The 56,139-nt window shown below is 45.7% G+C and overlaps 2 protein-coding genes across 3 annotated transcripts in view; one reads left to right on the top strand and one right to left on the bottom strand.

Moving 5' to 3' along the window:
* Positions 1–8,975: 8,975 nt before the first annotated feature.
* Positions 8,976–38,676, top strand: Mfsd4a (major facilitator superfamily domain containing 4A). Its single transcript, XM_008823314.3, has 10 exons — positions 8,976–9,364; positions 18,326–18,524; positions 19,722–19,982; positions 23,148–23,310; positions 23,719–23,834; positions 24,737–24,910; positions 29,606–29,753; positions 33,419–33,489; positions 35,302–35,422; positions 36,713–38,676. The coding sequence occupies exons 1-10, from the start codon at positions 9,135–9,137 to the stop codon at positions 36,766–36,768; spliced, it is 1,539 nt and encodes a 512-aa protein (XP_008821536.1). The 5' UTR covers positions 8,976–9,134; the 3' UTR covers positions 36,769–38,676.
* A 4,674-nt stretch (positions 38,677–43,350) lies between these two features.
* Positions 43,351–56,139, bottom strand: part of Elk4 (ETS transcription factor ELK4) — a 34,570-nt gene continuing 21,781 nt past the window's right edge. For both annotated transcript variants that reach the window (XM_008823313.3, XM_017795662.2), the window contains exon 5: positions 43,351–52,289. In XM_008823313.3, coding sequence (XP_008821535.1) covers positions 52,191–52,289 — 99 coding nt within the window. In that variant the 3' untranslated portion in view covers positions 43,351–52,190. The remainder of the gene's footprint in view (positions 52,290–56,139) is intronic.

Below are 56,139 nucleotides of genomic sequence, written 5' to 3'. Positions count from 1 at the left end.
TGCAACTGATTATGACTAGTAATAATCAGATACATACAGATTAGAGATGCATGCGCCAACATCTCAGTGTTAGTAGTACAAACAATGAATTTTTCTGCAAGGAACAGTATATTCTAAAATGAAATGGAGATCTTTTTTAAAGGTTAAAAACTCGTTCAATTTTATGTCTTACAGGGCTTATACTAAGTTCAATAATATATAACTGTATTAATTCAACTGTGAACCTAGAAACTTGCACCCACTTATGAAAGAGATGTACTCTTGCTCTGGAGTATGTTACTGAATATGTTAAAGCTGTAGTGAAATGCTTCTTCTAATCACGTAGTTCTTAAAAAATTTTTAAAAAACAAACAAAAAATCCCCCAAAACAAAAATAAAAACAATTTGTTTTTAAAAATAAAATGTAAAAAAGAATTGTTAAAATATCTTAAAATAGTAAATACTTAACCAAAATACCATTGTACATAAAAAGTTAAAAATTCCAATGTCATTACACATTGTTCAAACTTTTCAGATTGCCTGTTTTTCAGTCAGTTTGTTCAAATCAGGAGCTCAATAAATTTCAAAACAATACAAAAAATACTTTATTCATTATTTTTATTTTCTATGTATGATTGTATTGCCTGCACTTAGTGCATCTGTGTCGTGCAGTGCCACAGAGGTCAGAAGAGGGTGTCAGATCCTCTGGAATTGGAGTTATAGACGGTTGTTAGCTGCCCTGTGGGTGCTGAGAATCAAACCTGGGTCCTCTGCAAGAGCAGTCAGTGCTCTTAATTGCTGAGTCATCTCTCCAGCCCCACAAATAATTTTTTTTTTTTAAAAAAAGAATTTGTGCTAGGGATGTAGCCCAGCTGGTAGCATGCTAGCTTAACATACACTAGGTCCTCTGTTTGATCCCCAGATTTAGAAACAGGTGTGGTGGTACATGCCTGTATTCCTAGCACTCAGGAGGTGGAGACAGGAAGATCAGAAGTTCAAGGTCATCCTTGGTACTGCATAGTGAGTTCAAGTCAGCCTGGGCTACACGATTTTTTTAAAAGATAAAATACAGGGCTGGAGAGATGGCTCAGCAGTTAAGAACACTGACTGTTCTTGCAGAAGACCAGGGTTTGAACCCCAGCATCCACATGGCAGCTAACAACTCAGTCTCAGGGGATCTGACAGCCTCTTCTGACCTCTGTGGGCATTGCATGACATGGGTGCACTTATCTACATGCAGGCAATACATGCATGTAAGATAAAATAAATAAAAAAATTAAAAAAAAAGACAAAATAGATGGACTGGGTTCTCAAAGTAGGGAAAGAATTTCTGTTGCCCAATGACTTTCAGAAACAAAAACTACTCTCTTCACTCCCCTCCCCCTCAAAAGAATATATGGGGATCAGCTCCTGTGTTGCATATTGTTGACACTTCCTGTAGGGACCACAATTCTCCCCATTTAGAGGGGAGAGCAGAGTCTCAGTTTCTGCAGATGAGATCCCTCTGGCTACATCCTGGACATGTGCAGACAGACTGAGTGGAGATATGCAGGGATATTGGAAGTGGAATTCCACTGAGTGGGAGTCACACTAGACTCAGAGTCCTTTGAACTCTCAAAGCTGGGCTGGCTTCAACCAGCTCTTTTAAGAACTAGTGTTGTTCAGAAGGCAGAAGCAGGCAGATCTTTGTGAGTCAAGGCCAGTCTGGTCTACATATCAAGTTCTAGGCCAGCTGGAGCTACAGGGAGAGCCTGTTTCAAAAAGATTAAAAAAAAAAAAAAACTAGTGCATATTAAGCACCAACTAAATGCCATATAGCCACTGAGCTATCTATAAGACGCTTTGGTTTCTCTCATCTCCTCTCTCACCCCTCCTGTCCTCCTTGGCACCTGCAGTGACCACTCCCTTCCCTTTCCAGGCAGGTTGGGCACTTAGGAGTTCACACGGATATTTGATAAAGGAGGCTCTCTGGGCATACACCAACCTCTGCTCTGTTTGAGTTCATGCGTGGTTAGATTGCCAGGCTATCCATGTACAGTTCTTGGCACCAAACTACAACCTGTCCCAGGCCAACCCTACACACAGCCTACCAAAACTTGTCCACACTCCTGCCAGCAGGGCAGTGATGTGGCAGTGGTGATGACATCGGAGGTGTGGCCTCATGCCCCAGGTTGGCAAGAGGAATGGCAGGGTGTGCTGACTGACCTTAAAGTGCAGGTTTCTAGGTGCTGCCCCAGCCTGATCTGAGACTCTGTAGGGCCTCAGGGTCATGAGCTGATCCTGACAATAGCAGGCCCAAGTCCAGTGATACCATCCAAGCTGGGAGGCATCAAACTTTTTCTCTTTGTACCTTATTTTTACATTCAAAGTTTTCAGTTCTAACAGAGGCAGCATGGATTCAGACGCTACAGAATCTGGAGGCTATGGTGTACACCGAAGAGGGCTTCTTCCTTCCCTTTGTTACAAGGTCTGTTTCTCTGATCCTCCACACTCCACACCCCCACCCCACCCCCGGGTGTAAAGATGAGCAGTGGGTTGATTGTTTATCAACTTCCCTGTTAAGTACAGGGGAGCAAAGAACTCAGAAATCCAGGCATCCAGCAAGGACCAAACTTCATGTCCTTGTCTTGGAAGAGTAGCAGTAAACAGTTGGTGAGTGCGGAGCTAGGCTGGGACCCCATCATGGGAACCAGGAGGTCAGAGGAGCTTCTGAAACTGGTGTCTTGAAAAAGAACAGGCTTGTCTCAAAGTTAGAAACCCTTCATTCCTGTGCACCCTTTCCTCCCAAGTTTTCCACATTAGGGGGATCCCAAATTGCTCCCCAGATCTTATGAGGGAAGAGGACAGTTCCCTTCCAATTTGTAAGAAGGGAATCAGAGAATAGTTAAGATTTTTTGGTTTTGTAGTGCTAGGGATTAAACTAAGGACCTCATATACAAGCCAGGTAAGTGTTCAGGTAAGTGCCACTGAGCTACATCCCTAGAACCCAAGAACAGACTTTTTCGAGTGCCTCTGTGAGACAGGGTCTCCCTGTGTAGCCCCAGCTGGCCTGGGACTCACTTCACTATGTAGACCAGACTAGCCTTGAACTCACAGAGATCTGCCTACCTTTACCTCCAGAGTACTGGGATTAAAGGCATGCTCTACCACACTAGGCCAAGGATAGACATTTAAATACACAACAGAGAGCTGATGAGATGGCTCATTGGGTAAAGGCACTTTCTGACAAGTCTGATGACCCGAGTTTGATTCCAGGAATCCACATGGTAGAAAGAACTGATCTCTACAAGTTGTCCTCTTTCACACATGTGCAAGTGGCATGTACATCCTACACACACACACACACACACACACACACACACGTGCGCACACACACACACACACAATGTAAAATAAAAATTTTCCTGCCAGGTGTGGTGGCGCTTGCCTTGATCCTAGCACTTGGGAGGCAGATCTCTGTGAGTTCAAAGCCAGCCTGGTCTACACAGTGAGTTCCAGGCCAGCTGGGGCTACAGGAAGACCCTGTCTTTAAAAGGAAAAAAAAAAATTCCCTTATTTTTGAGATAGGGTCTCACTGTATAGCCCTGGCTGGACTACAACTCACTATATAGAACAGACTAGCCTAGAACTCACAGAAATCTCAATGCCTCTGCCTATCAAGTACTGTAATCAAAGGCATGTGCCACCACACTTAGCCTTAAAATTTTTAAAATATACAGCATAAAGAAAAATAGAACCAGGTATGGTAGCATATACCTGTAATTCCCACACTTGGGATGCTGAGGCAGAAGAACTGCTGAGAGTTCAAGGCCAACCAAATACTGTCTCAAGATCTGACTTGAACAAAACAAGGCAAAAACAAAAACAAAAAAAGAAAGAAAAAATAGGAAACCCTCTGTCTTGGGGAACTTGTTTTAATTGGGAGATAAGATCTATAAATGTGGGGCTGGAGAGATGGCTCAGCAGTTAAGAACACTGGCTGTTCTTGCAGAAGACCCGAGTTCAAATCCCAGCACCCACATGGCAGCTAACAACTGTCCATATCTCCAGTTCCAGGGGAAATGACAACCTGTTCTGTCTTCCGAGGGCATTGCACGACACAGATGCACCTATCTACATGCAGGCAATACACGCATACACATAAAATAAAAATAAAAAAAATTTAAAAAGATCTATAAATGTAAAATCAAAAGCAATTGTAAAGAAGTTGTACAAATACCAGACTCCCAGCTATTTATCCAGGTCCACCAGTCCTGCTGGCAGGCAAGCACCCTGAGAAGGGAAGGCAGGTGGTAGGGAACAGGAATGGAACTCAGCTAACTGCCTGGGGCTGGAGACCTCGAAGGGCAGTTCTGAAGAACTGAAGTCTGCTTGTATGTTGGGGAGGCAGGCAGCAGTAGGAGCGCGCTGGGCAGGAGCAGCGCTGGATAAGGGCTGACTCTGAAGAGGCACAGGGAAGGGAAGGTTGGACAGAATTTATCAGAAGAAGGTTCCAAAGGCGTATGAATCCCAGAAGAAAACTATGATGAAAACTGACTTTTATTAGTGTTGATTTGGCTTGCCTTATAATAAAGAGCCTCATTTAATTTAAATACTTCAATTTAATTTTACATGCTATTTAGCGTGGGGGTGGGGGTGTAAAGGTGGGCACATATGTGCCATGGCATGTGTGTGGAGGTCAGAGGACAACTTTTGGGAGCCATTTCTTTCCTTCCACCATGTGAAAGGGATTGAACTCAGGTCACCGGGCTTGGCAGCAAGCATCTTTACCTGCTGAGCCCCTCTAAGACCCTCAATTTAATTTTAAACACATGAGAACAGCACACCTTGGCATTCTAAGTAACCATTATAGACTAAAACCTATTTTTTCTTTTTTAAAGAAGTTTTTATGAGCTGGGCATGGTGGTACACACCTTTAGTCCCAGCACTTGGGGGGCAAAAGCCTGCAGATCTCTGTGAGATCAAGGCCAGCCTGGTCTCCATAGTGAGTTCCAGGTCAGCTGTAACTACAAGAAGACCCTGTCTCAAAAAGACCAAAAAGGAAAAAAAAATTTTATTAGCATATGTTAATATACGCAATAATGGGTTTCATTATGGCGTTTTCAGACATGTACATACTGTATTTTCATCATATTCACCTCCAGAGCACGCTCTTGTCCCCCTTCTACTCCCACTGATCCCCTTCCTCTTCCCAATTAGTCTGCCTTGTAATTTCACATCGTGTGCATCTGTGTGTGTGTGTGTGTGTGTGTGTGTGTGTGTGTGTGTGTTGGCCCAATGAGTTTAACTAGGGTTACTTACAGCATGGGTAATTTGCCACTGGCTACATCACTACATCCTCTTCAACCATTAACCTGAAGATAAAGATCTTTGGGGTGGGATAGGGTCTTGTGAGTCCCTATAAAAATCAACTTTTGAGGAACATTTTAAAATGGAGTTGGGGAACTTTAGGGAACTAGGAGTCTATGCATGTGTTAGACAGCCGTATAGGGAATTTTTTTTTTTTTTTTTGAGACTGAGTTTCACATAGTGCAGTCAACTCTCTGTGGAGTTGAGGATGACCTTGAACTCCTCCCTTCCCCTCCCGAATTCTGGGCTTAAAGGCATGCAGCCACCTGGCTAGGGAAAGGGAATTCTTAAACTAAGAATGAAAATGACACCAGAATAAGAAACTTTGAGCTGGGCCAAGGCCTGGGAAGCTATTAACGTCTTTTATTGGATATAGTAGCTACAAAGTCTTACAAATGACAAATGAACTTTACACCCAGAGACAGCCCAACCAATCGTGCACACCCAGAGACACGCAGCCTGGAATTAAATGGAGTCTCCATGCCAGCCGCCCTTTCTTCCATGTTGCTTGTGGGGCTTCCTCTGTCCCTGCTTTCTCCTTTCCTTTAAGTCCTATACAATGAGTCTCTTTGGAGCTCAGGGCTATCTGATCTGCATTTTCTTCACTTGTGATTTGCAGACCTCAAGGAAAGTTCTCTAGTTTTTATAGCTTCTAAATTCTTCAAAACAAAGTAGACAGTTTGTGAAGCTGAAAAACAGAGGAATAAAGGAGAGAGGATGAGAAAGATGAGTATCCCCACACTCACCTAGACCCAGTCCCCTAGCACCTTCCACACAGTCTTCCCAGGGAGAAGCCCTTTTGCAGAGCTCACCACATGGCTGCCCTGGTCTCCTCGCCTGCTTGTCTCTACCTGAGGCCTCATATAGCACAGCATCTAACACGCTTAACTGTAAAGAGGCTAAGTACTGATTCAAAGGGGAGTCTTACCTCATTCTTGTTTACTTTTTCTTTTATTACTATTTTACTATAGTACAACAATACAATAAAATACCTACACCTTACATATGCAGCCTAGCAAACTTTTACGGATATTTCTGAGTAACACAGTTAGCAAACTAAGTGGTAATACAAAGACAAAAGAAATGTCCCTCTGTCCACTGAAAGTTGCTAGAATAAAACAAATATTTAATAATATAAAAGGTGTAAAAATTAAGTCAGGTGTGGTGGCACATGCCCTTAGTCCCAGCACTCAGGAGGGAGAGACAGGTGGATCTCTGTGAGTTCAAGGCCAACCTGGTCTACATAGTGAGTTCCAGGCCAGCTGGGGCTACTGGAAGACCCTGTCTCAAAAAGACAAAAAAAAAAAAAAGAAAGTGTAAAAATTCAAATACATTAATGTGCAAACAGGGAAACTACAGAATGGGGAATATCACTGAGATATGATAACCCATCCAACCAATGCTAGTTTGGAACTTACATGTCCATTTTTCTAAAGTGGAAGGGGGAATGGAAATGTTTAGATAATTTTTTAAAAATTTATTTATTTTTATTTTATGTGTATGAGTGTATTGCCTGCATGTGAGTGCAATGTTTAGACAATTTTAAGAGTTTGTAAATGATGATCAAGGGAGTGAATGGTCCCAGAGACAATCTCTTGGGGTCTGAATGAACCAAGGACAGACGTTACCTTGCACAGGACATCCAGGTGTGTGCTGTTCCTCAGTCTTCTTTTTTGAGGTAAATGAAGGAATTTCGTTGTGAGGATAGAAAATTGTTGGGCTTTCTTTGCAGTCTGGCCTTAATGCTGATAAGGGAATTCCATAGGCCCCTCTCCCCATGTTAGAGGAGAGGAGCAAGAAAGGGTTCGGGGAAGGCTGGGGTTCAGCTCAGTGACAGCATGCATGCAGCTTGGTTGATGTCCTGAATTTGGTCCTCAGCACCAAAAAGGGGGAAAAATGGAAAGAGGGAAAGAAGAGAAGGAAAGGAAAAGGATGGAAAGGGAAGAGAAAGCACAGGCCACAAGTCTTGATTCTAAACATTTCTAAACATTTTAGTTTTCTTTAGCTCAAATTATTCAGCATGCCAAAAATGCAGTATGTCAGGGTTCTCCAAGAGTCAACAGTAATGTCTATCCAGATCAAGTTCTAAAATATTTCTATCATCCCAGACTTTGGGCTGCCTCATTTTTACCAGGGTCATTCCCTATGTGGCAAAGGAGCCAGTCAGCAGGGCAATGTAGCAAGGTAATCCAGCTGGATACACCATCTCAACTCGTGAGGGCGTGCCAGGGCCTCTGGCTGAAGAAGCTAAATCTCAGGGTTAAGATCATGTGCTTTGTAAAAGACTAATGGGGCAGGAAGTTCATTCTGTGTGGGGTTTGGGGGAACAGTTACAGGGAGGAGCATTTCTTTTCAGTGGAAGACCCATCCTACCAAGAGCTGACTTACTATGGAAGCAACCCTCTAGAAAAGGACAAGCAAGGTCCCTATCAGTGGAAGTATCAGTTAAGAACAGAGCAATCAAGCCATTTCTCCTGGGTAACAGGAAGGAAACAGGAGTCTCAGCTGAAGGTTATTCTTCCCAACTCCAGCTCCTACTATTCTACAATTTTATAACACGGCAGCGAGGATGCAAAAGTTAGTGATTCTGATTTGGGTTTCTCTTCAGAGGATAACTTTGTACTTTATTACAAGTACTGTCAGGCCTACTCTTATCACCATTCAATAAATCACCCAGAGAGACTGAGCAAAGGGATACTGGAGACTGCATTTGATGCACAGTCTAGGGCAGGATGGAGCAGGTGCTGAGATAGCACTGTGAGGTGGTAGAGCCTACAAGAGAAGCTTGCTGCCCCCACTTACTGCCGAGTTGTCTTGGGGACACCCACCCAAATGCTTCCTAGGAACTTTCAGTCCTGGTACTCATGGGTACAAGTGGGGACAATGTCACAACTCTCATAACTGTTAGAACATTTGGACAAAGGAGGCACTAAAGGGCCTGACTGCCCTATTAGAAGGGTCTAGTGCAGGCACCAAATCTGAGCTACCTCTGGAGCAGAACCATGCAGAACTCTCCATGGCCACTGGGGATTATGCCAACCTGGGCCAGCAGCAGAGTCCTGAAGTGTAGACAACCCTCTCCACTCTCTCCCTAGAGGATTGCTTCAGCATTCCTCTGGGTTACTGCCCTCCCTCCCCACTCTTATCCCACACTGGAAAGGAGAGATGAAGTCCAGACAGAACTGGGTCCTTCTGCATCCCATACCTTTGATGGGACAGGTAAGGGTGATGCTCCCTCTCACTAGGAAGTATAGAGTGTATCCGACCCAAGTTTTTAGTATTGGAGATACTCGCCTACCATGCTGTAGGTCTTGGGTTCAATTCCCAGAACCGAAAAACAACAAAACAAAGTCCCAAGTTTCTGGGGGCTTGCTTCCAAAGGACAGTATGGGAACCCCTTGAGGTTCCAAACACAAGTCACCAGCTGCAGATGAGACTACTCTTCCTTTGAGGAGGGCAAGAGGGCGGCGCTGGCAGACCCTCCACATCCACCTGCTGCACCTCCGGGACCAAGGGGTGAGGGCCAGCATGGCCAAGCCGAGAGGCGCGGGGCGTTCAGGGCTCTCCAGCTTCGGCGCGGGCGGGCGTCCTGCTCTCTCCAGTGGGTATCCTGCGTGGGGGCCGCGAGGCCAGGCGAGGCGGCGACTCCCGGCGGCAGGCACGTGCGTCCGCGGCGCCCCCGTCCTCCACACTGCGCGCTGGCCGAGGGCGGGGCCGGCGCTCCCTCCTCTCCTCCCCCGGCTCGGCCGGCCTCCCGCGGGCGGCGGCATTCGGCACCCGGCTAGCTGCGAGCACCCGGCGGAGCCATGGACTGCGACGGCCGCGTGTCAGGGCTGCTGCGCCGCAACCTACAGCCCACGCTCACCTACTGGAGCGTCTTCTTCAGCTTCGGCCTGTGCATCGCCTTCCTGGGGCCCACGCTGCTGGACCTGCGCTGCCAGACGCACAGCTCGCTGCCCCAGATCTCCTGGGTCTTCTTCTCACAGCAGCTCTGCCTCCTGCTGGGCAGCGCCCTCGGGGGCGTCTTCAAGAGGACGTGAGTGTCGCACCCGGGCGTCCCTACCTGCAGCTGGGTCCCCCGACCCGCCGTCCCTCCTCATCCCCGCCGCAGCGACTACCTGCCCACCTTAGCCCGCTGCATCCGGGCCTAGCCCCGGGGGCTGCCTCCCTCCTCCACCCCAGCTTCTTTGGAAAACTCTCCCGAGACTGAAGGTGACTTCTGGGCTGTGTATTTACCTTCGCTCACCCGGGTGAGAGGGTAGAATCGTTCCCTCCCTCGCCCCACCCCCAGTCCACCAACTGAGGAATGATGGAGTGGGCAGAGGTGGGTAGGACCTTGCACCTCTCTTCTGAGATTTTGTAGTCCCGGCTGCCAGGGGTGGAACTGACATGAGGTGGGAAGACAGTTGGAAGCGCCAGCTCAGGGGCAGTACGTGATGCCAGGACTGGTCTGCGGTTTGGTGGCCCCACTTAGCTTCACATCAATTCATGCAAGTTGTCCCTCTGCCGTGGTGGTAGTGGTGGGGCTGGTGGGGGGTCTTTGCAGTTCTGCTCCTGAAGGAGCCAGGACACTTCAGCATCGGCCTGTAGAGGCTAGGGCGCTTGGGACTCACATAGCTAGGGCCAGGTAGAGCTGTGCAGAGCCTCTCATTCATCCTCTATCTCTGGTGCCAGTGTCCCTCTGCACCGCACCCCTCCACTTTATTACTGCTACCTGGCTTCTGCCAGAGCAGAGCACCAGGCTAAGTGATAGGACACACAGGATGATGTCCCTTTGGATGCCACAAAAGCGTTATTCTCCTGCCTGTTCTAGAAAGGCAGCAGGCTTCTCTCTCGGTACAGCCAGGATTAGAGACCCAGGGCTGAGGAACAGAGGACTTGCACACCAAAGGCTGCTGTGTGAATACCCTCATTCCATCTCCTTGGAGGAGCAGTTCCCTGGACTGCAGGGATCCAAGCAGCAGCTGGCTTGGAAACAAAACCACAGTTGGGTAGTATATTGCAGGAAAATCTGTGGAGGGGTCATTCTGAGCCAAAGGGCTCTTGGGCTCCTTCCTGCAGGTCTGTGGCTAATGGGGGCCTGCAGTGCAGCTATCAGTACAAAGAACCCCAGTTTAAGCCGCCCAGAGCCTGCCAATCCTCAGCAATTAGAGGATGATTGTTTCCATTTCCCCAAAATCTTCTTGTAAAATGGAAGAAATCTCAGAAGCAAGTCTCCTTGTGCACACCAGTGTTTTTGTAGGTTTGTGATACAATTGGATGTATAGGAATTCAGAAAAGCTATTCTGCCTAGAAATGTAGTCAAAAGGAAGAGAGAGTGCCTCTGAATATCAGAGGTGGGTTTTGTTGTTTGGTGCTGGGGAATCCAGGGCTTCGTCCATGCCAGGTAAGCCTCTCCTACTAAGCCATACTCCCAGCCCTCACAGATGTTTTGTTGCGTTGCATTTCCGTATTTTGACTTAGAGAAGCTTTCTTACCTGGAACTTTTTAGAAACGTGTAAACAGGAAGGAGAATAAGGATAGTTCTAGTGACAGGCTGGTAGGCTTCCTTTTCTGAAATGGGCAGAGATACGCACCCAACTGGGCCATCTCTTCCTGGCTTTGTGCCTCCTTCTAGGCTCCTAGACAGCAGAGCCCTGCCGCAGGAAACCCCGGATCAGCAGTGGCAACAATAACTAACCATTGTGCAAGTGGTCTGTGCCAGGGCTATTCTTAGTACCTTATTTATATCAACCCATCTAATTTTCACCACAACCCTGCAAATACTATCACCCCCAGTTTATGCATAATGAATCCGAGACATAGAGGGGTTAAGAAATTTAGCTGGGTATGGTAATTCCAGTGCTCTAGAAGCTGTTAGGAGAATCTTGAATTGGACTTTAGCCTGGGCTACATAGCAAGACCCTGCCTCAAAACGCTGAAAGGAAAAAAAGGGAGGGAGGGAAGGAGGGAGAAAGGGAGAAAGAGAGAGAGAAAGGAGAAAAGGACTTGTCCCATATCACATGGTCCCAGGGTTTGAACTCGGGCATTTGTCTGCAGTCCCAGCTGCCTTGGCAGTGACTCCTGCCTTCTGAGTAGTCAGCATCAACTCTGTAGTTGAGGCCTATGGAAGAGATAAGGGTTCTGTGAGTCTTCACCTGCTGAGCATCCTTGAGCTCTAACAATGCTTTGGAAGGCAATGTAAGCCCCTGGGGTTTCCTGCTGGGATCTTCCAGAGTGGCTAGGACATCTTAGTGGTTCAAGTTTAAATTCTGAGCTTCAGTCCTCCTACCCCCAAGATAAAATGTCTCCAAGAACAAACAAAGCAGGGTTCCAGTGGGAAGGGGGCTGGGGGTGATCAGGGGTGACCCTGAGTGTCAGTAATACTGTATCACCACCTAGCTAACTCTGGGCAGCACTGAATGCTCTCTCCTCACTCCCACCTCCCAAGTGAACAGAAGCTTTGCCAGCCCTGACATGGTCTGTAAAGCTTGCTACACAGCCTCGCCTATCTCTGTTGAAATGCTAATGTCTCTGCAAGGAAATGCTTTTCAGCTTAAATGATTAGCAGCCAGTGTGCCAGGCTGGCACTGAAAATGGGGGATTAACAAAGCTTCCAAGGTCACCTGTTGAGAGGGCGTGGAGGAAAGTGGTTGAATGACACATCAGAGTACCTGCTTAGGTTCTACCTACTGCTTAGCTTAATTTGAAGGCTTCTAGACACCTCTATGGGGCAGGCATTGGAGCAGGTGCTGGGGAAACACCAGCCTTCATTCCCTATCTTTAGCATAAACTTTACACTGTAGCAGAGACCTTGAACGTTAAAGGAGGCCATCTGCAGGCACAGCAGAGGGAAGAGAGGTACAGTTGCAGTCACAAGAACCTGAGCTAGACCCTCCCTAGGAAAATCTTGTTTAGCACAAAGAGGAAATCTTCCAGAGAAGAGACACAGAAAGCCACCAGGTCAGCAGAATGACTAGGTATGTGATTTGACAGAATGGTGATGGGGTATTTAGACAAAAGGTTAGGTTTTCTTTTTCTGGGTTTGTGGGACCTGTCTAACCACCCTGGGCAGTTGGGAGACCCCCTTATCTCAGGACATCAGCAGATAGATGACTTGAGAGCTCCCCAGCCTCCCTAGCCTCTCCCAGCCTCTCTGTGACTTCTCCCCTCCACTAATTGGTTGTGAGCTTGTTGAAGTCATTTGCTGATTGACACTCTGCTTACGGCTTGCCTGTCTTTTTAAATCTAATTCCTTCCTGTCTTCAAGTCCCCTACTCAACTAAGAACCCCTCCTGTATCTTGCAGCAAACTAAGTCTTCATAGGCGTCCACAGGTTACTTCAGTCCCTGGAATACAACACAGCCAGTTCCCCTCCCTGAGCTGGACTCTGATTGGCCTTGCTTCTAGAAAGGCTCTGCTTGTCTCTTCAACGGTTTGTATACCTTTTAGCATGGTACAGACCTGTGCCAGAAGCCCATCAGTCTTATTTAAAAACTCATTTTAAAACTGGACATAGTGGTACATACCTATAATCCCAGCCCTTTGGGAAGTTAGAGACAGGACGGTCTTCAGTTACTCTCCACTATATGAGTTTGAGGCCAGCCTATATTACAAAACAATGAAACATTCAACAGAGTTACCATCAACTCAGGAATCTCACTCCTAATTATATATCCAAGAAGAATGAAAACATTTTTCCACACAAAACTTACACATGAATGTTCATGGCATTATTCATAGTAGTTTTTTTTTTAAGTGGAAGCAAACTAGATATGAACAGGCAAATAAAATATGGCATATCCTTACAAAGACTCCTCATTTAGCCAGAGTGCTGGGTAAAAAGTCAGTCACAAAAGACCACTCGCATGCCCTGTCCCTACATAGAGGGTCTGGAGTCGCAGACCAGTAGTAGGGAGTTAACTAAGGCTGGAGGTAGGTGTGGAGGGGCATAGGGATGACTGCTAATGGATATAGACTTTCTTTCTGAGGTGACAAAATAGTGACACGTGCCTATAATCCTAGCACCAGGAAGGCTGAGGCAGGAGGATTGTGCATTCTAGGCAAGCCTTGGCTACTTAGTGAGATCCTGCCTCACGAAACCAAAAAATAAAAACTCTAAGATTAGACTATGGTAATGGTCTCACAACTCAGAATATTTTTTTAAAACCCAAAACATTTAGTTGTACATTTAAATAATTGAGTTTTATAATGTAGAAATTGCATATACATTTTTTTAATTAAAAAAAAATTCAGAACCCTCTACACCCATTAATTCATTCATTCAACAAATACTTCTTGAGTCACATCCTGTTTCAGGGGTAAGGATGTCAGGCAAGATCCCTGGCTTTCTGGGTGTCTGTTTTTTGGAGGGCAGTGTGTGACGGTGAAATGGGATAGGGATGGAGAGTGGCAGGGTTGAGCCTTAGACTACTCTTCAGAGGGCAGGCCACTCTGGGAAGGGGGCATCAAGAACTGGCTCCTAGCTGGGCATGGTGGCACATGTCTTTAATCCCAGCACTCAGGAGGTAGAGGCAGGTAGATCTCTGTGAGTTTGATGCCAACCTGATCAAGTTCTAGGCCAGCTGTGGCTATAGAGAAACCCTGTCTCAAAAAGACAGAAAAAACAAAACAAACAACAACAACAACAAAAAAAAAAAACAACTGGCTCCTGAGGAACTGAGGAACAGCTCAGGTAGGTCAGGAATTGGGAGAAAGGAGGTCTAGGCAGGCAGACTTAGGCTAGACCCTGAGGTGCACTTCCCATGGGCCTAGTACCCAGTGGACCCTAAGAACATTGTCTACACAGGATGCACCCCAGTCTGAATCAAACAGGGCAGTCCTATCATAGATTGGGATCCACCAAGGACAGGCTTATCTGCCCCTCCAACATGGGGCCCTGAGCAGGTTGAGATGTCAGTACAGAGGCTTGAGGTGATTGAGTTATGGGGGGGCCTTCTCTCCCCATTCCTTCCCCATCAACCTGACTAGAAAGAGTATCACTAACTGGCCCTGGCTCCTGGAAGGATGGGCTGCAGGCTCCTCTGAGGTTGACAGAGACTGTGGCTGCTCCATAGACACTGTGATTTCTACCATTCTGCCCTCTACCCCTCTCCACTGGTCCTCTGTATGAGGTGGTCCACTTTGGCAGGGGAAAGGTGAGGTCTTGAGCATCCCTGCCACAGAGAAAGAGCTCCTGAGGAGAAAGGCAGTGTTCCAGACCCTGGGGCTGGCCTCAGCAGCATTCCTCCCTACCTAGGGGCAGAGAGCAGGAATGGGTCTTGGTCCTGTTTGGAGCTATGCAGTCTGCCCTTTTTTCACAGCACCAGGAAACCAAGAATGGGTGCCCAAGATAAGGTTACACCAAGGTAGTCACATGTGTACCTGGTAACCAGGGCTGAGAAGGGCCAGCAGCTTGCTCAAGGTCACACAGCCAGCCTCTGTGGCCCAGCAGGCAACTCTAGTACAGCCAGACTAGGAGAGGGAGGACCCTGGCCCCTCCCTCTTTCCACTCCCATTTGTTCCTTCCGTGTGGAGCCATTAATAAGTAACTTAACCATTTCTCAGGCCTCCTGGCATGGGTTTCTTAGGCCTTGGAGGAAAGAGATCATTTTAATTGGCCCAAATTCACATCTGAGTCCAGGGCCAGCAGAGAGAAGTCATCTCCAGCTCAGTGCCACTCTCTTCCCATCCAAACCTCAGTTTCCTGATCTTTAAAGTGAGTGGGACTCTTAGGTCCTGGTTGCCACTTTAGCTGGGACACTGTGTGGGACCAATTGGTGGGTTCCTAGTGTATTCCTGGTCCAGCCTCCCAGGATCACTTGCAGGGTGTGGGAGCAGGAATAGAGATAGACCTGGGAAGAAGCCCAGAGCTGGCACTGGTCCCTGCCCTCTTCCTGTTGGCACCTGTTCTGAGCCTGCATTGACTTTGGGGAAGCCCAGGCTGCAAAGAAGGATGAACACTGGGAAGGGAACTACCTGCCATCTGCAATTAGAATGGAGGAAAATGAGGCTCAGAGGGGCTAAGCATAAGTGGCTTGTTGCAGGTTGCACCGTTGGGCAGTGTCAGAGGTGGTCCTAGACCCCAGTCTTTGTTGTTGGTTGTTTGTTTTCAGACAGGGTCTCACTATGTAGCCCTAACTGGCCTGGAACTCACTATGTAGACCAGGCTGGACTTAAACTCACAGAGATCCTCCTATTTCTGCCTTCCAGTGCTGGAATTAAAAGTATGCACCACCATACCAGCTTTTTTGTGTGTGTGGGTGGAGGGGGGCATTTAGAACTTAGTCTTTTGACTACACATCCCACTGCATCCTTGATACCAAAATCTTTTGGCATTATCTCTTTGTAATCTTCAAAGGGATCAGAGGCAAGCTCTAAGAAAAGATATTGTCGAAGGGGCCATTAACTCAGCCGTTTAAAACAGGCAATAGATGTACTTTAGTCTGGTCCTAGAAACAATACACCATTCTAAAGGATTTCTGGAATGTCCACTCCAGCCCTGAATCACCTGGAAGAATGGGCAACCTAAAGGCCACAAACAAAAGTTTTCCAATTCATAAATGTCCTCATTTTCTGGGAACAAGACTCTACCTTCCTGGCCCCCTAAAATCCCAGGCCAAATACAGGGTCAGCCCTTCAGGCTCCAGCTGTAGGCCTAGACTCAAATCACAGCTCAGGACCTAGCAAGAGGCACAGGGAAACCATTTCCCAAGTCTGGTTCCTGCTATCCAGGGTTCACTCATGGGTCAAATGGGCACAAGTATGAGGTCTACTTAACAGCATTGTCATGTGTACCAAATGTCTGTAACACTATAAACCACTGTAAACAAATGTCAGTGGCTTTCATGAAGACTGTAAGGCCAGTCATACCCATCCTCTCCTTTCCTATACCTCCCCATGGTTCCTTCCTATCTCAGCTTACTGATCTTAGGTCCCAGTCTCTCAGGATTTTGCTACAAGCCTCACTGCTGTACTGAACCACTTTCACACATACTCATGCTAGACACACACTAGGCATGGACTAGCCACTGAGCCACAAATGTCAACGCTCTCACCACCCCCACTCTTCTTTTTAAGATAAATGGTCTGGCTATGTAGACCAGGTTGGCCTTGAGCTCCTGACCTTTTTCCTTTAGCTTCCCTAGCACTAAGATTACAGGCATGTGATGATACCCAAATTTCTCAAGGCAATAAAGAGAATGTATTAATTCCTCAAAGGAGCATTTATGGGGCTGGAGAGATGGCTCAGCAGTTAAGAGTGCTAGCTGTTCTTGCAGAAGACCCAGGTTCGAATCCCAACATCCACATGGCAGCTGACAACAATCTATAACTCCAGTTCCGGGGATCTGATGCCCTCCTCTGTCCTCTGCAGGCACTGCATGATACTGTTGTACTTACATACATGAAGGCAATACATGCATACACATAAAACAAAAATTAAAATAAAAAAAAGAATATTTAAATGACTCAGAAGTGAGGGTTGGTAAGGGGGATTCTTGAAGCTGCACATAAGAGACCCTCTTGCTAGCCATGAAGTTGGGTCACAAGAGACTGCCTAGTCTATCTTGTGCAAGGAAAGCAAGTAGGGGTAGTGAGAGAGGGAGCGGGGAGGAGAGGTTTGTGGTTTTCATCAACCCTCTTGTGCATCCCGAGGAGGCAGATGAGATGGTGGTGCATGTCAGGAAGCAGAAGCAAGAGCAAGCACGGCGGCAGAGCTGGATGGCAGCACCGGGGACTGTCAGAGCAGGGCCCAAGGGAGAGCTGCAAGAGCAGGGGTGACCTGAACAGACCACCCACATCCCAGCTGCCTTCCCTTTATCCTCTTAATGCCAGCCTTGAAGAAGGTCTACCCCAGGTTCGGCGTAGGAACAGACAGGGGTCATGAACAGTAATCTCCCCAACAGATCAGCCTGGAAATGAGAAAATAATAAAATAACAAACTGCTGCTATCGACAGAGCTCGTTTGATAAAGGCTTTAATCAGATATGGAGCCAGATGAGGTGGCTGAGTGCCAAAGGAATAGGAGGCAGAAGACTGCTGGATCTCTGGGGACACCCCTCTTCCCTTCCATTGTGCTGGGACTTCAGAGAGATCTTCTTGCCCCCTACCTCTCCCCTTTTATAATCTGAAGCATTCTTCCACAACCTCTAGAGCCTTGTTGCTACCCAAGCCCTTCCTCCTAACACAGCACATTTGCCTGCAAACTGGTTCCTAGGACACATGTCTTTGATCCTTTTGCTGAGAGTTTAGTTATTGGGTAGAGTGCCCCAAGAGGACCTTGACAGAGTCTTGGGCCTCATCCACTCATTCTCTCATGGAGGGGAAGAGGGGACAGACTTCAGCACGCATGCTGAGGGCTCCTCTGACCTGTGAACCTGGAACCACTCAGACTAGTCTCAGCAGGGACAGCCTCAAGGCTTCCCTTCCAAACACTTGCTAGGCACACAGTCCCTGAACTCTGTCCTTGAAGAAAGGTCACCATATTACCCAAATACTTGGCTGTGTCTTTGGTCCTGGCAGCTTAGACTTCTGCCTGAGAAGAATAGCTCTTGTCCACTCCTGTGTGGAGGGCGTATGTAACTCATTTTGCTCTGCTCCTACCCAGCCAAGGACATCTGATTTCAGACTCACCCTGGGTCCCTCCTTTATCTGCAGGTATATGGCAACATTCCATTGAAAATGCTCAAAGCAGCTTCCCTAAGAGGGTTAGGAATATTGTTGCATAGAATTATTTGAAGTGAGCAACTTAAGGTTTAAGCAATATAAAATAGTAGTTGGGCTTTGTAAGTACCATGTTCCATGGCATCTGGCATGCTCACAGCAGCCCTACGAAGTCATTGCTGTAGTCAGGACATAAGCCCAATTCAAGCACCTGTCTACACCCCATAGCTTGTGAGCAGTTCCCTTCCTGCAGGTGGTGGGGCAGGGGCTGGGTTCCGAGCCTATGGAGGACAAGGAGGAGCCTCCTGGAAAGCCTCTGGGGCCCCTCTGCTGACTCCAGCTCTCCCCTGCCCAGCTTGGCCCAGTCATTATGGGCCCTCTTCACCTCTACCCTGGCCATCTCCCTGGTGTTTGCTGTCATCCCCTTCTGCCATGATGTGAAGGTGCTGGCCTCGGTCATAGCACTGGCGGGCCTAGCCATGGGCTGTATCGACACTGTGGCCAACATGCAGCTGGTGAGGATATACCAGAAGGACTCAGCCTTCTTCCTCCAGGTGAGCTGGGTAGAGGGGGGCTGGGCAGTGGGCAGAGTGCAGGGAGCTGTCCAGGCCCCATCCTTCTCCTCAGGGTAGGTGGTGACTAGTCTGTCTTGATCCCTTACTGGCTGGGCCCAATCAGTAACCCAATACCTGGGCTTGGGTTTCTTGTGACTCCAGAGGGGTAATAGTACGGGCCTGCCTTACTGGCCTCTCCCAGAAACCTCAGTGCTGGTGAAACTTCTCTAAAACAGGAAAAGTAGAGGGTTTGCTGTCTGCTCTCTTGTATTTCCTCTTTAGTCACCCAGTGTGTGTGGCTGGGACCAAATACCTAACAAACAGCAAGTTAAGGGAAGAAAGTTTATTTCCGCTTACAGTTCAGGGGAATGCTATCCATCATGGTGGGGAAGGAGTGGTATCAGGAGTGGCTCAATAGCCTGGTGTGATGGCGCATGCCTTTAATCCCAGTACTTGGGAGGTAGAGGTAGGTAGATCTCTGTGAGATTGAGGCCAACCTGGTATATATAGCAAGTTCCAGGTCAGCTGTGGTTTCAGGAGACCCTGTCTCAAAAAAAAAAAAAAAAAAAAAAAAAAGTGATTCAATCCTAATCCTAGCACTCCGGTGGCACTGTGAGTTCAAGGCCAGCCTGGTCTACATAGAGAGTTCCAGATCAGTCAAAGCTACATAGAGAGACCTGTCTCAGAAAAGAAATAAAATAAAAATAGGATAAAATAAAATAGTGACTCAGTCCTGGGTACCAACCAGGAAGCAAAGAGGGGGATGCCAGTGCTCAGGTGGCTTCCTCTGTTTTCCTTTTTATTCAGTCCTGGACTCCAGATGATGGTATGTTGATACCCACATTTGGGGCGGGTCTTTCCTCTTCAGCTAAACCTTTCTGGAAAGGCCTCAGATACACCCAGAGGTATATTCTTTAGTGCCTTAAGCAATTCTTAATCCACCCAAGTTGACAAAATTGACCACCACACCAGGCAACAGCACCAGGACCACCCACTGTCACTGCAGTTATCAGGCCCAGGGAGTGGTGAGAAGGGCTTTTTCTCTTCGCTTTTCCTTCCCTCTCCTGCTTCCCAAGTCTTTCTTTCCACTCTAGGGTCAGGCAGGGGCCCCTGGGTGGGGCACAAGGTAAAGGTGAGGGGAAGTGAACTTTCTGGATGGGTCTTGAGCCAGGCTGAGCTGTGCCCACTCCCATTTAGGTACTCCATTTCTTCGTGGGTTTTGGTGCTCTGCTGAGCCCCCTGATTGCTGACCCCTTCCTGTCAGAGGCCAGCTGCTTTCCTGCCAACAGTACAGCCAACGCCACCTCCAGAAACCACCTGTTCCATGCCTCCCGGGTCCTGGGCCAACACCATGCAACAGCCCAGCCTTGGTCAAACCAGACCATCTCCAGGCGACCCCCAAAGGATGTGGCAGAGAACCACGTATCCTATGCCTTCTGGATCATGGCCCTCATCAATGTGAGTGTCACTGGTGCAGATGGGGTAGGGAGTTGGGGGACAGTTCGTGTCTCCCAGTCCAGGTCCCCTGTGCAGAAACTTTGGATTCTGAGAAACATGTTGGGGTCCAGGGTATATGACCAGGAAGCAAAAGGAAGGAGAGAGAAGTGACCTGCCAGGGTCATCTTGAAGGACCCTCAAGTGTGACTCTTTTTGCAGTTCTCAAGGAAGGCAGGTAGTAAGCAGGTTTACACACTGACAATCAAGGTCAACTTTCAAGCTCTCTGAGGCTCTATGGGAAGCCAGCTCGTTTCCTCCCTGGTCAAGAGGCCACAGCAGATAATGGCTCCTTCCCTGGGGTCCTTCATCACTGATGGGGATCTCCTGGACCCTACTGCTTGGGTTTCTATCTTCTTACACGGGCCTGTGTAGAAATAGCAAGGTGCCCACTCACTGTGACTAGCTTAGGTACTGAGGTTCCTTTTGAACACCTGACCAAGTCACAGTGACTCTGGCTTCTACCTGGAAGCCTCCAATGATCTGCAACCAAAGAGGGTTCCTATGTTGACCCAGATGGAACAGAGGGGAGCTCCCCACCCCAGCAGGCTTGGGAGTGACAGTTTAGAACATTTGAGCTACCTGGCTTCCTGGCTCTGGCTCACCTCGGGGCTGGTGATAAGGCTATTCCATGCGGTCATTTGCCTAGCTGTGGAATGGAGGCCCAGTGTGGCTTGTCACTCTGGCAAAGAGCCCCTCTGCAATAGGCACCTGGTCCTCCAGAGACAGTAGGCTACTGCTGTGCCTCAGAGGAATGAATAGCTGCATGTAATTGCACTGATATACCGAGTCCCCACCACAGTTGCAATGAGCAGCACAGAAGATTGTCATACCCTCACTGCTCAAGATCCTGAGAAAGCTAGAAAGAGGCCAAGTCTCAGTAGACACCCACCACCCGCTGCCACATAGTCCTACCTTTCCTGGGCTGGAATGTCACCAAGCACTCAGCTATGGCAGCAGTCTCCCCTCATCATTGTTGTTTTGAATCAAGGCAGCTTTGAGCCTGTGTCTTCCAAGGGAAGGAGCCCTATGGTATAACCTGGGAATCTGCAGTCAGGAAGCCCTGCATAGGCCCAAGGCCTGTTTTTGCCCCATGAGGTGCAGACTGGAGAGATTGCTTGCTACAAGATTTCTGGGCATTTCTCTATTTATGTCTGAAAATAAATAGACCACCACCGAAGGAATACCATAGTGTATGCACTCACTCACACTCATACATGTGTATACCTGCCTGGCATGAACTGGCTTTCAGGGTGGCGCTGGAGTCCCTGGATGGGATTCCTATAAAAACTGAGCATGTTCCTGTCAGCATGCCAGTCAGTCAGCTATGAAGCCTTTCCCTTTGCCCTCCTCCCTGGAAAGGTCACCTGAGTGCCAGGCTCCAGCCCAGCTGCTTCCTCTTGGCCTTCTCCCAGGCTTTTTGCCTGTGTGTGCTTCCTGTTTCCCCAACCACTGGAGGAAGGGCTGGGTCTCCCCCATAAGGCTGGGACTCCCCAAGGGCCCATACAGGACCCCATGTATGACTTTACAGCTGCCAGTTGACCTTGACTTTGTTGTTATAAATTATTTGTGAGGTCTCGCTATGTTCCCCAGGCTGATCTTAAACTTTTGTCTTTTATTTATTTTTAATATTTATTTATTATTTCTTTGTATATGAGTATATTGCCTGCATGTATGTAAGTGCACCCATGCCATGCATTGCCCGCAGAAGTCAGAAGAAGGTGTTGGATTCCCATGGAATTGGAGTTACAGATACTTGTTAGCCTCCATGTGGGTGCTAGGGCTCGAACCTAGGTCCTCTGTAAGAGCAGCCAGTACTCTTAACCACTGCGCCATCTCTCCAGCCCAACTCTTGCCTTTTAAAGAGTAACTAGGACTGCAGGTGTGTTCCACCACACCTATCAATGACCTTGACTGGCTTTAGAGTATGGAGAAAGGCTCTCAAGGTCACCATAGCATGGTGTCAGCATGGGGTTGAGTAGATTTTTGTCTTTAGGCTGGTGAGAGCAGCTTTCCTAGGGGAGGGCAAAGGGCTCCCTCAGAGCAACACACTGCCAAGTTGGATGTCTACTTGGTTACCATCCCTACCTGGCTTATTAGCTAGACACACTTAAACACCTCTGGAACTTCCTGTGGCTCCCTAGACTTCCTCTGCTTCCTAAGAGAAGGATCCAGGCAACAGTCACTAGAGGAAGAACAGTGATTAGATTTGATAGAGTTCCTGGCAGCAAAGGTATCTGAGCAGGGGCACCCGAGGGAGGTAGTTGGTGCTTCTCTAGGCAACCTCAGCAGTAGGAGGAGTTTCCTGGTGCTCTAGGGAGCACTAGAGGGATTAAGTGGCTCAGTGTAAGGAGCACAGAACTGAATGATGGGCTATGGGGAGGGGTGCTTGGAAAATAGGCACTTGTCAATCACTCACACCTGTGTTTTCTAGTTTAGACATCAAACTTCTAATATCTCTGTACCTTCCAAGAACATAACATCACCCCAGTGGCAACCAGAGGTAGGGATACACTGAGAGGAATCAGGATGCCAACACTAGCTGTGTGGTGGCAACTGTTCACTCTTTGGGTCCCTAGTTGGACCTCCCAGGTCTCTTCCAGTTTCAACAACCTATGCCTACACAATAGCTTTGAGCCTCATTTGCCCCATCTAGAAAATGGGATTATGATTCTTCCATCACTTTTTTTTTTTCTCTTGACAGTGCTGGAGTTGGAACCCAGGGCCTTGTGCATGGTAGACAAGCACTGTCTGCTGAGCCACATCCCTGGCCCTCAGTTGTTTTACCTAGCTATGAAACAGACAAAAGCAAAAGGCATCATGCTGCAGCAGCATTTGGTATAAGGGTGTTAGCAGCTAATTAGCACCTGTCCTGAGCCAGCAGTGGCCCCTTTGAGTCCAGGCTTTGAACCCCTCTATCTCTAAGTGTATGGATATCAAGGGCCAGTGGTGCTCATACCAAGTGTATGCAGTGTCTGGGTGGCTGGCTCATGGGCTAGCAAAGGCTCTTCGGTGAGGTGGGCCCCTTGTGAAAAGCTGCCTTCTCCCACAACTGTGAGCCTGTAGCACAGGCCAAACAGCACATGGTGCGGCAGCATGCCAGGCATCCTGACCCTCTGCTGCCCCCAGCTCCCAGTGCCCCTGGCTGTGCTATTCCTGCTGTCCAAGGAGCGGCTGCTGACCTGCTCCCAGAGGAAGCCACTGCTCCTGCCCGCAGATGAGCTTGCACTGGAGACCCGGCCTCCTGACAAGGAAGACACCTCGCTGGCCCCCAAGTTTCAGCCACACCCAGGTGCGGGCTCCCATGACCTGTCCTGGCCGTCCTGGTAACTCCACCCCCAGAAGAGAACCTAGATCCCAGTGACAGCAGTTAGAAACAGTCTTTGCTCCTGGCAATCTGGTGAGGCAAGTGATGGAGCCACCTGGCCAAGAGAATGAGGAAGGCAGACTGGCTCTAGCCTCCAGCACCTCACAGATGTCTGGGTTACCTTAGGGGAGTTACTTGACCTCTCTGAGCCTTGATTTCACCAGGACTGGGGAAAGAGCAAGGGTTGTTCCCCACAAGTAGCTGAAAGCTAGAGGAGGTAGAGGTGGCAAGCACCCCCTGCCTGGGGTCTCCTGACTGCCAGCCACTTCCCCTGGGCTAGTGGAGAGAAGGGACAGAAGCTGGCTCAGCCCTGCCCTTCTGTGCCTCCCTCAGGGCAGGAGGACCTGTTCAGCTGCTGCCAGAGGAAGAACTTCCGGGGAGCTCCTTGCTCTTTCTTCGCCATCCACATCACAGCTGCTCTGGTTCTGTTCATGACAGATGGAATGATGGTGAGCCTTCCTCCTAGCGCATGCCCTACTGGGGAGAAAGAACACTGAGGTTCTCAGAACGTCACCTGCAGTACAGTGTCCTGACCTCTCCTGTAGCACTCACAGCCCATGGGAACCAGGACTCTTCTCTGTCCTTGTCAATTGTATTTATTTTGTTAATGCTAGAAAGGGGCCTGTCTGGTGTTTTGTTTTGTTTACAATTCCAGATGGTTTGTACTTTTTAATTTTTTTTGTTTTTGTTTGATTTTGGAGGGAGCCAGGATCTAATGTAGCCTAGACTGGCTTTGAACTCTTGATCCTTCCTCTTTAGCCTCCTGAGTGCTGGGCTTATGCCCACTGTGACCCATATTTTTGAAAGGTGCAAAGAAAGCCCTGTTCACTCTTACTAGAGGCCATGCTATATAAACTCTGGGGCACTCAACTTGCTGGCATGTGCTGAAAACCTGCCTTTACAAGACAGTGCTATGAACAAGCCATACTCTAGCTCAGCTGACCACTTCACAAATGACCTGTGTTATGCTATTTAGTAGTATCTCGTTCTAGAAATCTAGATCTAAATTAGGGCAGCCTTGAATAGCTGGTTGATTGACTGCTGTAAGAGAGATGTTCCTGTCCACATGTCCCAGCAACAGACCTGGATGACTTGCACCACCCAGGGTGAATTTGAGTATGTCTCCTCTTTCTTGACCATACCTTTTTCTTTCTAACTAGGGGCAGACATAGAGACATCTCTCATGTGGTGTCATGGTACCCATTCTGTCCTCAGATTGGGGATGAATGTGCCCTGTGGTCTTGGTTCCCAGAACATTCAGGGACATTCTGCCTCTGGGAACAGTCAGCCTCCTCAGCTCTTCTGCTCAACCTAGGCTGAATGTGCTCAGCAAGGCTTGCTCTCCCTGCAGGGTGCGTATTCTGCCTTTGTGTACAGCTATGCTGTGGAGAAGCCACTGTCTGTTGGACACAAGGTGGCCGGTTACCTCCCCAGCCTCTTCTGGGGCTTTATCACGCTGGGCCGGCTCATCTCTATCCCTGTCTCCTCAAGAATGAGGCCCGCCACCATGGTATTCATCAATGTGGTAAGTGGCCAAGAGCCCTCTTTCCCTTCTTAGAGACACAGAATTTGTCTACTCTTGGGCCTTACCACTACCCAAGACATTTGCTGGGAACCAGATTCTGCCAGCATACTAGAAATGCAGGAATGGAGGAAGAAAGATGCTGGCAAGAAAGGATGGAGGTCTAGAAGGTAAAGCCTGCTTTATGTGGTGCTAGAAAAGTCCTTCCCCTGTCGGGGCATCTGATTGTATATCCTTAATAGCACCAACAAAAGAGGTTATAGATGATTGCAGTGGTGTGGAAATCAGTCCCTAGCTAACATCTGAGGGATGCAGACCCCAGCCTTAGTCCTGCTGTATTTCTCACAGCGCCTAATTGTTTGGAGCCCTGTAGCCATAGTCATCGCATCTGGCTAGAACTGGGAATTTGACTTTAGACACCCTCCAGCAGATTCTCAGATGGCCAGACTGGCATGTAACCAGACTGAAGAACTAGCTTGCCTGGGATCAGGCCCTTGCCTGGACCATGCAGTGGGTTTAAGACTCATGTCGTGATGTACATCCACATCACCATCTATGACAAAGGGACTCCAGATTATAAAATCCCTAGAGTTACCTAGTTTAACCTCCCGCCAAAGCTTAGATCAGTTCTCAAACATCCCTAACAATGGGTTCCCAGTCTGTTTAAATACCTTCAGGGATTAGGACTCACTCCTTTTCTAAGTAGTCCAGCCCACTGTAAGAAAGCACTTCCCAGCCAAGTATGGTGGTGCACCCCTACAATCCCAGCACTTGGAGACAGAGACAGAAGGACTGAGTTCAAGGCCATCCTGAGCTGCATAGAAAGACCTTGTCTCAAAATAAATGCTTCTGGCTGTTCTGAGGAGGGGCAGATTGCAGAGGCAAGAGCAAAGGCAGGGCCAGGGGATGCCTACTCTTGGAGACTAGCTGAGAGAGGGAGGGGCTTAGATAAGAGTGACCTCAATGCATGGGGAGAGGCATGAAGACTCTCTGAGGCAGCATAGATAGGACTTTTGTGGTACAGGAGCATAGGGGGAAAGGGAATAGGGTTCAGGAATAGTCTAGAATGGTCACATGGATAAAGATTGTATTATTCACCCTTCTAGCACATAGTGGCATGCTTAAGGCGATTATGAAGAGAAAAGGGTTAACTTGGCTCTCACTTTTGAGAGTTCTAATTTGTGATTAGAGGGACCACTGCTTTGGGCCTCTGGTAGAGCACTGGATGGCAATGGCTGGAGTGGGGCTGGGCAGATTGTTCATGTTATGAGCCAGGAAGCAAAGGGAGAAAGGAAGGAGTGGAAACCTCACAGTCCCCTTTGACAACAGGCTAGTGACCCAAGTAAGGATTTCCTTATAGGATCAGCCTGCTACAGTAACATCCTGAACATCAAACCTTGATCTTGATTTGTGGGCCTTTCAAAATCCAAATGACAGCAGAGAAGCTGTGCCCTGCTTTAGAGTTGAGTGTTTTATTTGCTCATTTCTTGTGCTTAAAGTCTTCTTCAATGATATCCCAAGCCTGAGATTGTTTGCCATAGTCCTTAGCTAGTACACAGAGGCAGCTGACCACTCTGTTGGGTTTCCCCGCAACCTATCAGTTCTCTTGTTTCTCCAAGTCATCAGCCTTATCAGGTTGATGTGCTAAGCCCCAGAAGCTCTACCTTGAAATATGCAGCTTCTCACAGTTGGATACAGGCACACAAAAATGTGTTTGGTGCTAATTGAAGGTTTTCACAGAGTCATAGGTTTCACATGTTGGGTCTGGGTAGTCTTCCACACTTCATTAAGCATAGTTCATGTCCAGCACACTCTAGCAGTAATGCCTTCCTTGGTCCTGAGTTACAGGTGAAACCAAATCTTTTTTTCTTTTGAGTGTTTTTAGTGCTGCTAAGGATGTGTTTTACCACTGAGATGTACCCCAGCCCCTGGAGCTGAATCTTGAATACATCTAGTGGACAACAGAGAAGGAACAGGATGTGCAATTAGTTGCTGCTCAGAGGACAGCTAGAGGAAACTGCAAGTTTGGTGTGTACCACACCATTAGTGGCCCTCAGGGTGACTGTGTCTGTGTGGCAGCTTTATGTGCATGTCTGAAATTCTGGACTGAGGTCATGGCTGTGAGGACAGCAATAGGAGTTCCTGGTACAGAGTTAGGGACAGTTGTTAGCTGCCATGGTGCTGGGAACAGAACCCAGGTCTTCTGCAAGAGCAGTCAGTGCCCTTAACCACTGAGCTATCTCTCCAGCCCCATTTGAAGCCTTGGAGCTACACTGAATGAGATACGAACAGAGAAACCAGAAGAGAATCCTTGGTCACACCAACATTCAGGAATTGAACAGGGAGAAAGAAAGAACAATTGGAGTTGTTGTGGGGCCACCTTCTGTGCCAAAGAAATATGTTGTATTTGGAACCAGAGATATATCCATTGCTTTTGCTTTAAAAAAATAAAAATAAAAAATCTATGGGGCCTAAGCCATCTGTGATGGTGCATGCCTTTAATCCCAGCATTTGTGGGGCAGACAGACAGGTCTCTGTGAGATAGAGGCCAGCCTGGTCAAGTTCCAAGCTAGCTAGGATACTAGGATACAAGGAGGAAACCGCCCCCCAATTTTTAATGGGGCTGGAGAGATGGCTTAGTGGTTAAGAGCATTGGCTGCTCTCATAGAAGACCTGGATTCTGTTCCCAGCATCCACATAGCAACTAACTACTGTCCCTAACTCCAGTTCCAGGGGATCTGATGCCCTCTTCTGGCCTTTATGGGCATTGCATGCACGGCTGCATTTAAATGTAGGAAAAACACTCATACACATAAAATAAAAATAAATAAATCCAAAATAATTAAATTTTATTATTGTGTATGTGTGCGCACACATACACATGTGTCCAAGTCAGAGGACAACTTTGTGGAGCTGGTTCTCTCCTTCCACCTTTATGTGGGTTCCAGATATTGAACTCAAGTCATCAGGCTTGTATCATAGGGCAACAAGTGCCTTTACCCACTGAGCCATCTAGCTGGCCTTGCACTTAAAAGTTTTTTGAGACAAGATCTCACTATGTAGGCTCAGAGTGCTTCTGATTCGCAATCCTCCTGTAGGAGTCTCCCAAGTCCTGGAATCTCATGGGTACACCACCAGCTGCTTTTGTGTTTTTACCATAGGAAAGAAGTCCTTCGTGTAGTCTCTCTGTGGTGAAGGGCTGTGTTTTATCTTCAGCCACTGTTTCTTGGAAGTGACCTTCTCCAGGGCAGAAAGGCTGAGTCTGAGGGTGATTTTGAGACTCTCCTGAGAGATTGTGAGTCAAAGCTAATGGGAGTGATGTACTGGGATCACTGGTTTTGCTTTTCCAGTAGATGCAATCCCCAGGGTCTGCTGTGACTCTCTAATGGTCTCTTCCCGTCTGCCTGCCCAGTTCCTCATCTATGAAATGGAGGGAGTGGATGCTGGACTAAATGTGCCCCCCCATGCATAATTTCTAAGTCTATATATTTATTTTTCCTAGAAACAGATATACTCACCCAGGATACTGTTTGTTTTGTGGATCTAGGGATTAAGCCCAAGGTCTTGGACACCCTGGTCAAGTGCTTTACCACTGAGCTACATGTCTAGCCCCAAACCAGAGCATTTCACCTCAGAGAGAAAGATAGAAAATCTTTCTCTCTTAGAACATGAAGAAAAACACACATGGGGCTATGGTGTAGCTCAGTGGTAGAGTACTTGCTAAACATGCATTAAGGCCTGGGTTTGTCTCCCAGAACTGGGGCACGGGGGCAGGAGGAGAAACCCACACAGAAATATTAGGAATAATATAACATTTGTTGGAAGCTTGACACTTTACAATCTTTTTGAATCATTTCACCACCAGCCTTTGGTCTCCCCTTGGTAACTACCAGCATAAAGACTAAAGAAGTTAGGGTTCAGGGGGACAGCTACTTCAAGGCTCCACAGCTGGATGCACTCAGTTGGCACTTGCATCCGGGGCTTTAGACTCCAGATCTTGTGCTGCTCTAGTTTCTTCCTAGACGTGTGTGACATAGAAATCACTCAACACTTACATAAAAACATTTTTAAAGAGCTCAGAAATTGGGTTATTTTAACAAAAATTTGCCCATGTGGCAGAGACTGCTGAGCTCCAGTGATTTCTAAGCATATTAAGAGTCTCCAACAATTAGTTAGCTCTGTCCATGGGGTTTGAACTACATCTGAGGGGTCACCAAGCTGGTTACCATAACCATTGATCCACCCCATCTTAGATTCCCAGAGAATGAGGACCCTGAGGCCATCACCCATTCTTCTGGCTTATGGTTTCCTTACTCTGGACCCTAGAACTCACAGAGAAGTGCCATGTCATACAGCCCACCTCTACCACCAGTAGGGGATTGCCGATTACTTGGATGAATTCCCCATGGATACAGGGAAGACCTTGGGGACAAGCAATGTATATTCCGTAGTGTTTACTGGGTGCTAATATAGGCCAGTCGCATAGATGTGCAGGTGGGCTTGGCCTCCCTGTGCTGTCATATCCTCAGGGCCTCCTGGACTCCAGATTAGGACCACTGTAAGTACCAGCTAAGCCATGGGGTGGCACACCAGCCACACAACACTGCTCCTGGAGCCAGAGAGGGACTGCCTAAGTTTTCCCTTTCATAGAAGCCCAGCCTAGCCTCCCTCTAATTGCCTACATCTCTGCTGTGACAGGTGGGAGTGTTGGTGACATTCCTGTTCCTGCTTATTTTCTCCTACAATGTCATCTTCCTGTTTGTGGGAACAGCAAGTTTGGGCCTGTTTCTGAGTAGCACCTTCCCAAGTATGCTAGCCTACACTGAGGACATCCTCCAGTACAAAGGTGAGTGGCAGAGGCAAAGGAACACAGAGGCATGCTCTCTGTAGCTGGGGACCACCTCCTCTCCTACCCTCATCTTCCTGTGGTATTGTTGGCCTGGACTGCCATTTAGCGGGAAGGTCAATACCTGCTGGCATGGGTGGAAGCAGGCATGCTTGGTCATGGGTATCTTGTCCATGTCCATCTTTATGTCCCCATCCCCCACTTGTAGACCACAGAGAAGCAAGGCTTCCCTTTTCTATTTCCTTCTTCCATATGGTGGCCTGGTGCTGTCTGTGGACCTACAGCTGATAGCTTGAGGATCATGGATGCACTGAAAATTCCAAATTCAAAGAAAAACAAATCTGCATGGAAAAACTGTCAAAGGAAAGGCATTTCGTAGCTCAGGCACAGGAATAGGGAAAACTCCTTGCCTGCCTGATGCTTATGTCGGAAACACAAGATAGGAACGATTCGCCATGAGGTTTAGGGTTGATACAACTCTGATGCCACAAACCTCAGATTCTCCATTTCTCTAGCCTCCCACATGCACTTTAATTAAAAATAATTGTGTTCTAGCTGGGTGTGGTGATACACACCTTTAATCCCAGGTAGAGGCAGGTGGATCTCTGAGTTTGAGGCTAGCTTGATCTCCATATTGAGTTTCAAGCCAGCAGGGGCTACCGGGACACCTATGCCTATTATAATTATTATTATTAGAATATTAATGTAGAGGCTGGAAAACCAGAATTAAATGGGTGATTTCTTTAGAGGAGGGAGAAGTTGGTATAAAGGTAGCATCAAATCAGAGCTACACACAACTTAGTTACCCATAGTCACGAGATGAGGAAACCAGAGGAGAATCTACAAATAATTTTAGCACATAGTGTCATCACTATGACAAACTTGTAAGTTTGTTTTCAAACAGAAAATTTTTAATTATGAAAGTAGTGCATGCTTACTGCAAAAAGCTCAAACAATACAAGCATATTTTAATGCAGAGGGAAAGCAGCTGAAAAAACTGAGCAGTTTTTCTCCCAGTTCCTGCCTGAGAATGTTATATGTATATATATTTAAACCCAAATAAGGCCATATGTACGCTGTTTAATGTTTGCAACTTAGAAGAAAAACAATACACATGGTAGAATGAGTCAAAGAATCAGGTATCTTTGAGTGTCTGGCTTCTGGCTCCTCTGAGTGAGTACAACACATAGCTGAGACACACTCCAAATCAGGGAAGATTCTTTTGAACTATGACTCAGAAGAGGCCCTGTCCTTGGTGGATCTGAGGACAGAAGAGGCATTGGCTAGCATCAACACCCATTCTGCTAACACCGTCTCTGTGCTAATGAGGACAGGATGAAGTACAGAGGACATGTGCAGGAGACACGGTCCCTTCTCCCAGCAGGAGAGGCAGCTTCCCAGGGACCAGAGTGGTCAGACCCTAAACCTCAAGAGAATAAATGATGGAATAATGTTCTCACATGTCACAAAGTTTCAAGAGATGAATAGGTATTAGTCTAGTAGTAGCAGCAAGTTCTGTTGAATGATCACTCAGATCCATCTTCCTGTCATTTCTCACCATCCCTGCTTTAATTTGGCCCTTCTCATCATTTATTTGCTTGGCATACAGTGCTGGCCTTTCCCAAAGTCCAGTCACACCGCCCCCCTCCTTGGTAGGTCTTGTCTCCATTTGATCCGCTAGCTCAGCATTACAATCACCTGGCTCTTTGTGCTACTGTCAGGACTTGGGCTCCTCTCTGACAGCATCCATCCTGGGAGTCTGGGGAGCCCTAAAAAACCACTCTCCATGCTGTTGCAGAGAGCACCCTGAAGCACAGCTCCTTTTTTCTGCAGTCCCCCAGAGTCCGAAGCCTAGACATGCTGAACTACTTAGAGTAGTTGATGGCACGCCAGTCGCTCTGAACCTCCATGCTTTGGCCACAGCCACATGGCTTGGCCTGCCTCTATCCTGCCCCTGCTGAGGAAGTGTCTCTGATCTCCGTGGAAAAGGGTCTTCCTCTTTTGTGTCCCATGGATGTGAGGCCTGTCCCTGCTGTGTGACCCATTTCAAGGCTTCTGTACCTATGCTATGTCCTCTCAGATACACCCCAGATAGGGACAAGAGAAAGAGTGGGCTTCAAGGTCACTGGCAAAGCCAATGACCAACACCAATCCTGTTGATATTTGCAGGTCTATGACCTCAAGTGATTCCATTTCCTTTCCTTTCACTGAGGCTCAATTTTTCTTGTATGTAAAGTGAGAATAAAAATGCCTACGTCATGTGGTGGCTCACACCTGTAATCCTAGCACTTGGGAGGCAGAGGCAGTGGATTTCTTTAAGTTCTAGGCCAGTCAGAAAGTGAGACCCTGTTTCAAACAAACAAAATGCTGGGCCTGGGGTTGTAGGTCAGTGGTAGAGCACTTGCCTCATATGTACAAGACTCTGAGTTTGCTCCCCAGCACCACCAAACAGATGAGAAAGCAAATGCTGATCTTGTGGGAGTGTTTATACACTGGGGAAAATGTAAAGCACCTGACTTCATGTCCCTGAGGCTCACAGGAGCTCTGTCTGGTAGTTTATCATTCACCAGTGAGGACTCTGTTTAGCATTGTACCTCGTGTGCAGAAGGGGCTTAAGGGGTTTTGAAAGAACGAATTGAACAGTTGGGGACCCCTTGGAATTCAGAGAAGGGAGTGAGCAGTATTGAACTCAAAAGTTCAATGGGATGTGAGATGCCCAGGACTGAGAAAGTCTGGGTGGGGAAAAGCAAGGAAGGCATTCTCGGGAAGGATGGGGCAGGGAACAGTATATGCAGGACAGGACAGGCTTGAGGGAGATGGGGGAAGTTGGGGGCTGGAAGGAGGTGAAGCCTTCAGAGATGTGCCATCCTTAGCCACATGCTACTGATAAGCTCTCATGTCTGCAAGGAACTGGAAGGGCAGTCATCCCTGCAGTCACACAGACAGGGCTAGGGAAGAAGCTGCCAACCCAGGCTTAGGAACTAAGGAGGAAGATTCTCAAAGGAAATCTAAGCTCAGGCCCAAGAGATGAATTGGAGGAAGGCAGGGAACGCTCAGAGGGGAGTGAAGACCTGCATTTAAGTCAGACAGGGCCACAGGTCAGGACCACAGAGTTTGTCCTGGCTGGTGGGTTGCTTGGGAGCTGGCAGTGTGAGAAATGACCCTGCAAACCACATGAAGCATTTAGATTTGTCCTGAAGATGAGGGACCTGGCTTCAAGTGTATGCCCCAAGCCAGCTGTCTGTGGGCACTATGAACATATTACAGCAGTCACCTACATAACTTCCTGTTTGACAGAGAAGGAAACCAAGCCTAGAGAAGCAACAGAACTTGTCTAAGAGGACATGGCCAGCAGGTGTCATAATTGGCCTTAGACCCCCAAGTATGACTCTGAAGCTTGGGCCCTGAAGGTCTTAGGAGAGCTTTCTGGAAAGGAAGGTAGTAGATCGGGAAAAGTCCTGAATGCCAGGCTAAGTGCCTGTGAGCAACTGAAAGTCTGGGAATAAGAAAGGGATACAAAAGGACAGTAGGATAGGAAGTGTCAGAAACACAGAAATCCTCTTAAGCCACACCAGCTAGAGGTGTACAGACTGCTCTGGATCCTAATGGCGCTCTTCTATGTCCTCAACTTGCTTTTACCCAACCTTCCCTTCTCACTTTGTTAGGCTGTGCGACCACAGTGCTGGTGACCGGGGCAGGAATTGGCGAGATGGTCCTGCAGATGCTGGTTGGTTTGGTAGGTGGGGTTCTCTGGGGGGCTGGAAGGGGAGGGGACTGGAGAACATCCCTCCAAGCTGGAAAGAAGATATTTCAGCCAGCTACCTTTATATTCAAGTTGTCACTTTCTGAGCCCCAGATAGCCTGTGGGGACATTCAGGCTGGGGCTACCTCTTTCCATTTCCAAGCCAATCAGACTTAAAGCCAGACCTCTGAATGTGGGATGTGGCAACCTTAATGGCTGTGTGCACAAATCCAAAGCAAACACTGCTGTCTGGGCATGGGGCCAGGGGGCCCCATGGGAATGCTTTGGGCTCTGAGAGCCTGGACCGTGTGCCACTGCTGGCAGTTCTCTTTTTCCATCCTGTCCCTGCATCCTCATCTCCTAGCCTGTGGCTGTGGCACCCAGGGCGCAGCGCCTGCCCTGACAACAATCCCCACTCCCAGCTGCCCTTGACATGCTCCCAGGAAAACAACAGAAATGTAAATCAACATTACTTTTCCTTGAAGCTAGCAGGCGCTAGTCCTCTTTTTACAAAAGAGGACCCTGAAACTCAGACTCCTATGTCAGTCAGCTTAGTAACTACCAGCAATATCAGAGCCTGAATTGTTCAGACTCCCAAGTCTCCTCATGGCCACCAGAGTCTCCTTTTGTCTTCTTGTGCCCAGACTGGTGGAGGAGAAATTACATCTTGGATGCCCACTACATTGAAATGCCACCCCTGGGGTTTGCTTTGGGGGGTGTGGGGGGGTTGTTTTGTTTTGAATATTGTTTAATTTTATGTGTATGAGTATATTGCCTGCATGTAGGTAGGTACACCTGTGTTGTACGATACCCAAGGAGGTAAAAAGAGGCTGTCAGATCCCCTGGAACTGGAGTTATAGACAGTTGTTAGCTGCCACGTGGGTGCTGGGAACTGAATCAGGGTCTTCTGCAAGAACAGCCAGTGCTCCTAACCACTGAGCCATCTCTCCAGCCCCATGTGTGTGTTCTTAATTATTTATTTTTATTTCATGTATATGAGTGTTTTGCTTGCATGTAAGCACACCATGTGTATGTTATGCCCACAGAGGCCAGAAGAGGTATCGAATACCCTGGAACTGGAGCTATGGACAGCTGTCAGCCACCGTGTGGGAGCTGGGAACTGAACCAGATCTTCTGTAAGAGCAGCCAGGGCTCTTAACTTCTGAGTCATCTCTCTAGCCCTTGGTGTGTTTTTTTAAGCTGGTGATGGTCTATGGGAGTTCTGTTTGCTACTTTGACACATTTTAAATGTTCATAATAAAAGGTGAACACACCTTTTGCAAAGTTCCAGTTAGGCCTATGTTGGAGTTTCAGTGATCATATGGAGTTTCTCAGAAAGTTCCAGATGGGGCTGGAGAGATGGCTCAGCGGTTAAGAACACTGGTTGTTCTTGCAGAAGACCCGGGTTTGAATCCCAGCACCCACATGACAGCTAACAACTGTCCTTAACTCCAGTCCTAGGGGGATCCGACAGCTTCTTCTGACCTCTGCGAGCATTGCATGACACGGGTGCACTTACCTACATGCAGGCAATACACGCATATACATAAAATTTTTAAAAAATAATAAAAATTTTTTAAAAAGTTCCAGAACACAGAACTGAAGGAGTGCAGGGTATGGCCACATTCAACCCTGACTTTAGAGCAGGGCTTCTGCCTTCTCCAGATCTGTAGCCTTGGGAAGCCCTCCTCAATGGTATGATGGCCTCAGCTTGACTGAGAAGCCTTCAGGGGCCCAAGTCAGCCAGTCTCCTGTGTACCTCCATATGGGGTGCTAATGTCTGCTGTCTATGTTCCCCTCTGGCAGATCTTCCAGGCCCAGGGCAGCTACAGTTTCCTGGTCTGTGGCATGATCATTGGCTGCTTGGCTTTTATCTTCTACGTCTTGCTTCTATTTTTCCACAGGATGCACCCTGAACTCTCATCAGGTAAGGAGAAAATTCCTTTCTACACAAGAGGAGGAAAACAGCAGGGGCAGGGAAAGGCTGTGATTTTAACGCACCAGAAGTGCTGTTCTGTTCCAAATAAAATGCAAGGAAATGTTTATTTTTCTACAGCTTCCCTTTCCCCCTTCCTGCTCTCCTTGCAATTGTCCACGCTGGACTCTGAAGGTCACACAGGCTGACTCACAGATTCTCCATTAGCAGAGGGGATGGAGTGTGAACTTGGCTTCCTGCATCCCACTCTACCATGGATCCCAGGGCCAAAAATCTCTCCCCAGACTGGTGAGGGCAAGGGAAGGTAGAGCCTGCCTCCCTGGCTGGAGCTTAGCCTACCTCTTTGCAGTTCAAGGTTTTGCATCTGGTCCAGATCCCTTCTTCACAAAGAATCCCTTCTAGCCAAACAACAGGGAAGACGTCCTTCAGGACTGAGATGCTTCTAGGAAGACTCCCTCCTGGAGACCCCAGGCCAGGGTAGTACCAAGGCTATTTTTGAACTGAGTCTCCCCTGTTCTTCTATCCAGGGCTTCCAAGATGTTCAGCAACTAGCTGTGCACCAGGATATTCTTAATAGAAGGTCCCCAAGCAGAGCCAATGTCCTCTCTGTAAAAACAGAATAGTTATAAAACAACTGAAGAAATGAGTAGCCATGCTTATCCTCTAAACACTAAGCATAGAGGCCAGCCAGGAGAGTTACCTCCAGGACAGCCTCTGAGAGGGCAAGTAGTGGTTATTTCTAGCCTGGCCCACTGTGTAGAGCTTCACTTAAGATATGCACTCAGGGGCCAGCAAGATGGCTCCTTGGGTCAGGGTACCTGCCACCAAAACTGACACTTTGAGTTCACTCCCCAGGACCCACACAGTGGAAGGAATGACTCCTGCAAGTTCTCCTCCGACCTGTCCTCTGACCTGTGTTGTGGTGTGTGCATCCAAACACATATCCCAATAAAAACTGTGCCATATATGTATATATATATATATATATATGCATCCAATTAATACTTGATGAATATCAAATGCCTAACAGTTCTTATGCTCCTTTATGGGAGGCAAATACTCATCTTTCCCCAGCCCTGGACACTAGTTCCAAGCAACTGCCTCCAGAAACACTTTAATAGATCTCGGTCTGACTTCCGACTGTGCCTTGTATGCCCTAAAGAGTGACAGAACAGCAGAGAAACAAAACACTTGTTCACCTTCAGAGTGAACACTTGCTGGAGTGAGCTGGAGCTGCCCACATGTACTGCCTGTGCTATCTATTTGTGTGTTCCTTTGTAGTTCTTACCCAGGACAAACCCCTTGGCTTGGAGAACTCTGAGTGCTACCAGAGGTGAGATGGGATGCTGGAGGCAGGTGAAGACCTCAGCCTCTGGAGCAACAAGGTGACGAAATTGACACAGGAAGCCAAGGGTGACAGAAGAGGCCTCTCCTGCCACCTTTGTGTGATTCTTCTCCATTCATACTAAACCAAGAAGTTGAATCCTGGTCCCTGGGTTTTTCCTGGACAAATCATTAGGGAACCTGGCATTTTTGTTATTTTCCTCTTCTGTGATTCAGACTTTCAGTCCATGACAGCCAGATGGGAGGGCAAAAGACAGCTCTCATATCACTCCACCATCATCAGGCACGGACCATACCCTGGGTCTGAGATCACCTTTAGTTGAGGTTTGAAAAAAAGAATGTTGAAATTGTAAAGCCCTTTGATCATTGCTAGTTGTAGATATATTTTCAACTAATCCAAACTCCCAAGCATGTTGAAAGGACTCATGTGTTGCTTACTTACTCATGGTCCAAAGTCCCTCCCATTCCTGCTGTAGAAATCAATAGTTCATCTGTATCCTAAGACAGCAAAAAGAGATGTTGAATCCTGCTTTCTTTGAAACACTCGTTCAGTGGTACACTGGGCTAGCTTGGCCCAGCTTATAAAAGCTGACTGCTAAATTTTCGTTTTGAGAGCTAGTTGTTAAGTGCAGCTGTGATTAAAAATTAATTTATAAATAAGCAAAGATAATACTCAACATTGATAATTTTGCCATAACTGATGCTCCAGAGGTCATTATGTCCGTGGCACCCAGGTGGTGGCATTGCTACACAACAGCATGCCACCGGGCTTCTCCCAGCTGCCCAGTAACAGACAATGGGTAGCTTGAAGGCAACCATGGTGCAGAAGTGGGCCAAGGTACACGTCATGGCTGTCCCCAGGAAGCCAACTGTTAAGCATTTACCAGCATGCTGATGCTAATAATCAATGCTAATTAGTCCAGAAAGCACCTGGGAGAATAAAATGGACATCCTATTTTTCTTTACTGACATCCAAAAGGTACAGATGCAGCAGAGAACTTTAAAAAGTAGCTCATTGAAATTTTGTATCTTTTATAGAGGAAAAATTTTATACTATGTCAAGGTCTTTGGTTTTTTTTTTCCATAAAAAGCTGGGACTACGGAATAATTCAAGCCACGTGATAGAAAGTACTGTCTGTCAGGAATTCCCACTATGCCAAGCACAGAGGGTCAGTAACAGAGAATGCATGCTCACAAGTTCAGGCAGGAGTGAGAGTACAAGGCTTTTGGAGCCACCCATGCGGCAGTTACAGTGACTTCTGGAAGTAATGAAATAGCAGCTCCAGTAATTGGTTTACCTGTGCATTCGCTGTGAGTATACAGATGTGCATGCATAAATGTGAAAATTCGGTGAATGATGGTCCCGGGGGACAATAGTTCACACAGAGCACAGAGACCTGGGTAAAGTACTGCCCTCACTTTCTAGCTGTGTAACCCTAAAAGAGCCCCAGCATTTCCAACCTCACTTGTTTTTACCAGTGTGGTGGCATCTCTAGAAGCATCCTACCTCACAGGAGTTCTGAGAGAATTAAGTGAGTTTGTATGAAGTATTTGCTATATACCCAACATGGAAACTGCCTAATGAATGTTAAGTGTTTTTACTTTTAAAGCCTCATAAGAAATCATTCATGTTTGGTACATATTTATTGCAACTCAAATAGATCCAATTTTGGAAGGCTGGTGGTCTACGGGAATAGTTTTAACTGTAAAAAAAGTATGAGATACCAGCCAGATTGAAATGTGCAATCTAACTGTAATTACTGACCTGGGCAAAGAGAAGGCAATTGTATTTTTCTTGTAGTTTTCCAAGAAAATATCATTTTTATACAGATTTTGAAAGAATCAATGGTTATATCTAAGTTGATGATTAATATGTTAATATAGAAAACAAAATTAAAACGAATCTAAATACCTTTCCTAAAATAAAATATTTTAAATGTAATGAGTGTGTTATCCACTATGAAGGATGATTGGCCTTTTATATTTAAGCTCAGAGACCATTCCCTAAGGACAGGTCTCTCATATTATAGGTTCACATGACTGACATATGTGATATACACATATATGTATTTGGGGAGTTGGTAGTGTTATGGATGGAACCAAGGGTTTTGTGCATTCTATGCAAGCACTCACCACTGAGCCACACCCTTAGTTCTCAAGACTTGTCATTTCAGAGTGCTAGTCAGGCTTCCTGTTCCGATTCCTTCTGCAGACATGAAAATCTACCCCACTAGCACACCTTGTTCCCTAAGAGAAGACAGTAACATAGAGGTCTGCTTCTGTTTTGTTTTTTGATTAATTTTTTTATGTGTATGAGTGTTTTGCCTGCATGTATGTAAGTATACCATGTGTGCAAATGTCCTTGGAGGCCAGAAGAGGGCGTAGGATCCCTTGGAACTGGAGTCAAGAACAGCTGTTAACCACTATGTGGGTGCTAGGAATTGAACCTGGTCTTCTGCAGGAGTAGCAAGTGCTCTTAACAGCTGAGCCATCTCGCCACACTTTTTGTGGGGTTTTTGTTTTTTTCTTTTTTTTTTTTTTGAGACTGTGTCTCATGTAGCTGGACCAAACCTGGTATGTAGTTGAGATGTCTTTGAACTACTGTTCCTCTTACTTCCATGTCCCAAGTGCTTGGGTTACAGGCATGCATCACCACATTTAGTTTATATAGTTCTGGTTATCAAGACTCAGAGCCTTGGATATGCTATGCAGGCACACTACCAACTGGGCTCTATTTTCAGTCCAACACATAAGTTTCTTATGGAGAATACACTTAGTCATTCAAAAAAGTCTGAGCACTTGCCATGTTCAAGGCATGGGTTTAGGCGAAGTTTCAGCAGTGAATGAGGTCTCTGCCTCATAGGCTTGCACCAAGGTTGAAGATATAGTAAATATGTAACATGTTCAGGGTGGGGGGTGAGCAGGCGGCACATGACACAGCATAATGCATGTTTAAAAGCATCACTGGCAATTTGAAGACCATGGATTCAGTGCTGACTGTGGAGCCAGTGTTGACCATGGAGTTAGCACAGGTTCAGCTGTAGGACTGGGAGCGGCCTGGAACACTTTGGCAGCAGTGGGAGTGATGAAAGGGGATTCAAGTCGTCATTTTGAAGGCCAAGCTAGCAAAATTTGCTGATGGATTGAGTGTAGGGTATTAGAGAAAGGTGCAGTCCAGGATAGGCCAAGACACCTGACCTGAGTAATTGGGCATGGGCCATCCTGAAGCTGACAAGCACAGGGAAAATGGAAACCTGGACTGCACCTGGCATCAGCTATACACACCTGTTTTCCAAAAGCACTTAACAAACGGAGACCCCCACCTACACCGAGCTGCACCCCCACACTCCTTTCTAAAGAAACTGGTCACTCTGACCTGGCACTCCCCAGCAATCCTAATAACTCCCCTTTTGTGATCAAACACATCTTGAAACCTATTTGGGAATTAGGATCAGTGGGCTCATCTAGCCTGGACTGGTTTCAGGTGCATGTACACTAAGGCAAACTGTGCCCTCAAAATGAACTTTTAAGGAAAAGTCTTATTTATCATTGTATGCTATGCATGACAGTGTATCTAAGATTAAAATCAGATGCATCATGAGAAAGGACACATGCAGAAACTAAGGTTAAATACCCGAATCTGTCAAAAGAAAAGTCCACCAACACCAAGTCCCTAGCAACCAATTCCTCCTCCTCCTGGACCCTCAAAGCCCTGGGCAGTGAGCAGGGGCTCTTGAATAAACCCCACTCAGCTTGCTATCCTGCAGCGTATCCAGTTTTCCCTTTGTGTGTGTACATCTGAATGTGTACATGTGCATGTTCTTGTGTGCATGTGAGCCCTTGTGGGGGTCAGAGGACAACCTCCGGGTAGCGGTACTTACCTTTCCAGCTTATCTGAGACAGGGCCTCCTCAGGACTCCCTAAGTGAGGCTAGCTGGCCTGTGAGCTTCTAGTGTTTTCTCCTGTCTCAGCCTCTTATCTCCTGATAAGGGGAGTGGAGATTACAAATATTTGAACTATGGTGTCAGGATTTTACTGGGTTCTGGGGATCTGAACTCAGCTTGTCCACCTTGTATGGCGACTGCCTTTATTCACAGCCCTAGCATATCCAATCTACTTTACTTTCCTTCTGAACAAAATTTGCTTCATTGTGGTATGCTTCTCTGAACAAGATACCCAAACCTGGAAACACTGTCCAGACTGACTGTTGGTAACAGTTTCAACACTAGAAGCACAGGAATGCTCAAGAGCTATTTTACACACAGTTTATGATGCTATCTCATGTATCAAGCCAGCTGCTAGTCAGCTGCTAGACCAAGACAACAAGAGCTAAAAGTGGGGGTGGGGAGTCGTCAAGGCTGAAGATAGAAATTTTGTGGTCATGTAATTTAGTGTTAAAAGCCAAGGGAATAAATGAAATCACTTCGGAAGTGGTTGTAGAGACTGGAAGAGTAACTGTGAGGTTTTCCAACACCTAGAGGTTTAGAAAAAGAACTGAGTAAATGAGAAGCCAGAGGTAGGAATATGCTCAGGAGCAAATGTGCTTTCCTAGACAGTCTGGGAGGAGCCTCTCAGGGAGAGGTCAGTGCTGAGAGGTTCAAGAAGACTGACCCTCCTCCTGAGCCTGACCAAAGAAGAGCTGTGGTAAACGACAGCAATGTATTCAAAACACATGGGGATGTACAGACTCAGGAACCAGCAACCTAACAGTGCTTACCACCACCCTGCACAGCTGCTGAGATCTTCTTACCTGTTAGCAGTCTTTCACTATTACAGACCACTGTACTTTTTAAAACGTTAAAAAAAATTTTCTATTATGTGTATGAGTGTTTTGCCTGCACTGTATGTAAGTGCACTTGTGTCATGCAATGCCCACGGAGCCCAGAAGAGGGTGTCAGATTCCCTGGAACTGAAGTTAAAAACAAGTGTTAGCCTCCACGCAGATACTGGGAACTGAACCCAGATCTTCTGCAAGAGCTGCCAGTGCTCTTAACGGCTAAGCCATCTCTCCAGCCCCTCTAAATTGCATTTTGAATCTCCAAGAAGCAAGACCCTATTTCTCAGATTTTCTGAACTCAGGGTGCTAGAGAGCACATTTGAGAAGGGTGCCTTCAGCCATCAGCAGGTACCAACTGTGCTGCTGAGCACTGCCCAACTACCCACTATCTGAAGAGACATCTCACCTGGGTAGATGGACTGCCCACCAGTGATCTGCTATGCTGTTACTTCTTTTCTTTTTTTAAAAAAATATTTTATAATTTTATTTTATGTGTATGCATGTATTGTCTGCATGTAGGTAAGTACACCTGTGTTGTGCAATACCCAAGGAGGACAGAAGAGGCTGTTGGATCCCCTGGAACTGGAGTTACAGACAGCTGTTAGCTGCCATGTGGGTGCTGGGATTTGAACCCGGATCTTCTGCCAGAACAACCAGTGCTCTTAATCACTGAGCCATCTCCCCAGCACCTGCTGTTACTTATTTTCACCTAGAGATATGAACCTACTCTCTCTGATGTGATTTTGCCACTTATTAGACTCACTTTCCTCGGGTGTATTGTTTCAACTGACTTCTGACAAGGCTTAATTTCACTGCTAAATGAACTAGTCTCCCAATTTTTTTCTCACATGTCATACAAAGAAAGGGTGCTAGAAAAGCCAAGCATGGTGGTGCACACCTATAATCCTAGCACTTAGGAGGCTGAGGCAGGAGGATCACTACAAGTTCAAGGCCAGCAAGGTCTACACAGTAAGTTCCAAGCCAGTAAGAGCAACATAGTGAGACTCTGTCTCAAAAAAAAACACCCAACAAAAAAGGGTGCTAGAGTAGAAAAGCCACTGTTCCAAAGGCTACAATACATGCATCTGATTAAATGTCATACTTCTAAAATGTTAGGTTTTTGATGTCAGGGCCAGCAAGATGGCTCAGTGGCTAAAAGAGCTTGCCAGCAAGCCTAAAGACATAAGTTTCATCCCCAAGGGGCACTGATGGAAAGAGGCACTCCCACGAATTGTCTTCTGACCTCCGCATCTGTGTCATGCCACGTGCACACCCACACATACACACAAAATACATGTAATAAAAATTTTAAAACTTATTATTAATGTGGATGAGTATTTTGCATGCATGCATGCAAGTGTACCAGTGTCATGCAATGAATGCCTGCAGAGGCCAGAAGAGGGCATCAGATCCTCTGGAACTGGAATTAAGGACAGGTGTTAACCACCATGTCAGTGCTGGGAACCAAACCTGAGTCCTCTACAAGAGCAACCAGTGCTCTTAACCAATGAGCCATCTCTGAGGCTCCCATAAAAAAATATTTAAAGGGGATTTCACATGACAATGCTTTCTAGCCTTTATTTCCTTTTATGCCAACAATCATTTCACCATCTCTCCCTTCATTGCCTCTTCCAACTCAGGCTTCAAATGTTTTCCCGTGAACACGTATCAAGTGGTTGAAGAGCAGGTTTCAACCATACCTACTGAATTCTTTGCTTACCCAGTTAGTGTGAATGAAAACCATCAGCAGCTATTGTAACAGACATGAGAAAGGGAATGGATAATCAATTCATTTTGTTAAAAATATTTATTTTAAAAAAATACAATTGTTGTCCACATTTAGCTGCACATATATCTATGAACAGATCTGTATAACTCTGGACTTAAGAGTAAATCTGCTACAGTGCTTTCTTAAAGCCAGCTTCCACTAGACAAAGCACATTCTTGTCAGTTCTTACATAAAATAGTTTTTTAAAATGTATCCTTTCTCTTAAAATACGTATGACCATTATAGAATCTAACAAAGTTTTTGCATAAAGCTTAGAAAGCAACAGAAATAAGGATCACCCTACTGGTTTGTCAGAACAACCTCTTTGCAAGGCTGGAGACGGCACAAATGTGTTAGGAAGCCCTCTGAGTGCCCGCCCATCCTTGGCCCCACTTCCCCAAACTCTGTGAAGTTTCTTTGTCCCCCAGAGACAGAATTCAAGACTCTACATTGGTTTAGTCAGCCTTAAATCAGCATCCCTTTGTCTCTACCAGTCAAATGTCCCTGCTTATTACCCAGATGACGGTTTCTGTTCAACTGTATGACCAACTGAAATTTAATTGTTAGCAGTTCCTATTTTAATTGCTTTTCTTGGAAAAAAGAAAAAAATGATTTTAATACTTAGCAGGTTTCCTTAATATAAACTAAAATTAATACATCTTGTTAGTAACACCTTAAGTTATACTTTTGAGTAGGTATGTACTTACACCTTATCTAAATACCTATTCAAAGTGGTAGACACTGGGTATTATGAGACACGTATTTCAATAAAACGTGTGAGGTGAGGGTGGGATGGACACAGGCAAGAGCTCTTATAAGGTGTAGAGGACCTTGTCAGATCTTTACCAGTCATCCTACCCTCAGAAAAAGCACCTCTCCCCTATGTGAATACACTGCAGTAACGGCAGAACACATGCTCTTTTTTTCTTAATTATGGATCAGCTGAGTGAAAATTAGGAGTCTGTTATTTAAGACCATTTGCCTTTTAAGTGATGTTCATACCTTACCCAGTATACTGTCAGGTTCACTGTGGCTCAACCACTTAGCACATGAAATTTAAAATAATCTGTGGTTATTTCCCATTAATCACACTCAGCAACCCCACCCCCTCCCCCAAGACAGGGTCTTGTATCCTAGGCAGGCCCCAAACTTGCTGTGTAGCCAAGGATGACCTTGAACTCCTGATTCTGATGTCTTTACCATCCCAGTGCTGGGATTAAAGGCATGTGCTATCGTGCCCAGTTTATGTGGTACTGGGGATCAAACTCAGGGCTTAGTGTATGCCAGGCAAGCACTCTACCCATCAAGCCACACCCACAGCCTAAGAGGGTCTTTTTAAAAAGATCTAGTAGGACCCATGGGAAATTATTAGGTTTTTCTTCAATGTGCAACATTAAGTTAGACAAGGCAGCACAAACCTGCAGCCCCAGACACGTAGGAGCTGACAGGGGAAGGACTGTTATAACCAGGAGTTTAATGTGCAACATTAAGTTAGACATGGTAATACAAACTTGCAGCCCCAGCTACTCAGGAGCTGATGGGGAAGGGACTGTTGTAACCAGGAGTTTAAAGTCAGCCTGAATAACACAAGATCAAGCTCATAAAAAACAAAACAAGTAAACCCTACTTTTTTAAAAAGTCAATTTGAATATTTGGTGAATAAAGAATATAATTCCAAGAAATTTAACCCCAAATTTTCTGTTTACAGCCAAAGTTAACCAGTAGTAAAATGGACTAAGGCTTCTTCTCTTTTTAAATTCAAGTGTGTGTTTATGTGTGTGTGTGTGCCGTGTGTGGGTGCCTGTGGAGGCCAGAAGAGGGTGTCAGATCCCTTGGAGTGAGAGTTACATACAGGTGGTTTTGAACCACCCCATGGGTACTGAGAACCAAGCTCTGGTCCTCTGAAAGAGTACCAAGTTCTCTTGGCTGCTGCTCTTTTAGGCAGGCTCTCATGTAGCTCAGGCTGGTCTCAAACTCATTATGTAGCTGAGGATGACTGAACTCTAACCCTCCTTCCTGCACTACTCAAGTGTTGGGATCACCGGTATGAGCTTCCAGGCCTAGAGCTCTGTACTTAGTCTTTCCTCCCCACAAAGATAAACCAAACAAAGGGGGGATACATACATAAATGCAATTAGAAAAACCCAAAGCCAAATCAAGTAAACAGGCCTTCAGTAATCAAAGTCATGTCAAATTCTCTATATTTGTGCATTTTACTTAATTTTACTGATACTGAACAGGGAGGTTTGAGAAGCATGCTATTCTATCACATACATGGTGAATGTAAGCAGTGAATGTCATCCATCCAGAGACCATTGGTAATACTGTCTCCAAGCAAACAATGAAATGTCTCAGAAGGGACTGTGTCCCCTACATAACAGGCAATAAGCAACAGTGATTAAATAGGAAAGGGGAGGGAAAAAAACCACAAAAAAAAAACAAACAAAAAAAACCTCTCGCAATTGTATACTTTTCAAATTTAAGTGTAATCTGCCTATTGCAAACCATCTTTTGAAATAATAAATTTCTACAAAGCATAATATTAAAAGCTTATAAGTCATTTTAAATCTTTCTAACAGAAAAGAGGCTGCTGACAGTCCAGGAGGACATTTCAGTAATCTGTTTCTCCCTTCTCTAAACTCAACTAAGTTCCCAAAACCAGAAATGAGAAACAAACCTTACTTCTCTGACCCTCAATGTCCTAAAGCTGAAATTAAACAAAATAATCATTAAGTGCTTCCAGTTATTAGAAACAGTACTAACACAGTGCCCAAGAAGGTGCCAGGTGATCTGACAGCAGTACATAGCATCCCCACTTTGGAACACTGCTCAGAGTGGCCTCAGGCCACTCGGGCCCTGGTAGTACAATAACCCATCTCCACTCTGGCCCTATCCAGAAGATCCCAGGCTGTATGAGCACAGCTCATAATTCCTGGAGGGATGAGACTCAGAGTGGAACTCTGAGATGCAAACAAGGCAAAGCTGAACTCATTTGGTCAGGACCCCTCTGAGGTTTCTGCTAATGCTACTTTAATATAGAGTTTAAAGGGTAAATTAAGCCAACAAGTCAGAAGCCCTCTCCTAGTATATCCATCCATCCATCCTGGAACCCTATATTCTAGGAATACTGTTTCTAGTATAAACCTCCTGAAAAGCTTACAACCCAAACCAGTAGAGGTTTTACACAAAAACAAATGTAAATGTAGAAGTTTTAAGAAAATATGTCCATATTGCTTAACAATATGTGAACATAGAAGAGCAGTTTAAGATGACTATTTAGGAGTATGTCCAAGCACTGTTATTACTAAGCTGCTGACAACTGGTCTTTAAGGCCTATGATTCTATGCATTAAAACTGAAACAAGCAAGGCATTATCTTTAAAAAGTGGCAGCTGCAAAGTGCAGCAGTTTTTTTTGTTTGGGGTTTTATTTAACAGTTTTAGTACAAAATAGACTAGTAGCCATCCTACAGGATGAATGTATGCTCCCTCTGAAAAATAGATTTATACACTCTGGTCAACACTTAGTAATACATACACAGTATGTACTTGGCCAGTATTATCAGAATGACTTAGAAATGTGTTAGTTTCCCAACTAAATATTCCAAAGACAAGTTAACTTCATAAAACTTCCTGGTGTGCATTACACTCAAAAGATTAACATTCAAAAGACTGTATTCATTATGAATTTCCCTATTAAGGTTGCCATTAAAAGTTAGGGGAGTGAAACTTGGTGGCAGTCACTTGCCTAGCACGTGTGAGGCCCTCACACCACAGAATCAAATCAAGTGTTAGCCAACAACTTGACTTTCTTGGTTTCTGTAGACAGTTAAAACCCAACATTTCCTCTCCCACAAACCACTCTGGATTTCACAAGTACAGCATCTTAGAAATGGCTTCCTTTTAGCAATCTGTCTACCTGTCACACCTTGTTTCAGAAAAGCAGCTTGATGGATATCACTTGCTAGACACTTGCACTATGACTCACATCTCAGATATGCTGTGAGTACAGGTGGAAACATGACTCTGATAGTAACCACTTACACCACACACAAGACATACCGCCACAAGAACACTACTCAGAGATGACACTTCACCTTCAGTATGAAGTTCTGAGAGCATACGATAAATGACAGGGCAAGGCCAGCACTGAGTACTCGCTGATCCTAGACACTTTCCATTGAACCCACTCTCTGTAGAGTGCCCACTGGAGGCAATTCATGCCTCCCTCCAGCTGCTTTCAGCACTGTGTATCGAACACTCAGGTGCTCACCTCTATCTTAGAAACCCTCAAACAATAGGTGGCAACACGGACAATCTTATTGGTTTAGAAATCCATTCTGAGTCCCAGGTTTCTACTCAGGCCTGCACTTGTCTCCACACCTTTCCAAACAAAAGAATGGCACCTCAGTACAACTCCCAGTTTCTGGCATGGGTAAATAATACACATGTGGTTAAATGAAGTGATGAACAGAACAGGTCATCAAATAAACCATTCCTTCAGATGCTGAAATATCCCGAATGATTTTTAAAAAGCAATTTATAATGCAGCAAGAAAGCCGCCAAAGTTGGCATATACTTTAGCATAAAGCAACGTACAGTAATTGTGAATTTGTTGGTAAAATATAATGTAAGGCCAAAAGAAGTTTGTGAGACTAGAAAAATAAATACATTACTTATAATACAACGATGAAAGAGAACAGGCTGTCAAAAATCTGCACGAGGCTTTAGAAAGTATTTGATAATGAATTCTTAAACAATTAGCGGGAAGTTTCAAATCCTGACAACAAAGTTCTCTTGGAAAATTCTGAATCTATTCTAGATTTTTTTTTTTTCCACATGTCACAAAAGTGCTTTTTATTTTTAAAGACAGGGTCTTCCTGTAGCCCCAGCTGGTCTGGAATTTGCTATGTAAACCAGGCTAGCCTCTGCCTCCAGAGTGCCAGGATTAAAAGCGTGTGCCACCAAACCCGTCTAAAAGTGTGTATCTTTGAGAATCAAATGAGAAATCACATATTTGCTTCTAAGTGCACAAGGCCATCTGTGGGATCCAGCAGTTCTTTCTTATGCCACCCTCCACCTCTGATTTGGTGTTTTAGTATAGTATACATGTTATTTTATAGAGTGGTAAATATATGAATTTTTAGGAGAGAAAGTTCAGTGGTGAAAAATTTATTACTGTCCGAGATAAGGTTGTTCACACTTGCAATTTCGGTACTTGAGAGGCCGAGGCTGGAGGAATGGTATGAGCTTGAGTGCCATAGAGTGCTACAGTCTTTTGCCCAGACTACAGAGGTAAGACCCAAGCTCAAGAAGCAAAAGATAAAGTGAACCAAGAAGGAGAAAGAAAACATTTGCTGGTCAAGGTGCATGTTCCAGAAGACAGGAGTTTGCGCCTTTGAAACAGCAGCAGTGCCTCAATGGTGCTTAAGCCACTTGCCACATACAGCTGCCTTTTGGAATGCTAGACTCACAGGGCAGATCCCAGGTCAGGATGAAGCAATACTATCAGGTCTCACACAGCACAAAGCCAAGGCTAATGCACCCACAGGAGCACTACCAACAGCCAGCACTGAGCTGCAAACACCAAGTCTCTGGTTTACCTGCTAGTCACTCCTGCCTTTTCTGATTTCTAATATAGTATATAAAGGAATTTTCCAGTTTAAAAAGAAAAATCCAGTACTTTATACAAGTTCATGGGCTTACTTTCTCCATTAAAATTTGAAGAAAAAGCCAGACATGGTGAATTTCTGATTCAGTTCACAGCCTGGGCTACATAGCAAAATAGATCCTGTCCCAAAAACAAAATAAACAGCAAAGCTGGGCATGGTGGCACATGCCTTTAATCTGCCTTTAATCCTAGCACTCAGGAAGCAGAGGCAGGGGGATCTCTCAGTGAGACAGAAGTCAGGTCAGCTGGGGCTATAAGGATACCATGTCTGAAAAACCAAACGAAAACAAAAAACAAAAAAGCAAGTAAAAAAACAAAGACAAAAAAGGGGAAGAAATTATACCTATATTTTAACTATCAAAATGTGGAGAGAAATAAACTTATATTTTAACTCTATGAAGTTTAGAGTGGACCCTTTGAAGAGTTCTAAATTCAATTATTTTTCTGTATTTTTTTAATAAATTGAATTTTTACCTTTATTCAAACACAATATGCCACAAGGACCATAACATCACAATAGCACTATGAGAAATGATTAAAGGATTACTGAGGTCAGCTCTGACATTTTAAACTTTATATTTTTAAAACCTCAGCGTATGAGTAAAAGAAAAGGACAGCTGGTATTAAGCCACCAGGGAGTAAGTACAATGGCTTATGGCTGCTCTAAGCCACAGAGTGCAGGCTTCTCAGCTCCAAGGTTGAGGCTTGAAACCCACAAGGGACTAATGAAAGAAGCCAACAAACCTTACAAGCTCAAGACTTCTCTAGCAAGGTGACTGATGACAGATACCAGTTGCACCTACAGAAATCTCTCCAGTGAACACTGACCCTAAGTCAGCTTTTGATGCTAAGAAGAATTCTATGGCTATTCAAACGAATACAAAGCTGAGACTTTTCCAGGAAGGAAATAGTCTGTAAATAGAACTATCCGCCTACCACACACCAAGGTTATAAACGTGACTTAAAAAGGGACACAAACACATGCATGCACTGCTTCCCCACATCTATGGATCTCAACAAGAAAGCAGATTCATCTCTTCCTAAGGCCTCACATCTCCCCAGAGACTCACTCAGGCTCACAGAAAGAGGGCTCACAGTGCTCTTACTGAGGGTGTGTGTGTGTGTTTTGAGCCACGGTCTCATGTAGCTCAAGCTCAAACTCATATAACTGAGGCTGTCCTTGATTCTTGATGCTCTCTATGCTGAGATGACAGGTGTGTGCCACCACGTGTGCCACCATGCCCAGCCTGAGTTGAATGGTACCCTTGGTTCCAAGGCACCTCTATGCTAAGACAGTAAATTATCAAATATATCATCTGTGAAAAGAAACAAATGGCTTTTCTCCTTTAATTCAAAAAGATAAAATATTTTTATGTTCTTAGAATTTAAAACATCTAGTTAAGTCAACCATCAATATTTACTTAATATACAAAATGTTAACCTAATAAAATTATTACAAAGTGCTGCTGAGGGGTCTAATTTCAAACAGGCATGCAAACTAAATAATTCAACAAGGGAAGAAAGCCTCTTACAATATCTGTTCCCATCATACTGAACACTACCTTTCAACACTACTATTGCACATCATGGGAACAGAACTTTTAGATAACCACAAATGAACCAGTAACAGTTCTCCAACTGCCCCTTAAAGGCAGCATGCTGTTGCCCTCCACTACCAACAAGCCAGCACACACCTCAGAAGAGCATCTCTGCACTGGACAGCAAATGTATGCTCGCTCTGCATCTGTCGTTCTGTGCCCACAAGGCCTTTCTTCTTCATTCCATTCAGGACATGTCTAGCAGTTAATGGGCATGGAGAGGATGTGACTTTAAAGTCAAAGTTTTCAAGATTCCACTGTGATATTGGTATCAATTCAGTTTGAAAGATCACTGTATCCGTCTGCCTCTGATCTGATTTGTGACAGAGTAATAGTCTAAAAATGTGACAATATGCAGATGAAGGCTGTTTCTCATTGCTGACATAAATAATTGAATTCCTGTGTATAAGAAGTATCAAGTGCAATCTGATCTTCCCGGAATTAAAAAAAAATTTTAGAAATAAGCACATCCTTATCTCACTTTGCAATCCACTTTCCTAATTACATTTGAACACTGTTGCAACCTCACCAACCTCATATTCAAAACACAACATGATAAATACATAGCAGAAGTGGGTAAAATGAACAGAAACAGGTCTGTCATTCTGAGTGTTGTCTAACTGGAAAAAAGGCCCACCTGATGTTTTGAGATATTCAACTGAATCTTTTACTTGCTTCTAATTTTCAAACCTATTTTCCTAAAAGCAGTTACCATGCTGTGTTGCACAAGTACATAATCACACTGTACTAGATGTGGCGCTCCATATTCTCGCTAGATGTTCTAAAAGCCACATGAACATGAGCTCTAAACATCTTCCATTGAAACAGCTCTGTGCCACAGTGACAGGTTCAGACACCCTCATACGTATGGCTCAGAGACCAACTCAGGACAAAGTGTTGTTTACAAAAGTGATGCTTTCTGAAGTTGCTTACCAAATCAGAGTTCACAGCAAAACAGAACCTTCCCAGTGGTAATGATGTCCCAATCTTTGTACAACTAGGAATGATTCTCTCTCCTGACCTTATGAGTAACTCACTTCTGGCCTTCAACAGAGCATACTTACAGACTAAAGATACCACCATTTCATTTAACTAGTATTTCTTGTTTTTGTCTCTTTGAGACAGAGCCTCATGCCACCCAGGCTGGCCTCAACTCTTGGTTGGTGATCGCCTGTCTCAGTCTCCCAGGTGCTGGGTTACAGAACTGAGCCATCATGTTCAGCTAACAAGTATTTCTTTTTATACAGATTCTGATCTATATAAAAACAATCCAAATAACAGATTCTAATTTCTTTTCCCTGGCCAAAGGGTCCAGACAGCTAGGAACAATAACTTTTCTCAAGCATTCTTACAAAGCATAGCTGTTGAACCTTACCAATAATTATTTTATACAAAGCTTAAAAAACAAAAAATGTGAGGTGTAGTTTGGGTTCCAATTAAGGCATTTTTATACGCAGTCCAACTTTTGAGCTCTATCAAAGAGAATCCTGAAAAGGCCTTTCAGTGAGAAAGGGCAAAAATCACAAGTCTATTATGACCAAACCAAATCATGTTGCGTATCTGTTTCTTAGTTCTTTGGTCTCTCCGTCCACAACTGCACTGGTTATGTCTTCTGTAGGTCTGGGGAAAATGGGCCAGGAGTAGAAGGTCCATCCAAACCAGACAGAGTGAATGGCCCATGACTGTTCAGTACAGAAGGAAACTGAGAAGGAAAATAAAAATATGTTAGCATCCCATTATTGCATCCTAACTTACACTTTCTGTCCCTATTGTACTCCCCAAGGGAGAACACAAGAGACTTCTGCAGTGGCTCATAGGACAAAGAAAGTAACTATTATGAAAGAATATGATGTGTTTGTTTTGGACTTTATTATTGTGTATGTATATGATGTGTGTTACTTGTGTGTGGTGGATACACACATGCCATGGTGTACATGTAGAAGTCAGAAGACAATTTTGGGACAGGGCTAGATCTCTCTGCCCTACGGTAGGGCCTAAGACCTTAGCAGACTGCCTGAGGGTGCCTGGATCTGGTCTCCTTGGTGGTTAGCTTCCCCAAATCAGAACGTGCCCAACCCCCCACATTGGGACCACGTGTGGCCCCTCCTGCTTAGCCAGGACCAGACTTCTCTGCCCTACAGTGGGGGCCCAAGTTTTGGCAGACCTCCTGAGAGTGCCTAAATTGGGCCTCCCCTTATCAAACTTCCCAAATTGTGCTATGACTGCCCACTTGTAGGGGTCCAGACCTTAGAAGGAAGCCTGAGTGTACCTGACCTGGGCCTTGGTGGGAGCTCCTGAGTAACTGAACTGAATATAAAATCTGAGCGAACCTGAAACCTAGACCAACCAGCTTTACATACCCCAAAAGAAAACAACCAAGGCACACCAACAATACAAACAGAAGCAAACTTCAACTCCACAAAGGAAGGCTTGAGTTTCATACCAGAATCACAAACAAAAGAAATCCACATGCCAAAATCACAATGAAAAATAATACAGAAAACCAAAACAGTATGTTCCAACCAAACTCTACCAGTGCTATACAAGAGTTCTATGAGAAGCCCCTAGAGATGACCCAGGAGGACACGGAATTTAAAAGACCAATCATAAACATAATCAAAAAATTAAGCTGGGCATGGTGGTGCACGCCTTTAATCCCAGCACTCGGGAGGCAGAGGCAGGCAGATCTCTGTGAGTTTGAGGCCAGCCTGGTTTCCATGATGAATCCAGGACAGCTGGGGCTATAGGGAGACTCTCTCAAAAAGACAAAAAAAAAAATAAAATAAAATAAAAAAATTTAAAGAACACACAAACAAATCAAAGAACTAAGAGAAGATAGGGATAAACTAATCAAATTCACAAAAGAGAAACAGTGAAGAAAACTCAGATTGAAATGAAGAAGGAAGTGAAAAACTCAGTAAGCCAATTTGGAAACAAGAGAAACCCTCACCAATTGAATGAATGAAATGGAAAACAGAATATCAACACTGGATGATAAAGTTGAAGAATTGGACCGCTCAAGCAAAGATTATGAAAAATTTTTAAAAAACACAGGAATGGAATGTGCAAGAAATGTGGGACACCATGAAAAGCCCAAACCTACACATGATAGGCACTGAGGAAGGAGAAGAATTTCAGGTTAATGGTACTGACCAGATCCTAAACAGGACTGTAGAAGAGAATTTCCAAAAACTAAGGAAAGACATCCCCCTACAAATACAAGACACAGCTGGGTGTGGTGGCACACACCTGTAGTCCCAGCACTTAGGAGGCAGAGGCAGGCGGATCTCTGTGAGTTCAAGGCCAGCCTGGTATACATAGTGAGTTCCAGAACAGCTGGGGCTACAGGAAGACCCTGTCTCAAAAAGACAAAAACGAAACAAAACAAAAAACAAATACAAGACGCACATAGAACACCAAATAGACAGGACCAGAAAAGAAACTCCCCATGACATATCAGAGAAAAAACACTAAACGTGCAAAACAAAGAGAGAATACTGAAAGCAGCAAAAGAAAAACAGTAAGTCATATACAAAGACAATCAGAATTAGAGCTGACTTATCAATGCAAACTATGAAAGCCAGAAGAGCCTAGACCAAAATATTGCCAGTTCTAAATGACCACAGATGCCAACCCAGAATACTTTACCAAGCAAAAATATGTATTATAGTTGAAAAGGAAAGAAAAATCTTCCACAACACAAATAGGCTGAAAGAATACATATCCACAAAATCAGCCCTTCAAAAAATACTTAAAGTAAAACAAAGAATGGAGAAAGGAACAACTATACCCCTGGGGCAACAGAAAGAAACTAAATGAAGGCATAATTATGGAAACACAAAATTAGACAAAGAATACAAACTAATCAAAATGATGGCAACCAATACACATCTTTCATAATAACTTTAAATATCAATGGACTGAACTCCCTAATAAAAAGAAACAGGCTAGTTGAATAGATTAAGAAACAAAATCCATTCTTTTGTTGTCTGCAAGAAACTCATCTCACCTTCAAGGACAGACTACGTAAAGGTGAAAAGATAGAAAAGAATATTCAAGCAAATGATACTAAGAAACAAGGAGAGGTTGCAATTCTAATATGTGACAAAATAAACTTCAAACTAAAACTACTCAGAGAGATAAAGAGGGTCACTTCATTCTGATCAAAGGAACAACTGACCAAAAAGATATTACAATCATGAACATATATGCACCAAACTCGGGGGTACCCAAATTCATAAAAACAACACTACAGGATTTTTAAAACACAGATTAATCCCAACCCAGTAATAATGGGGAACTTCAATACCCTAGTGTCTCCATTAGACAAGTCAACTGGACAAAGAATAAAGAGACATCTGAATTAAAAGACACCAGGGCTGGAGAGATGGCTTAGCAGTTAAGAACACTGTTCTTGAAGAAGATCCAGGTTCAAATCCCAGCACCCACATGGCAGCTAACAAATGTCCGTAACTTCAGTTCCAGGGGATCTAACAGCCTCTTTTGTCTTCCATGGACATTGCACGACACGAGTGCACTTACCTACATGCAGGCAATACATGCATACACATAAAATAAAAATAATAAAATTAAAAAAAAAATACATCAAATGGACCTAACAGACATCTACTAAATATTCCACCCAAGCACCAAAGAATATATTTTATTTTATTTTCCTTTTTTTTGGTCTTTTTGAGATAGGGTCTCCTTGTAGCCCCAGCTGTCCTGGAATTCACTATGTGGACCAGGTTGGCCTGGAACTCACAGAGACCAGCCTGCTTCTGCCTCCCCAGTGCTGGGATTAAAGGTGTGCCCCACCACACCCAGGCTTATGTTTTCTTTAAAAAAATTTTTTTACCTCACTTCCCTCTCCTTCCCTGGGCTACACAACCTGCCAGCCTCTCTCCCGGGAGCCCTCCAGGCCTGATCCCACCTTCACCTCCCTCTGCTTCCATGGAAGGCACAACCTGCCAGCCTCTTTCCTGGACACGGGGGCTGCCCTGTAGGCCCAGAACCACCACTGCTTCCTGATCCCTTGCATCCAGAAGAATGCAATTCCTTCTCACCATCCCCAGGAGACCTCTGGGCCTGGTCCCACCCTCACCTCTCTCTGCTTCCCTGGGTGTGCACAACCCGCCGACCTCTCGCCTGGGTAAGTCCATCTTGCCGTCGCACCATGACTCCCTGAGCCTCATTCACTCCCCCATCTCCCCAATCATCTATCCTCCTAGCCTGGGTACTATCCCATTCCTTGTCTTGGTACCCCAGAAACCAGGGGAACCAACACTGCTTCCTGATCCTTTGCATCCAGACCCAGTTCCTTCTCGAGGTCCCCAGGAGCACTCTGGGCCTGGTCCCGCCCTCAACTCCCTCTGCTTCCCTGGGCTGCAAAACCTGCCAGCCTCTTTCCTGGACACTGGGGCTGACCTCTTGACTTCCTGATCCTTTGCATCCAGACCTCTGGGCAGTCCCAAGGAGCCCTTGGGACTCTTCCCACCCCCATCTTCCTTTGCATCTCTGGGTGACACAGATATCTAAAGGCATGGGAACCA

Source organism: Nannospalax galili, unplaced genomic scaffold, assembly GCF_000622305.1.
Source record: "Nannospalax galili isolate Female #2095 unplaced genomic scaffold, S.galili_v1.0 scaffold309, whole genome shotgun sequence".
NCBI classification, from domain to species: domain Eukaryota; kingdom Metazoa; phylum Chordata; class Mammalia; order Rodentia; family Spalacidae; genus Nannospalax; species Nannospalax galili.
The sequence above is the reverse complement of the archived record's forward strand: the minus strand, read 5'-3'. Positions and strand labels throughout refer to the sequence as shown.

Bases quoted from the DNA above. Each gene is read 5' to 3' on its own strand.
- Mfsd4a (XM_008823314.3), top strand. From the start codon at position 9,135: ATGGACTGCGACGGCCGCGTGTCAGGGCTGCTGCGCCGCAACCTACAG. The intron at 24,911-29,605 runs GTAAGTGGCCAA...CTGCTGTGACAG, and splicing joins CCATGGTATTCATCAATGTG to GTGGGAGTGTTGGTGACATT. The intron at 33,490-35,301 runs GTAGGTGGGGTT...CCCCTCTGGCAG, and splicing joins TGCAGATGCTGGTTGGTTTG to ATCTTCCAGGCCCAGGGCAG.